General features: G+C 42.2%; 2 long non-coding RNA genes across 2 annotated transcripts; one reads left to right on the plus strand and one right to left on the minus strand.

The window, feature by feature from the left end:
- Positions 1 to 25,596: 25,596 nt before the first annotated feature.
- Positions 25,597 to 33,339, minus strand: LOC113923838. The gene is made up of 3 exons (XR_003520435.1): positions 32,952 to 33,339; positions 31,137 to 31,249; positions 25,597 to 25,739 (listed from the first exon to the last, which is right to left on the minus strand). It is a non-coding gene; the product is annotated as an uncharacterized LOC113923838 (long non-coding RNA).
- Positions 28,623 to 31,632, plus strand: LOC113923837. Its single transcript, XR_003520434.2, has 5 exons — positions 28,623 to 28,732; positions 29,124 to 29,228; positions 29,540 to 29,582; positions 30,294 to 30,330; positions 31,402 to 31,632. It is a non-coding gene; the product is annotated as an uncharacterized LOC113923837 (long non-coding RNA).
- Positions 33,340 to 72,089: the final 38,750 nt, after the last annotated feature.

The following is a 72,089-nucleotide window of genomic DNA, read 5'->3' on the forward strand; positions in this document are numbered from 1 at the left end:
TTATTCAGGGTTTCAGGGTTTCTCAGGGTTATCTCTCCCTTTCAGCCCCACTTAATATAACTTGCCCGAGCCTTCAGGGGTCCGCTCATGCTCTATGTAAATATAGATGAAACAGAGAGACTGTATAGTCTAGTATGGTTGCCAGTATAATTTTAAATTAATTTGCATTTATACTTTCGATTGTTTATCTGACCTTTCTGTAGAAGCTACGTGGGCTTTGAACCCTTCGCATGGTGATTCATGTGAGAAGTCTTTCAGGTGTGTGTGGCAGTCGTGGGTTATTTATTTGGGGTTTTTACCATTAGAGCTGGATATTCTGAATATTCTGGGTTAGGAAAATAGATCAGACAAGATATAAGCATTTTCTGAGAATTTTCCCCACATTGGACAGACCACTGAGAAGTCCTGTGAGGATGTTTCATTCGTGTGCCTGTTCTTAGATCTGTTTAATTTTATACAGTTGGCGGGGGGGGGGGCGGGGGGACACAGTTGTCAGAGGCAGAAAGACAGGAAAGTGTGAAAGAGAGTAAATTTTTCAGGGGCAAAGGAAAATTCTCACCAGAAACAGCTTTTTAAAAGTCCTAAATTGAGGGACGCTTGGGTGGCTCAGTCTGCTGAGGGTCCAACTCTTGATTTCAGCTCAGGTCATGATTCCAGAGTCATGGGATTGAGCCCCACATCAGGCTCTGTGCTCAGTGGGGATCCCGCTTGAAGATTCTCCCCCTGCCTCTGCCCCTACACCCCTGCCCCCGTCTAAAAATAATGTTCTAAATTGAGTCAACTTTTAACATAAACATAAGATTCTGGAGTATTACTGTCATTCATTGCTTCTTACTGGCCCACAAGTTTTTTAAAAATCACAATGTAACTAGACTAATCCAAAACAATTTCACAAAATATTCCCCAGCCAGTGAGTACTGAAGTGTTAAAATTAATATTTTGTCATCTTTCACAGGTCTTTCCTCTCTCTGGGCTGGAGCTGTTGTTGGTCAGGATGACAACTCTGGGTAAGAAGATCCCACAGTTACCTAGACCTACAAACTGCCTGAAAGGCTCTGACAGAAAATGGGCTAAAAATCTTGTGGGGACTGACATTCTATCAGTGCATTTGTGCAGAAGACAGGCCTTAGTCTCTTGCTAATGTTCAGAAAAATTCTACTAGATCTGTATTTTGTCAGAAGGTCCGAGCTTTTCTCTTTTTTCTTTTTTTTTCCACATAAAGACTCCTTAAGGGACAGAACCAATCACCGCCAGAAAAGCACCAAATTAAGGACGTGTATGGCACATTCTTGAAAACGCGGGACACTGGTTACTCAGAACCCACACGGGTGTGTATTCAAGGGACAGCACACTCTCCTCACTTCCCTTCCTGGGACTGAAGTCCGTAGTGTTTCCCTTGAGGAGACTGAATCCACCCAAAAGACACTGAGAGGGAAAAAAAAAAAGAAGAAAACAGTTTTCAAATAGGGAAGACTTCCAGTTGTGAAAACAAAAACGTAAAAAACAACATGAGAAAAGGCTTGAACCTGAAAGTGACAAGTTTACATGAAGTTCTTGAGAACATTTACCCAACTCAGCTGTGAAAAATTACTAGTTATGAACAATAGGAATGTTACAGAATGTGGTATTTTGGTGCCAGTGTCTATTCAAGATAGTTCCTGTGAAATCACAGTTTGTACTGGGGTTTTAACTCAATGGGAAAAATCACTGCCGTGATCTTCCTATGACTTTCATGCCCCAGTGTCAACAATTATCCTCATGGGCTCGTGCAGGTCGTGTCCATGATCCGTTGCTTTGGGGGACTTTTCCTTGCCTCCTGTGAGCTTTGACACTTTACACTAATGCTTTAGATCCAAACTGTACAAAGAGGTTTCCCTTCATGCATTCTTACTGTTTAAAAACACACAAAAGAAAACTTTTATCTTTGAGACATTACCATAAGCCCCATATTCTTGAGACCTTTCATTTCAAAATGAAATTAAAAAAAATTGTAGGAACTATCTGCTGTATCTTGATATTCAATGTTTTTTTTTTTTTTTTCCCTGTTTGGTAAAGCCCAATAAGGAAAAAAAAAAGGGGGGGGGTCTTTCAAAAAGGATTCATGGATTCATCACCAAATGTCTCAAAGAAAGAAGGGAAGTTTAAAAGCAGCTTCCCTGCAGCCAAGAAGGAATGCACCAGAACTGACCTTTTTTTTCCCCTGTCACTTGGTAGATGATACCGTTCTTATTCTTTTACTTGTTGGTAAAAGAGAAAGTCACAGACCCCACCCAGTGTAGCGCTTACTCATTCTCCTTCCATCTACCTGGTGATTACACAGTGTGGCTTATTCTGTTTCTATGGGGAAGGAAATCGTGACTTTCTAATTTGTTCTTACTTCCCTTTGAATTCACAGACCAGTTATGTGGCACTTTAGTGGTGGTCGGGGGGCAGCCCACTGTGAAGAGACAGAGAAGCTGACAGGCACAGAAACAGGCTTATGCTGAGGGTTCAGCCATACGCTAGAGAAATGGAGTCTCGTCAGGGCAACACAACCCTGCAGAATGAATGTTACAGGTCTCCAGGAGCTTTCATCTATAGATTTAAATGCATACATCTGTTTTTTTTTTTTTCTTTTTAAAAGCCCCAGGCCACATGTACTAACAATTCAGATTGTGTTAAGGAAAAAATAAATCCTTCTTACTGCACGTGTGCGCGCGCGCGCGCACACACACGCAAATACAAAGCAAGAATGCCAACAATATCCAAAGACTGCTACAAGAACACAAAAGGTCTAGATTTCTCCTTGCCAAGAAATACCCTCCTGTTGCCAAAAGATGGGGACTCAGGACATTGTTCAGACCCACAAAAAAGGGCCATTCCATCTGACAGGCAGTGTCTCTGAGTCTGCACAATACTTTCAAATGTTCCCAGGAGTTCTCTGCATTTGTGAATGGCTAACTGGCATTCTCGGCTGCCTCTTTCATTCCCCTTTGCTTTGAACACAGAGAGTAATGCATTTTTTTTTCAATGTTCCCCAGAAGTAGTAGTCCATACCCAAATGTATACGGTGGCACTGGATCATAGGCGGATACCGATTGGTCGTTGCTGGGACACCATTCCTAGAAGTCCCAGGCAGTGTGTCTAAGAATAATGTCAGTACACTGCAGACCCTACGGGTGCCCGTGGGCAAGATGGGTATTTTGGGATCTCAGATGGCATGGGTAATTCTGGGGCTTCCTGCAGGAGACAGGTAACTGCTATGATAATGCTGCTTTCCACCCTTTCTTAAGACATGCCAGAGAAGCACAGCTAATTAAACAAGCGTGAGATGAACACGGCAACAAGGATAAATCGTGAGCTATTTCAAAATAGTAAAAAAGAAATCCAAAAGAAATTGGTCGCAATACAGAAACAAGAAACCGTGTTTAAATGATTTTGGATTTTTTTCCAGAAGTCAGGTGCGAAGTAATCACGTAATTCCTCATTTCCATTGACTTCCTTAAGGTTCCTCTTTGGGAAAGGAGAAGAAATAAAAACACCACAGCTCCAATAATTTAAACGGAGACATGTCTGAGGATGCGATGTGACAAAATGTCTGTAGTTCTAGCCCAGCCACATCTTGAAGGAATATATCAATGTTTTCAAAAATTATCTGGGCACTCTAGAAAACGTTAACGCTTTTTTAATTACAAGGTTTATGTCACTTGGTGAAATTTTAATGTAATGAAACATTCAGCTGGACCTTGTGCTGAATGTAAGAGAAAATTATTCATTGAAAATCAGACCATAGGCCACCTACTGTTTTTTTTAACAAATGGTTGAACTATCACGGGGTTACAGAACTTAACATGTAAATTGCAGTAGAACTTATAATTTCTGATTCAAATCCCCGAAGACTGCCATTTAAGTCAAATATATGAGTGAAATTTTGCTTCTGTGCCATAATAATGCAGTGAAATGGTCAAAAATCTGAACATATCTAGGGTAATTATTAACCCAATAATAATGTATTTTTAGTTATTTAATCAAAGGTATAAAAATTATTAATGTCAAATTCCTCTTATAAAAATGAAGTTTTAAACACCAGCATTTAATTTCAAGGGTGACAATGCTAAATCTAACCCATTAGGGGAATTTCTTGCAAAGCCAAGTGGTATAAGTGAGAGAGAAAGATTGCTGCTCATTTTTCAGGTCATTACTAGGAAATAGCAGAAAAGGACAATTTTTCTCCAAAATGGTCTTGAACTGATTTTTAACATTAACTGAAACTGATCAATCTTCCAAAAGCACAACTTGATCTATGGGCTAAGACAAAAACCACAGGGCAAATCCTATGGAAATCCCATGTTTCCTGGGTAAACACGGTGGGAAGTGTGTGGCACCGAGCATCTCTGCCCCGTGCTGGCCACGTCCTATTGTTTTCTATTTTGTGCTGCAGGGAAATCTGAAAGGTGACTTTATGTCACCTGGTAACAGTAATAGAATTTTCCCCTTTTGCTCTCATCTCCTGAATGTTAAAAACCTATTGGTAATACAGAAATTTCAATTTCCCCATCATCTGTGCTAAGGAGGTTCCCTTGCCCACGAGCTCCTGCATTTATGTGCTCCTAGGGTCCATCTTCATCCTCATGTATGTCCCTGGGACAAAGTTCTTGCGTTTCCGTTGATAATACAGAAATCTTGTCATCTCTTGACTCTGGCCGCCTATACCCCAAGGTACTAGGAAGTAATATTTTATGTTTGCTGCCATGAGGTGTAAATGTAATCCACTTCACCCTGTTTCCCCCACTTTTTGGTGGTCAATAGGACCAGCAGGAGCTTAACTCTATGTGTCCTGGGGAAAATGAAATCTGTTCCCCGTGACTGGGAGAGCAGAAAAGGAAGGAGGGTCCCCAAAGTCTCTATTGACCAAAGACTCAGACTCCTCCCACACCCAGCTTATCCACAGAACTGCCCCGCCCCCGCCAAAATGGGAAAAGACTGAGATGTCTTTTGGTTTTTTGCTTGTTTTCTGGAAAAAAAAAAAAAATGTGCAATTGAAAGAGAGAAACAAGCAGAAAAAGAGAGGAGAGTTCCAGGAAAGAATCTGAATAACTAGCGATAGAGAGCCAGCCCCTAAATATCCGAAGACCATCTCACACCCTAGATTCAAAGCAATAAAGTGACATCTGTAAAAAGAGTGACAGTCATTGATGCATCCTGCAGGCATCCTTCCTTAAAGACACAGAAGCTCCCAGGAGGAGCCTGAGCTGCTCTTTCCAGCACCCCATCCCTCACCCCCTGCAAACACGTGCTACCCCAGCACTTCCTAAACGGTGCCCTTCGCCGGGTCTGCTCCTGGAACCCCATCACTGGGTGTGCTCCTCACTGAGAACCTGGGGTGTCAGAAAAGCCGGGATCTCTCCCGGCCCTCGAAGCCACTCCCTGCCTCCCTGCTGGTGCAGATCCCCAGAAGTCCTTGAAGCACTGCTCTTTCACCCCTATCTAAGATGATCGGTCAGCTTTGTGCTACCACCTGCCTTTTCGATCCAGTGCCAACTGCACTACGAAAAACTGTCAGTCCTGCCCTGCTTCCATTTATACACAGTCTCATTAACACCTCTCTTTCCTCTGGCTACCTGCCACTACGATTTAAGGAGATTTGTGTTCCTAAACATACACAAGAAAGAAAAAAAAAAAAAACTATGTTCAAATACGGTTGTGGGTCCGTCTGACTTCAGCTCACAAATACTGAGCCATTCAGAGCAACTTCTAGCCAAGGTATTTCAATTTAGACAGGTTCATGCCTGACACCTGGACACAAAGTTCTCAGTGAACCATCACAGTCAATGAATTTTTAAAATATGTTCCTATAATGACCAATATTTATGAGTTTTCTAATCTACCAGAGGGACTTAGGTTAGGTCTAGAACAGGGAAACTACTCTCAGATCTAATAAACAGGGGCTGAGGACATATCAGGTCTGTTGTAGAGAACAGTATATTGTCCTGGGAAAGGGCCTGACATGGACTGACAAAGCCACAGGGTCCTGCTGCATGCCCCCAGCCCTGATTCCTTTGTCACGGAGAAACCCCGGGCTTCCAGAGGCCACTATTTTTACCAGGTGCCCAAATGCCTCTTGGAAAATATGTCCGGAAGGGGAGCCTCATCTGAGCCATCATGGAGAAGGGTGACCTCTGGATGTGGCATCTGCCTGCCACACAACAGACACCCTCCTTCCCCAGGGACACCCAGTGGGAATCGAGGGGTGTGCATATCTTATTGTCTTAGGAAGTCATCTTTGATCAAGTCTAAAGCAACAATATTCTCACCATGGTTTCCTGCCTCCTAAGACCAAAAATGCCCATACTTCTTGGGCTTTTCATTTTCTCCGTATCTAGGGACCAAGATGGAGTTTGTCTTGGCTTTTCTGCACTGTCCTCATGCCCACATCTCTGTGAGGGAAGAAGGAATCTGTCCAGCAGAATAAGGACTCTGAAACACTGCCATGGCCTTGAGCACATCCTCACAGCAGGATAGGCTGGGGCACATTCAGCTTCAATATGGCAGACTGGGCATGAGGCCGGGTGCCATTTTTACTGAATATACTGGAAGCCTTGACCAAAGGGGCCAGCCACTCATTAGATGAATCCACGTGGCTTGGCTAAACCTCCTGTGTGCCCAGCCAGTGATAACCAGTTAGCTGCCAAACAAAGGAATGACCATGACCCCTCCTTCTACATGCCCCTTTGCACCTGTGCATCTGTGGAGCCCAACCACACTCTCCCAGAACCCCAGTTTGGCTTTTCTTTCTTTCTTACTAGAGTGTGAGCCACCTGCCAGCCATCCTGTGGCTTCAGACTGTGCCGCAGAGTGAACGCCACTTTTGAGGCACCCACCATTGGTTTGGAGAGACACAGTCACACCGATGGTGCACAAATACCACAGCAGTTGGTAATTGGAAACCTGCTATGGGCCAGAGGAGTCACAGGAAGGAAACCGGGGTGGGCCTGAGGAGCTGGCCAGAGGGGCTTGGTGACACCTCACATCTTTGTGGGCCCCATGGAGGGAGCCTGGGTCTCCAGTGGCTGGGTGGCAGGAAGTCACTTTCACATGTGGCCCACGTTAAGGTCATTTTGTATACACTGCCTCATGAGTTTCTTCTTCCCTAACTAATCAGAGCAAATCACATGTCTCAGCATGGAAATTATTTTTTTTTAATTTAGTTATTTTATTATGTTATGTTAATCACCATACATTACATCATTAGCTTTTGATGTAGTGTTCCATGATTCATTGTTTGTGCATAACACCCAGTGCTCCACGCAGAATGTGCCCTCTTTAATACCCATCACCAGGCTAACCCATCCCCCCACCCCCTCCCCTCTAGAACCCTCAGTTTGTTTCTCGGAGTCCATTGTCTCTCGTGGTTCATCTCCCCCTCCGACTTACTCCCCTTCATTCTTCCCCTCCTTCTCCTAATGTCCTCCACACTGTTCCTTATGTTCCACAAATAAGTGAAACCATGTGATAATTGACTTTCTCTGCTTGACTTATTTCACTGAGCACAATCCCCTCCAGTCCCATCCATGTGGATGTAAAAGTTGGGTATTCATCCTTTCTGACGGCTGAGTAATATTCCACTGTATCTATGGACCACATCTTCTTTATCCATTCATCAGTATGGAAATTCTTAAAAGGCTCCCTAGAGTGAAAAATTCTGTGAAGGAAATTTTACATTTTTGTGATGATATTTCAGAAATTTCCTAAGTAGGATGTTTTAATGGGGTCTACCTATATTGCTCAACATGGAGGTGACTGCAAACTTCAGAACTGTCAGTAACGATGGACAGCGGGGAAAGACATCAGTGGTGCGGGTAGCAAGCAAGGGCACTTTGGCTAGTTCCCCTTGATCTCCGCCTGCCATAAGATACCCCCCCAGGCTATGGCCAGCCAGTCCAGCTACATTGGCAGTGACCACATTTAGGCAGACCTGGTACACCATTCTGGTACATCACATTTAGGCAGCCACCTCAGCACCCACAGGACAAGGAACCCTTGGCATTTTAAGTGAATGGGATTTTTTTGTGGGGGGGAGGCAGAGGGTGAGGGAGAGAGAATCTTAAGCAGGCTCCATGCCTGGCATGGAGCCCGACAACGGGGCTAGATCCCACAACCCCGAGATCATGACCTGAGTCAGACGCTTACCCGTTTTTTTGCCTTTGGTTTTTCTGTAGCTATATGGCAAATAATTTACTTTGGATCTCCTATTACTTACCTCCAGCAAATGAGAACGTATTGGAGAAAAATACTTTTTTAAAACATGACTGTTCTAGACTGAATATTTGTGTCCCCCTGACCCTGAGTTCATATGTTGAAACTCTAACCCCTGTGTGATGGTATTAGGAGCTGTAACCTTTGGGAGATGAGCAGGATTAGACAAGATCCTGAGAGGGGAGCTCGCTGCCATTCTCTCCCCACCATGTCAGGATGCAGCCAGAAGGCAGCCATCTCTACAAAGCAGGAAGAGGGCCATCCCCAGATCCCCACTACGCTGGCACCCTGATCTGGGACCCCCAGCAGCCAGCGCCAGGAGAAATCATGTCTGTTGTTAAGCCGCCCAGTCTTTGGTGCTTTGTTACCCAGTCCATGGAGATTGATACAATGACTCTAGACGAGGAAGCTCTTTGCTTTTAATTCAGGGGAACACAAAAGCAGGAACACCAAATTTTGTGCTTGAAATTATAAAAAGTAAAACTGACTTTTTGAAAGAGTGAAGGAGAGAAGAAGGGAAGAAGAAAGAATATGAAAGAAAAAAGAAACTCTACCCAACGATCATTACCAGATGCCAGCCTTCAATTCAAACTGATTTTTCAAGCCAACTTATACACTCCTAAAATATTTCTGTGTAATTGAAGCGTTTTCATAAAGGCCTGTATGAATGGCCTGGCTATAATAAGCATCTTTTCTGGGCTAGATTACACCATCGCACCAAGTTAGAGTCCTAATTATCAGGTTTTCTTGGGAGCACCTGGCTGAGTGAACTTGTACTAAAATATATTTAATTTGGTTTTATATAGCACCTTTTAGTACACACTGTGCCTTGTTTCAAACTGCTTTAATGAGTAATGAATTAGATGCTGGCAGAGCAGTGACTCCTCAAATGAGTGAAGAGATACTACAGGCTCAGCAACAGCTCAAATTGGAAAACCAGGGCTCCTGTGGTAGCTCATCTCCTGTTCTCTGCAGGAAAGGTCATGCTGTCACGCTTTCCCATGTGGCTGAGGGCAGGGGAGCCTGGAGGAACCAGCCCGTGGACATCAGCTCGCCCATTGTGGGGCAGGCGCTGCGAGGCTGGGCACACCTGCTGGCGATGGGACCATGAGCAGCCCGGACGCCAGCAGGAAAGTAAAGAGGACAGAACCACCACAGCTGTATCCCAGAGAAATGGGGTCCCGCCAGCCGCCAGTCTGTGCTCTCAAGAGTGGGTTGAACGTGGCATCTGGTAATTTGAGGACAGGTGATTTTAGGAAAATCAGGCAGGCAAGGACTGAAACTCAGAGGAGCCCTACCTCCAAACCAAGATAGGTAGTCCCTGAGAGGTCCAAAGAGACTGAATTTACATATGTCTAGGGTGACCATTGACTTGATTTGCCCAGGACCAAGGGGTTCTAAGCTGGAATAGTCCCAGGTAAATGGGGACAGGTTGGTCACTCATATCTAGAGCAGATATTTCTCAAAAGGTGGTGCTCAGACCATCTGCTCATTTAAAGCTCAGATGCTGGTACCCTCACTCCAGACCTACGGATTGAGAATTTAGGGATGTAGGATTCAACCATTTGCATTTAACCAGTACTATGGTTGCTACCTATTTGGAAACAACTTCTGACATCCATTTTCCTAGAGAAACTAAAAACAACAGCAAACATTGTATCAACAAGGAGAATTTCATGCAAAATCTTCCTTGAAGAGAGGTAGGTCCCCAGGCCAGATAGAGCTGGGTCCACTCGATGGGAACAAGGAGCCCAAAAATTGGGGAGAGGAGACTGGCGTGGTGCCCACAAGGCAGAAGTAGGCCAAATGTCATGTAGTGTCCCCCACAAGGTTAGATGGAGCCAAGGGGCCCAAAAGCAAAGCATATAGTACTTTCCCTCTATTTCTAGTACCTAGCAAAGCCCTCAGAAAGCGAAAGTGAGCTCCATCAAGGGAGGAGAGGAGTCCAGCTGGGCACCTGGTGCTGCATCCTGCCCAAACTGCTTCCCAGGGGCCAGGAGGTTCCAGGGGAGGGTGGCCCCTTAGATAGCATAGAACCAGCTTTCATTAACTTCCTAGCTAGACCAGAAACTGTCATCGTGATCACATTCAAAACACATTTTACCATCACTGCCACCCAGTTAGGTACGTAACACAGGTGCCATCACTGAGGTAAGATCACCGAATCTAGCAGAAGCGACCTGCTCTGGGTCATAATGCAAAGAACGAAGAAAGCCCGGTGTGTCAGCCTCCAAAGCCTGGGCTCTTTCCATGTTACCCACCTGCCACCCAAATGAAGCACTCTCTATTCCTACGGACTTCTTTGCAAATACTCCCAGGACAGATGTATTTGAAAACTCATCTCAGGAGCTGCCCAATGTGCCGCAGTGTCCACTGTCACAAAGGGACAGATGCATCCTACTCACATCCCGCCATCACAGTACCTGCGTGTTGTACCACCACCCTTCCCAGCTGTATAGCCTTGAGAGAATTAGATGGGCTTTGCTTGCCTATCCATTTATCATGAGTAGGAATAGCAGGGGCTCCTGGATGATTCAGTCAATCATCAGACTCTTGGTTTTGGCTCAGGTCATGATCTCAGGGTCGTGAGATCGAGCCCTGTGTCAGGCTCCTCGTTCAGCACAGGGTCTGCTTGAGATTCTCTCCCTCCCTCTCCCTCTGCCCCTCCCTCTGCTCGCTCTCTCCCTCTAAATAAATAAATAAATAAATCTTTTTTTTTTAGAAAAAGAATGGTAATAGCAACTTCTTATAGGGTTGTTGTAAGCATAAAATAAAGTAAATTAAAAATAAAATAATGTGACCTACCACATAGTAAATGCTCAATAAATAGTAGCTATTAATCTATATTTACTCCACAATAAAATATACATGTGAAATGTCCGCTGGGCTTGCCATAGTACAATATGGACACAGATAACCATAAGCTCCAAAAGAGAAGAGAGCTCATCTGTTTTGTTTTCTGCCTGAGGTTTGTTTCCAGCTGCAATGATCATGAAATTATATTCAATGGCTTGAGGCACTCACTACATGGAAGGGTCTAGCTGAGAACACAACAAAACTTAATCTCTAGCTTCCGAAAAACACCCACAAGTTAGAGCACTAGCTGTGTTCAACTGAGTAATAATAGCAACCACAGAGTCAAAGCCTGCCATGCGTCAAGCACCTTGTGTCCATTACCTGTTTCACTGCTTACAGAGATCTTACAGATCCATTCATTCCTTCACCCACCACGTATTTGCCCAGAGCCCATCATATAACGGGCACTGTACTCAATTCTAGGGCTCCATGACTAAGCCGTCCCTTGCCCTTACTGAGCTTACCACACACTGGAGAGGACAGGTGTGGTGCTATCCTGTAGGTATCATTAACCCTCTTTGATAAATGAGGAAGCTGAGGCTCAGTGACATGAAATCGTCTCCAAGTGACATGGCCAGCACGTGATGGCACCTGAACGGAAGCTCAGGTCAGCCCAGTTCTAAAGCTTGTGCATCATCCCCCATGACGCAGTGTTTCTAGCCTATTGAGCAGAAGGAAAAGTCAATGCCAGAAAGCAACAGGTCTGAGCATAAAGAAGTTACTGTTGAAAGCCCAGATAAGGGAATAGTTAAATCTGATCTCAAGAGCCTAGAAAACTTTTAGAAATAGTAACTTTTAATTTGGAGTTTAACTCAGTTTCTCTAGGTAGGTCAGAAGGGTATTCCAAGCAGGAGGAATGGCATATGAAAAATGATGATCAGAAAGGGGATGTAGAGTCTTAGGGCTGCAGGAGGTCACGGGGACTGGGGTGTCCCTGCAGGGGGAGGGGAAAGACAAAATGAGAGCCCCAGACCAGCTGAAGAAAGAAACCAGGGCCCTGGGCACCATCATAAAGAATTTGGACATGGGCGCCTGGGTGGCTCAGTCAGTTAAGCGACTGCCTTCGGCTCAGGTCATGATCCTGGAGTCCCGGGATCGGGTCCCGCATCGGGCTCCCTGCTCGGCGGGGAGTCTGCTTCTCCCTCTGACCCTCCCCCCTCTCATGTGCTCGCTCTCTCTCTCTCTCTCTCTCTCTCTCATTCTCAATCTCTCAAAATAAATCAATAAATCTTTAAAAAAAAAAAAAAAGAATTTGGACATGGTTGCTGGGACAATGGGGAGCCTTGAGGGGTTGAGCATGGAAATGGCAGCAGCAGGGCGTGGCATGAGGGAATGGGGACGTCACCCCCCCACACACATGTTCTTTCCCCTCTGTGAGAGTCCTTCCCGTGCCCTGCCCTGGCCTAGAGCCCTGGGAGAAGCTTTTGCCCCAAATACCCCTCCCCCATTGCTCCTGCCCCTGCAGTGGGAGAACCCACTTGTACCCCCCATGTGTTCCTGCCAGTCTTCCCAGTCTTAGGAAGATTTTGCTTTTCTCATTACCTTCCACAAGCTCCCATCTCTAATGTATCAAACATCTCCATCGACCACATCCAGAGCACAGTGAGCCCCGTTCTTTCTCAGTGAGGTGCAATGTGGAGGGTGGAAGATGGGAGCTGAGGCATCAGATAGGCTTGAAAGCAGGACCCTGCCCCTTACCGGTCATGGGGCTGACCATGGTATCTCACCTCCAAGAACACATGTCTAGTTGGGCTCCTGTCAGAAAGATTAAATGAGATGCTGCCTATGCCTGACCCATGAGCAGCTCCAGTAAATGAGAGTGGACACCACCACCACCTCTAATGTCTATCCAGCAGCTCGTCCCGAAGGTGCTACCTGGGCTTTCCTGGGAGGAATGACGTCAGAGGATTCATTCTCCTCCTTCCTGGAGATGGACGACCCACATCATCATGTTAGATGCCAGGAGAACTCCATCAGTGAGAGAGGCTGTTTAGCTCTGTATAAGCCAGAGTTTCTACAGCTCCTAGAGCCATGAAAATTTTATTTCGTCTGACAGCAAGACACAGAGCTCCCTCGGCCAAGATCTTTGATGTCATCGGGACTCATCTCTTTCTCTCCCGCTCATCAGCGAATCCCGTTGGCCCTGCTTTCAAAATATATGCAGAATCAGGTCCCTTTTCAACCTCCCTCTGCTGCCTTTACGGTCCACGCCACCATGTCTCACCTGGATTGCCTCTCTGCTTCCACTCTTTGCTGTGAATCAGCCTTGCCGGTGTACTAAGCCACCCCAACGTAGTACTTGTCCAGCATTGCTTATTACTCAAGATCCTGTGGTTCTCTGGAAGTCAGGAACAACTTGGTGGACATCGGTGCTCAGCTGGGGCTCAGCTTACACTGAATGCAAACTGTCGGGCTTGGTGGTCCAGGGACAGGGGCCTGAATCGGCACGGTTCTCCTGCGTCCCATGAGTCACTCGTTGTCCAGCAGGCTAGGCAGGGCTTCTGCACCTGCCGGTCTTTGGGTGCCCAACGACAGCAAACCAGGACAAACCCCCACCCAGGTACGCTGCACTGATGTCTCTTTGGCCAAATCAAGTCACGTGGCCAACCCCAATGCAGCATGGGAGGGGCTACCCAAAGGCGTGAATGCAGAGAGGACAATACAGAAGCCAGTTTGCAAACAGTCTAGCACAAGAGAATTCCCTGGGCTCTGAAAAGGCCCCGTGATTGGGCCCTGGGTGATTGGGGGCTGGGTGATCTCACCTTTTTGCTCCCCTCACCGTCTGGTGCACTCGTCCCACATCAGTATCCTTGACTATTGTCCAACCTGCCGTATTAGTCAGCGTTCTCCAGAGAAACAGAGCCAATGGGGCATGTACACATAGAGAGAGGGATTTATTTTAAGGAATTGGCTCACATGATTATAGAGGTTGGCAAGTCCAAAATACGCAGGGTAGACTGGCAAACCGATGTCTCAGGAAGAAGCTGATGTTTCGGCTCAAGTCTAAAGACAGAATTCCTTCTTCCTAGAGGGACAGCAGGCTTTTTCTCTGAGGGCCTTCGCCCGATTGGATGAGGCCCACCCACGCGGTGGAGAGTAATGTTCTTTACTCAACATCTACTGACTTAAATGTTATTCTCATCTAAAGCATGCCTTCCCAGTGGTATCTAACCTGGTGTTTGACCAAGTATCTGAGTATTGTGACCTAGCTGGGTTGACACAGAAAATTAACCAGCACACCTGTCCATCACATTCTCAGCTCCTGGTCCTTCTATGTGCTGTTCCCTCTGACCCAGATGACTTTCTCCTAGCTTGCCCCTTGAATTTGACACACCTCTCCTCCACCTTCATCTCAGGGTGACTCTTCTAGGCTGAAAATCTAAAATAAACGTTCTTTCACACTCTATTCCCTTCTTTGTTTAGTTTTTAGCATTCATTCCTACATAAATATTTGTTTATCTGATTACATCTGTCTCCCCAACTAAAAGCAAGCTCATGATGGTAGGGTTTTGTCTCTTTTGTTCCATTTATCACCAGCACCTAAAGTGGTGCCTGGTTGAGAGCATACTCAAGTGTTTGTTGAATGATTAAATGAATCAGTGAATTCATTTTATGAAATGGAGCATACTTTCAGCAGTGTTTTCCTAAACCACACAAATATTAAATTACACCAAGAAAAATCATAAACTTTGAAAACTTTATAAATTTGTTAGGCATTTGCCAAGTAACACAAGCTAGCCTTTTAACTCCTCATCCATTACCTGGGAACCTGAGTTAAGTTGTCCCTGTTTATCACCAAGTTTGAAGTATTAGGGTTAAGATAAACAGCTTCCTTAGTCACGGAGAAATCACCCCTGAAATGACAAGAAGGAGAAATAAAGCAACGCAAACTCTACTTTTATGAAAACCAGAACTCACCTGTAATGGCACACCGCCACATGGGAAGGACCCCCTACCACAGCAGGAGGCAGGGCAGAGGTGCAGGAAGAGCAATGGAGGGGACACCTTGGGCTTCGGCTGCAGAGCTCAAGAAAAACTTCCAGAAAAGGGGCAAGGTCTAAGATGCTTGGTTTGGAAGCCAAAAAACTGGGTATACCAGGGGAAGAAAATTCCCTTTCCCCAGATTCTGTTTCTGTTTGGCACCATGCAGAAGCAAGGGAAATGTGGCTGAATGAGGAAACACAGATTCATGCGGTATTTGCCGAAAGTTGTTGGAGAGGTGGATGGGGAGAGACTTATTTAAAGGTGGTCTTACAGTTCACGTCTCTGGCTAGGGACAGGCAAATGCCAAAAGACCATGCTGTCTTTTTTTGTTTTCTTTGGTTTTTTTTTTAAGATTTATTTATTTGAGAGAGAGAGAGAGAGAGAGAGAGTGCACAGCAGGGGGAGGGGCAGAGGGAGAGGGAAAAGCAAGCTCCCTGCTGAGCAGGGAAGCCCGAAGCAGGACTCGATCCCAGGACCCTGAGATCATGACCTGAGCGAAGGCAGACGCTTCAGCGACTGAGCCCACCAGGTGCCCCAACAATGTGCCGTCTTAAGAGCTTCCCTGATAATCAAGAACACTGGCCTGACCCTTGCCAACATTAAACTCCTTCTAAAGCCTGGCTCATGAATAATTAATCTCATTTCAGGATGAGTAATAATTTTAAAAAATGAATAAGCACAGAACATATTTAAAGTACTACTGGAAAGGGAGGAAATGGACAGGAAAATAAGTGGTAAATAAAGAACACTCACTAGAAAGACGTTTCCACAGAGCAGATGGAAATTGTTGCCAAACAAGCCCCATGAATTTTTTAAAACTTAATGAAATAATTACTTCTTTAATACAAAATCTCAGAGCAGAGCTACAGGAGTGCAGAAAATATGGAGAACAGCAAAAGCAGAAGAAATAAGATGAAAAGAAGTGGAAGAAAAGCTAAAGTCATCCCAGAGATGAAGGGCACGTTGACAAGAACACAACAGGAAGAGCCTTGCCTGACAGCACAGAAGGGCACGTGGAAGGCAGTCCCGGGAACCTGAGCAAATAAGACGAAGTCAGCGAAGATGCATGAAGAAGGGCTGGGTAAATAACGTATGGGTAAGACACAGAACGCATAAAGGGTGTCCCTGGAGCAGAAAGCTGAAAAACTGGAACAAAAAATTAAAAATATATATATAAATGTAAGGAAGCTTTTCATAAATAAAATACAACTTGAACCTACAGAATTGAAAGAGTGAAATGTGGACCAAGAAACATGATGTGGAATGGTCGATACCGAGCCTTGTCTAGTGAAGACATTGATCCTCCCAGAGGACACACGGGAGGGAACCCAGGCATAGACGGGTCCACTCCAAGAACCATCCACTCACAAAGTCCTCAGGGGGAGAAAGGGTTACCCCAAGAATCTAGCACCTAACCAAACGGTAATGCAAGTATTAAAGGAAACAAACGGTCACGAACTCAAGAGATGTGGTGTCTATAGGCCTTTCTAATAGAAACAACTGGACGGCACCTCAAGCCATCCGAAAGTGGATGGAGAGATACTTGGTGGGGATTGGCAAGGAGCGTCAACCCACTGATCTGGAGTGTTGACCTCCAGTGGCATCTGTGAGGGTCGATGAGGAACACGGCGCAAATGTCCCAACTTTCCTGCTCTACACAGTTTCCACGGCAAGGTGGTGAGGGGGAGAGTGGCTTAGAGTTGGCGTAAGTGCACTCTTTTTCTCATCTTTTACATCGGGGGAACAAAGATGCCATTTTCGAAGGTGATAAATCAAGTAATATGTAAAAGTATGTATAAATTCATAAACGCAGCAAATGTGAACACTAAAGAAATAATATAAGTTTTAAAAACCGGGTGGGGGAGGACGTGGCAGGAGGTACACTAACAGTATCATGACCTTAGGTCTTCCCAAAATGCATTTCTCAGTTTTACGAAACAATAAAATAATTTACGTCAAAGAATTGAGAGGAGAATCCACTCTCGAGGTTTTGGGCCCAGCTTCTAACCTCGTCTTGGACCTGAGCCAGTTTCCTTGCTGTGGTCAGGGTGCATCCGGCAATCCGCAAAAACACTTCTCTGGGTGAGCTCGTTCACAAGTGGCAACGATAGGCCATCCCTCCGTGTGTCAGCATCTACATGTCAAGCTGCATAACATACTCCACTGTCATGCAGTCCTCACTATGCCCTCCTGAAGTAGGCCTTCCTTTGGGTCTCATTTCTCAGAAAAAGAAAACCTTGGAAGGTCATTAGTGTACACAGCTAGGAAACCATAAAACTAGAACTTGAACCTTGGTGCCACCCGCCCTCCCATCCAGACTCTCAACCTCTCACACTGGAATATCTCTCACCCCTGTTCTTTGTCTGGTTAAGTGTTTCTCGCTGTTTAAGGCTCACCTGGCATGTCGCCCTCCTTCCGCAGCCCAGGAGTTACCAACCCTGCTTCCTCCGTGCCCCACAGCTCAGCACCCGCCAACGAGGGCACAGTCACTCAGCCAGCTAATACAGGGAACTATCGGGGTGACTCATACCGCATCTTGTCCTAAGAAATGGAATCAACAATTTAAGAATCATGTTAAATTCTGACTCCAGCTTTGCCAGTTGGCTCTTTCTTTCTTTCTCTTTCTTTTTCTTTCTTTCTTTCTTTCTTTCTTTCTTTCTTTCTTTCTTTCTTTCTTTCTTTCTTTCTTTCTTTCTTTTCTTTCTTTCTTTCTTTCTTTCTTTCTTTCTTTCTTTCTTTCTTTCTTTTCTTTCTTTCTTTCTTTCTTTCTTTCTTTCTTTCTTTCTTTCTTTCTTTCTTTCTTTCTTTCTTTCTTCTTTCTTTCTTTTCTTTCTTTCTTCTTTCTTCTTCTTTTCTTTCTTTTCTTCTTTCTTTTTTACCACTTTATCTTAATGCAGACCTTTGAGTTAGCCGAAGCAAAGTCAGAGCACTCCACTTTGTGAAGCACACTTAGACACAACTTCGTCCCTAAGCTCATTTCTGAGTCCATGGCGGGGGCGGGGGGGAGGGAGGGTAACCATGGAAAGTAAACAATACTTCAGATGATTGCAGAAACAAATACAAATTCTGTGCAGTCTCCAGAGGATTCTGCTGCCTTGGGAATGCTACAAATCCGAAATCAACCTTCAGTTGCCCAATCTGGGGAGCACTCCAGTCTCTGATTTCCTCTCTCTTGTCCATTTGGTGGTGGGTGGGCAAGCGGGTCCGAAACATCATTCCTCTCTTTTCCACAGCTGACCGTCGACCTCCCACACAAAAACTAGGCTCCCACCTGCTGACTCTTAGCATTCTCCGTTTTGATTTTTGGTCCAGAAATGATCTGGGGGAGGAGCTACAAGGAGGTTTAGGAAATGTACTCCAAATTTCTTTCACCCTTCTATATTATCTTCATCTTTATTTCTTGCATCTCCTCATGCCTTTGCATGAGGACCTTAATTTAGATCAGAAGCGACATAGATGGCAGCTATCCCATCTTGAATGGTACCTCATACGGTTTACTAGAGTGAAGGAGACTTCTCTTTCCCTTTAAATAGCATATTCTACCCCCAGGTGGAAAGATCTGTTTGCTAGTCTTCTTTCAATTAAACAGCATGGTCCTCTTTCAGGAAATACGAGGTCTTTTCTTACGGGTTTCTCAGTTGCCCATTAGCTAGATTCGGGATAGAACAGGAAGAAAGTTTCTTTGTCAACTCAGGAATATTCACAGAGAAAATCTTATCTATCAAATTCCATTCTTTGTCACTATGTAAATTGGGATGGTAGCCTTTGGGGAAACATTTGAGAAAGGGAAGTAAGTGAATAAAAGACATGCAAGGGATGCAGAAGTAAACATGTTTAGAGAAGCTAATGCTTTTCTGTTGCTTCTGTGGATCACAGAAGGCCTGCAGGCAGGACACAGGCTTGGGGCAGTTACCCCCTCACCTGGGGGCGCCCCATTGTATCAGGATTCTGTGGAGCTTCTCCTCTGCCTCTTTCCCCGTGGCTTTAATTGTGCGCATAGGGTGGTTACCCTAAGCTTGGAATGAGGACCCCATTAGTGGAAAGAGAGCTAATTCTAGACGATCTCATTATCTATTCTCTGGTACCATTAATTAACCAGTGGGCCAAGGGCTTGCCATGTACCACACAGCTGTCATGTCAGATGTCTTCCCTGCTACAACCACTACCCGTCACGTCACCGCGTCTAAGAGCACACAGGGAGACCCTAGCGACGGTGAGGCTCATTCATCACAGGCCACGGCTCAAGACCGTGAGGAGAGAGATACCTCATAGTTATAAAGCAGTTCATCTTGCCCGTGACAGGAGGGTGGCTGGAGCATAGAGTAGGGGGTTGATGAACTATTATAAAATCAAACACCCCAAAAGAATAGCCAAACAAAAGCCTTTTTCAAAGGCATCTTTATCCCGGACCCTTTCTCCCGATTAGACGCCCCAGTAATGTCGGAGGGGGCCGAGATGACCTGAAACCGGACACATTTAAAGCAAAAGTGGCCATTGAGAGAAAATGACTTCTTACTTTGGGAGAGCAGAAAATGTCTGAAAATGTGAGTAATGTGTCTTCCAGAAAATAGCATAAAACAAATGTTGCCAGACCTGCTTCTTCACGTGCTACATTGTACTTTTATGCATGTACGCTGTGTGAACAAGCGGGTTAAAAGTTAAACAGCCGCCTAGGGCTAAGAGCTAGAGCAAGGCACAGGTAGGAAATGGGCTCCCTGACTTCCAAACTATTACTCTATGTCTTTAGCAGGAACTAACAGGCACCGGTGTACAAAAATGTCTTTCCTGAAGGGGCCGGGTATTATGAAATGGGGCTGCTTTAATGTCTGAAATAGCCATCTGACCTTTAATCCAAAGCCATAAATTTATCATTGTCTGAAATTGGTGGACTATCATTCTTATTAAGGCCAGTTTTTAGGATTTAGCTTTTACAGAATACTTAGTCTCCAGTGCATGAAAAGAGACTTAAAATTCACTGGGGTACCCTGGAAAACGGTAGAATGAAAAGGAATTAGCGATTTTGAAACAGGACATGGTCACGCTGCTGAATAAAGTAACAAAGGCAAGAGGAAAAACAATGCTTGGTGAAATCAAGTTAGTCGATATTTCATAAAATGATAAATACCTAGAAGTCATGTTTATATATAATGAATTACAATCCTTCCACATTTACCTTAGTAACATTTTACAGGGGTTGTATTTTACTCCCAACTACCAATTATGTCATCATTCTGGCATTTACCTGGACATAATGATACACAGCCAACCCATTCTTGTAACATAATTCATTGCTTGAAAGTGTTTGTAAAGTCACACGGCATTCTACATACACATAATGACTCGGATATTGCTATTAAATTTTACAGATTAAAGTTTAGTAAACCTTAAAAATCTGATGTTGGTTTCTGGGTATCTTATTAATCCTAAAGGAAAAGATGTTCAGCTATTTAAATGTCAATAAATGTGTAACCCTGTAAAAAAGCAGACAATGTATAATCCATTATACAATGCCTCAACTACCGTTTTAATGGAAGAGAGAGACTTGCTTTTTTAACCGTTAAAGCAGGTCATTTAGACTTGCACTTCTGCCACAACATTATGTCATCTATTAAAATATGAAAATACACACATAAACACATACATACAAACTTTCACACTTCATACCCTCAAGCTCCGCGTCTTCCTTTCCCTGACTCATTAAACTCGGTAAAGAAATCACAACTGTACCCCTGGTTTGCATTTATTCAGTTTAATTTAGGTTTGGAGGGGGAAAAAAAACACAAGAATTCAGATCTTTTTATAAGCTTGTGAGGTCACCAAATTTAAATTACGCCTTTGCCTGTAAAGCACATTAATAAAAGTACTATACAGAGGGAAATTTAATATGAATGGTTAAAATGCATGGAATTCAGATTTTACTGTCAAACAGCTCAATTAAACAAATTGAATTTTAAAGCAACAAAGGGGAATTGAATCAAATTAGGACCAGAGTGAGATCTGAAATGTGGGCGCGTGTGGCTCTCCAGCAGCGAGTTTTCTTTATTTGTTGCCTCGGCCGTTGGAGGAGACTAGCAGGGGCTGCACTACAAAAGGATAAAAATGTTCGCCATTGAAACACAGTTTTTGGCTCCCAATAAATCATCTGTCACTTCATCACAGCCCAGTAGATAATGAGCAATAAAGTTTTCACACTCAGGGAATGAGGACACAGACGCAAGAAATACAGCTGAAGCTGTAAGTCTGGCTTTTCTGAAAATGGAAGGTGCTTTGTATAAGAAATGGCCCTACGATCTCTTCAAAGAAGAACACAGCATCTGTACAATAAACAATTTACTGCATTAAAAATTAAACCCCATTTATTAGCAACTTTAATGACAACAGTATGTTGAGGTCGATGCATTAAATAAAGCATGATGTTGATCCAGAAATAGCCCCGTGCTCACAATCTTGCTGGAACAGGGCGGTCTATACAATGAGTCACTATAATTTTTACTGGCATTATTTGAAATGTTTATGTGCATACAGAATTCCCCATTTGGCATTTAAATGGTGTTAACATATCTGTGACTCAAAAATAATTTTTATTCAGATGAGTTTCTGTATATTTGCCCCCACACATACACACACAAAAGAAATCAATTGAAAAGAACAAGAAATTTGAACTATTGATTCCAAAATCATATGCTAGGCTACTCCACAAATGCATCCCTGGTATTTGCAGATTTTCTACAAAGCTTTCACCACAATTACCCTGAATTGTTTCTGACTTTTACTCACCCATCTCTGAAACCTGCACGTGGGTGGGCTACATTATAACCAAAACCAACTGGACAGAGAATAAACCAGAAAATACGGGGAAGAAAGACGAAGGGAGAGGGAAAAAAAAAAAAAAAAGGAAAAGCCAACTCAGTGTCACACCAGTTGCCCTGAATAAAATATTTCATAAAAAGTGCTCATTGAAACTGGCACAGTTGAATGTGGGGCAGTCAGATGACCCCTCAAAGCAGATCTTTCCTGTGCTGGTCACCAGATAGGCCGTGGGTCCCTGCCCCTGCAAAGGAGGACAGAACCAGCCTGCCTCTTGTTACAGGAGTTCTGCCCACGCTCTCATTGCTGAAATGTGTGCGTGAGGACAGAGTTAGCCTTGCGGTTCTCTGGTGGGTTCCTAGGGCCACGCTTCGGGAGGTCAGATGATGTGGCTCAATAGGATGCCAGCTACAGTTCAAAGCACGCACCCCAGGATTTCTCGCCTGGGTCCTGTCTCAGAGCCCCTGAGACTCAGCTCCTCCTTGGAGGGCATCCTTCCCTCCCAAATAGTCCGGAGAGAGCCACGCCAGGTACCTGGAATGCCACATGAGCTCTGCCTCCCAAATTCTGCTTTGTCAATTCCAAGTCCTAGGACAGGTCACACCACAAACCTTGGGGAGGAAGGGAAATAAATCATAAATTATAAATTAAAATCTGCTTTAAACCAAGAGGAGAAAAATCCAAAAGGCTTTTTGGATGACCACTATATTCACATCTTGTGGACCTGGGTTCCACAGGGTGGGTGTGCACTGCCAGGTAATGTTTCACCGGGGGCCCCTGGGCAAGGGGGCAGGGCAGGGGGTCCAGAGGTGTGCTTGGTAGGAGTGAAAGAAACACCCCTTCTCCCTTTGGTTGATGGTTGATGCAGGGATGCCAGGAAATGGCATGGGTGACAGGAACCTTAGAACACCATCCAACCCAAAATCTATAAATCTCTTACCTAATTTCACATCTATTCTATGAAAGTCCCCTGATCCAATAGGACTCACGATTTTTAATTAATGCTGTTTGATCTTATTAACGAGTGTAAAATTATAATGAAACAAATTGCAGCAATTTGCAGTTGAAAGATATTAACTAATACTATTGCAACAGAAAAAAAAATCACGCTGATATGTAAATAAATGCAAATCAGATCTCCTTGCTGTATTTTGTGCCTAGTTTCTGAGAAAGGCAAGTCACTTAAAATCCTTATTTCTCAGTTGTATTCGTTAAAATAATGCATGTTAATTATATTCCGACATTCATCTGACAAATAACTGATAAGTTACACAATGTAACTACTAATAATCCTTGCAGCCCATTTTATTATCTTATGAAATTAGAGATTGAACATTGATTATGACTAATAGGGGATTTCATCCAATAAAGACAGCACATGAGAAGAAGTATATAAAGAAATGGGTAGCTGGCTTTTGAATAGCTAAAAGGAGCTATGTTCAGTCATTAATTAGCAAAGACAAATACTCTGGGTAAAGATTGTAATAGTTGTACTTTGTCAGACTGGAGATGAATTATTTATTTCAACCCCAGCTATACTGTAGAGTACAAGTTGAGTTTGTTTAGCAACAATAGTAGAAATGTATTTGCTACAGGGCCAGCCTGGTAACACTGCTTGTTAAGGCCCATGTGCTATTTGTAAGCAAATTTATAGGAAAAGTACGCAATGTCTAATCCTAAACTACTCCAGCCTCAGACTGAAGGGTGATTTTACAAACGTCCTGCAGCACTCCATCATCCCTTCATTTTAATGTCTTTATTTTATGATTTTGTTGATGAAATACTACGTACCCAGTGCTCAAAATTCCTTTTAGGCTGCAGGCACTGGCTAGTTGACATGGCAAGCTATATTTTACGGCCGTATATTTCAGCTCTCTCTGTCCAAGTTGGAGGACACAGTAGCCAAGATGGTTTTTCATCGTAGAAATATATTTTCATATTTATTTATTGATTTGACTAATGTATCTATTTTTCAATTCACATGCTTATGTTTCAATCCATTAAAGTGATTCATGGTCAAATAATATGTTATTGCAAGTACAAAGAGGAGATAAAAACCACTGTACATTTGCTATAACACAAGAACAAAAATAATAAAAAAAACATTGCATGATTAAATATAGTTTTAATCCCCCAAAGATCAAAAAGAAAATGATGTTTTTAATTATTTCACAAAAAGGCATAAAATAAAAGTTTTTTAAGAAAAAAATGCAATGCAATTACCTATGAAATAAGTTTCCCAGTAATAAATATTTTGTGGATGTTTCTTAACAAGATTAAGTACTCAATACGGACTTAGCATAAAGCATGAAATTAACAACAAAATAAAATCTAAAATGGATCTCAACGACTCAGCAGGAGACTGGGTGGCAAAGCTGACCAGCTCCTGGATGTAAGCACTCCATCCTTCAAGTGCCTTTTCCTGGAGCAACTCGGTGAGGTTAATATGCTCTTGAGATCCTAGATTCTTGGGATGAAGATAGCCACTGACTTGGCTAATGGGCAGCCATGCTGACCAGCCACCCCAAGTGCTGGGTGAGCCTTGAGACATCCCATTTGGTTTGGCCCTAAAGGGACCCTCCAGTGGACGAGACTGGGGAGAAATCATCGCAAGGCTGCTGCTTCTTGGCACCCGTCCCCTTGCAGACTTGCAACAAATTTCATTCCGCTTGAATGCTTATTTTATGAACGCTTAGAGGTGCAAAATAATTAAAACACCGGTATGTACATGCGTGTGTTTGTGTGTGTGTGTGTGTGTGTGTGCACATATGTGTCTGGAGATAGAGTGTATTATTTCAGGACACACCATCTTGCTATGTGATTATGTTTAAACACAGAAGGTGAAAGAGATACAGGTGCACAAAGAAATACAAAGCCTAAACTCGCTCAGGACAAGAGAAGTCACTTGCACTCCTGGAGCAACAATAAGCATTGGTCCCAGGAATGATCTCGCACAGTGGGCAATAATCCAGGATGGAAACAGAACACTGACAATAAAATGGGATGAAAGGGGGCGCAATTTACATCAAAGGTGACTGACATGTGCAGGCATGTCTTAGAGAGGAAATAGGACTACAAAGGAAAGAGAAAGCCCCTGCCGGCACGGAGTTGGGGCTGTGAGGATCCCGGCTCTCTGCAGAGGGTGTGACCTTTACTGTGGCTGGGATGGGAGGTGCGTGGCCCAGCAAGGACAGGGTACAGCAGGTGAGGTCAAGGCCAAGTCGGTAAGCTCCTTCATTCCACATTCAAAGATGTCTACTGAGCATCCGCCACGTGCCAGGTTGGTGTTAAGGAGCTGGTGTTAGTCTCTTCTCTTTTCCAAATATTTTCTATAGATCTGGCCAGACCTCAGCTGCCTTTCAAAGAAATCCGGAAATAAGGAAATTATTACCAGTGGTGTGGAGAATGGCTGTATCTCATTACTAGTCTCACATGGGTTTGGCTCTCATCTCGTATCTGATCTTCTCCCAGCCTAAACCAGGAGAGGTATCACAAGCCCAGAGCGTGGACCTCACAGTCGGCAGCTTGTCCCAGCCTTAGTGCCCATCTTGCTCTGAGAGTTGAGAGCAGGGGGAGGGGGCATCCAGGGTGAGCTAATGCTTTCCTCTAGAGCAGACTGCATGTAGAGGGGGGGATCCTTCTCACACTGTATTCAGTGTGAGTGCACAGGACAGAATGAGAAGATATCAGAGAGGAGCTCTGGACATACTTGGAATATTCTTCACCAGCTCAGCCCTTCCCTTTCCTGGTCTTCTGCAGAAGCCAGGAGGTTTCTTTCTGCTCACTGGTCCTCGAGGCATATCTCCATTCTCTAGACCTCATCTGAGAATCCAGATTGCAGGGATTTAAGGATGAGCCTATAGAAGAAAGATAAAAATCATTCACAGTCTCAAAATTTAGAAATATCCATTTAAACATTTTTTTTTATTTTTAAACATTTTGGTGATTTTTTTTTCCTACCTTTTGCCATAAGAATTCACACTTTTCAAATTAAACCTTGGGTCAGCCCCTTCAGACTGTTTCATTGCCCACATTTTACACTAAATGTTTTATACTAAATAGTATTCCACAACAATTTTGAATGGTTGCCTAGCATTTCATGGTATGAATGTACCGTGAATATACAGCTGATTACACTCTGTTTTCCTGTCACCAAAGATACTGCAATAAAAAAAAAATCTCTGAAGCCAAGTCTTTATTAATATCCATAATTATTTCCATAGGATAAAACTTAAAGTAGAATTTAAAATACTGGAAAATTGGTAACCAGACAGGCTATATCATACACTTCACCTTCAGCTATGCCCATTTTCCTACACGCTCCCAACATCAGATATTCTCATTAAAATGCTTTTATAAGTAAACATTTATATATGTAATTTTATAAGTAAAAGAGTATCTCATTTTTATTTGCATTTCATTACGAGTCAAGTCTAGAGATTTTATGCTTATTGGTCATTTACATTTCTTCTCTTTTATTTAATTACCCTTTTAAATCTTCTGCATATTTTTCTTCCTGTAATTTTATTTTTTAACCTAATATTTATTAGTTTTTGTTGGTTTGTTTAACCACAGAGAAGCATAAAGAAGAAAACTAAACTTGCTAATAATCTCTCTCCAGGAATGTCACTGACATTACTTCTTTAAAAATGCCTGTGCAAGATTAGAAAATGCAGCAATGTGCTTCCTTCTATCCCCAGGGCCCATGCCAGCTCCTCTTCTCAAATCCTGTCCCTGAAAGTCATGTTCTTTGATTCCTACCACACTTTCGCTCCACACACGTGTGCGCACACATTCCACACATGCATTCACACACCCAGTGCTTTGCTTTGCTTTCACAGTTAGTAGCAGAGGTTAGAGATTTTTCCCATATAATCATACCATGATCAAACCATATCCTTTGTCATGACTGCGTAAGATAACTAGTCCCTCAGTGCTGGATGCATTGTTTTTATCTGGGTTTTGTTATTTTAACAGGACGGGAATCAAAGTGTGTGTGGGGGAGGGGGGAAAGAGACAGAGAAGGCACTTTGTGAGTATGAGGGTAAAGGCCTAAAGGTGGGGGATTTCTGGTTTATACTTTTTTAGTGATTTGAAAAATTTTAACATACTGAAGATGTTGACACTTGAACTGTAATATAAGTTGCAAACATTTTTCATAGTTTCTTTACAATCTAATTTTTTAACTTGGAAATATATTTTTCTAATTTCAAACCCAGTGACTTTTCTTTCCTGGTTTCAACATTTGATTGTCACATTTACAAAAACCTTTGCTTACAGAAAGATTAAATAAACTTTTACATAGATTTTTTTCCTGGTATTAATATAAAATAGACCCATTCTTAAACTTAAAATATTGATCCTCCTGGTGCTCATTTTAAGTCTAAGTATAAAATAGGGATCTAACTTTTCTTTTTCCAAAGGCTTAACTAGTTGCCCCTAACTATTTACTGAAAAACCCTTTCTTTTCTTACTACCCTAAAATGTCATCTTGGTTATATCTAAATTATTCATGTCTCTCCCTGAAATTTCTTTCTGTGCTATTGATCCATATACCCTGCACCACGAGCACATTGTTCTAATCACTCTAGTATTTTAATATCTAGTAGGTCAAGTCCTCTCTCATTATTCTTATTTTTCAAAATTTCCTTGGCTCTTCTCAGCCATTTATTTTTCCAGATGAACTTTAACAACATTCTGTTAAGTTCCACCCTAAATCCCGCTGGGACTAGAATTGGATATTCATTGAATTTGTGGATGAATTAGGAGAAAGTTGACATCTGCACTACTAAATCTTCTCATACAGGAACATTATTCTTTATACTCATTTAAGTCTTTCTTTTTTCCATCCCTTGGCAAAGTTTTATAATTTTTAATACTTTTCCAGGACACTTTGTAATTTTATTCAGACTTATTTTATATTTCTGTCACTATTGTAACAGATTGTAAGATGTTTTTGCCTGGAATGTATGTTCTATGCAACTTTTGGCTGTTTTGTGTTAAATAAGAATCTGCTAATTTATGCATATTAGTTATAAATTAAATTTTAGTTGACATGGTTAAATATTAGCTAAAAATCAGCTAAAATTGTCTTGGTAACTCTAATGTGGTTTGAGTTGATTTCTTTAGGTTTCAGAAATAGTTATGTCAACTGGAAACCATTCTAATCTTTTCTCTTCGTCTCGAGTAATTCTGTGTCCTTTTTCTGAAACTTACAAAATAGTCTATTTACGCAACTAATAATGTATGGAACACTACATCTGAAACTAATGATGTACTATAAGTTGGCTAATTAAATTTAAATTAAAAAAAATTAAATAAAACTTACAAAATAGTCTATTTAAATAGGAATCATAATGATCAGCTTGGGTTGTTCTTAACTGTAAAAGATGTGATTCTAATGAGACCAGGCAGGCACAGGTTGATGATCTTATAAAATACTGTTTCCATGCTTAGGACATATCCCCTTTATCTCCTTGTTGTTAATATCAAGAAGAAATGTTCAATTTTATCAAATAACTTGGCTGCATCAAACACAATAAGCACATGTGTTTTTACCTGCATCCTACAAATGGGGTCGATTCTCCCAGATTTCTTCGGGATGATTCATGCCTGCGTGCAATGAACACTATGAAGTCACAGTAGATCAGTCTTAAAAGTTTGGAATCTGGACTCAGAAAAATCTAGGTTCGAATCTCATCTCTACTACTTCCTGGTTACGCCATAATGAGCGACTTACTTGACCTCATCAAGCCATCCGGCCTTCCTCTTCTTAAACACAGTTGCCAAGGATTAAGTGAGATTCGTGTATACAAAGCCCTCCACAGGAACACGTTCAACAAATGTTAGAGTAAATCATTATTTTTGAATATGCTGTTTCTTTCAGTTTGGTAACAAAAAATTTTTATTTAGGACTTTTTCATAGGTGAAATTGATTTATAGCTTTCTTTCTATATCTGTATTAAGATTTGATATCAAGAATCTTCTATTTTTATAAAATGAATTGAAAAGATTTTCTCCTTTCCTATGCTCAGAAATAGTTTATATCGAGTAGAAATTAATTGTCGGTTGAAAGATGCAAATAAGCGGAAATCACCCTTGAAACCACTACATTTGGTTGTTACACTTCTGGGAGGTAGAAGGAAAATGGTTTGGTTTCTTTCTCGTTTCATGTGGTGACATGGCCCAGTCCGGGGCTCTACCTCATACTCTGAGTCAATTTTCATCATACATATTCCTAGGAACCCATTGTGTCATCAAGATTATCAACGATATTCAGACGTATTTTTTATCATCTCTGCGTCTTGTGTGAATGGTCCCTCAACGCAACCTGGTGCGTTTGGAAGGTGATTTTTTATTTTGTTTTATCATACAAAATAAACTTTTAAAAATTATTTTCAGGGGCGCCTGGGTGGCTCAGTCGGTTAAGTGACTGCCTTTCGGCTCAGGTCATGACCCTGGAGTCCCCGGGTCGAGTCCCACATCGGGCTCCCTGCTCAGCAGGGAGTCTGCTTCTCCCTCTGACCCTCTTCCCTCTCGTGCTCTCTCTCTCTCTCTCTTTCTCACTCTCTCAAATAGATAAATAAAATCTTAAAAAAAATTATTTTCAGAGAGTCAACACTCAATTTTTCTCATCATTTTTGTCATACTCTAATAGATGATCTCGTCCTTATCAGTTCCTTTTCTCCTACTATTCTCAGGTAAGTTTATGCTGTTTTATTTTGTCTTCCTTGATAGAATGGGGTGGTTTTTTTGTTTATTTTCATTGTTGTTAATAATAAAAACGTTAACAGCTATCAATCTGCATATTGGTACAGCCATGGCCACATCCCAGGAAGCTTCCTATGACCATTCTTCTATTATTCATTTCAATAATTGAAGTTTGTTTCTCCTTCACCTATTTTTAGTGACCTGCCTTTTTCATTCTCAGGAAAAGATTTTTTTTTAATTTTCCTGTGTTGTCAGAGTTCTTTAAACTATTATTTCTTTCTAGTTTCATTGCATTGTCATGAGACTCTGTGTCACAATTAAACATTCCTTTTGGGGGGAATATACTGGTGTTTTCTTTTGGAATAAGTGATACATTTTAAAAAGGTTCTATATAAGACTGATGAGTCCCAGACCTGTAGCCCTGAAACAAATAATACAATAAAAAAGTGTTCAGTGGATATTTAAAAATAGTGTATATTTTATGGGGTACAAAGTTTAAATATATTAGCTATATTATGTTTTATATACTAATTATATTATTGAAATTTCTTATGTGGTGTTTTTTTACTTGATGTTAAGAGAAAGTATGTTAAATCCCCCTACTGATATTATAGTTTTGTTATTCATGAATGTCTAACAATATCCCCTTTATATATTTTAATGTGTCACTAATTAAAATCTCATATGTTGTGCTGTTATAGCTTATGTCTGTTGAATTAAACAAGAAGGCCAGCCCAGGTGAGGTCAAAAGACAACTTTCCGTTCTCTCCACCCACCCTGTCTCGCCTCCCACAGCTCACACCCTGCGGGAGTCTGGAGGAGGGTGCCGGGCCCTGTCTCTACTCTGACGGCTCCTCCCATCCCCTGCCCCCCGCAACCTGCTCCCCTGCCCCCCCGTGTTGAGGGAAGAGCCAGGCGAAGGGAGGGCAGGACAAGTGGGGTCACGTGGCCAAAAGCTCCAGGTCTCAGCCACTTTCCCTCCCTCCTCTTCCTCCTCTGTCTCTGTCTCCATAGGCCATCTTCGGAAAACACTGGTCCTATTAGACTAGGGGCCCACCCTACGCCAGTATGACCTCATTTCAATTATTTACACCTCCAGTGACCTTATTCCCAAATAAGATCACATTCTGAGAGACTGGGGGTTAGGACTTCAACACATATTTTTAGGTCGTTATGGTTGGAATCTTTTAAGCCACCCTATAACATCTGCCACCTTGGTGTATCCTGGGACCTAGGGAGCACTCAGAAGTGACATATGAATGAATAGGTTTGGAAGGAGGACAAAGGATTCATGCCTAGGCTCAAATCCCCCTCTAGATTATGATCGGATCCTTCTCCCCTCCAGGGTCCTGGCTGTGGTGCACAGGTGGATGGGCATTAATGACACATAGGCAAAATGAGCCTATTGTTAAGCCTATCAGCTGTGGACCCGGCTGTCACCAACATGAGGAGGTCCAAAGTCTCCATATTTGCCTGATGGATGAAGCAACTCAAGGGGTGGGGCGGGTTATGTCGCCTCACTGAGACATCCAAACACCTCTTACCCACAAACTGCTGGGCCATCACTCCATTGCAGGGTCTCCAGATCCCTGGATGCCCTCAGTCTCCCCCACTGCTTCATCCCTGGAAAGTTCATATGTGGGCTTCACTGAGCAACCTTTCAAGAGGTGGAAAAACTCAGTCACAAAAACGGAGTAAACGCTGTCTGGTTCTTTGGCGCATGTGTGTTTATTTAAAATGGATTCCTCCCAGGGTGTACTCCAAATCCTGCCCATGCCTTACCCTTTTTTATCACTTCTTTTTTCTTAGAAATATCAAATAAAGATCTGATGAAGAATGAAAACACTAATTTTTAAAGAATTTATTTAACCTTGAAATTGGCTGAGACACGTAGGATGATCAAAAAATAACCCAGACTCATCTCTTCCTAAACAGCGAGCACCAACTCCCCCAAACTGCTCCTCCGTGAGAAGCAGCACATATCAATTGTTGATGTTGATAAAAACATAGAAACAGAAATTTATTATTTCAGTAAGAATAAGTGAAACTTCAGATGTCACTCAACTAGCTTTGGAAAATATTTTGGTCTAAGATATCAAGATGGAAAATGTACAGAAGGCATCTAAAAGTGATAAGTATGTGTTAATTAAAGAACACACAACAAACACAAATATAGGAAAGGACTCAGCTTTCTCCAGGAAATACAATAGTGTCTAGAAGAAGAGACCAAGGCCCCAGGAAGAACCAGAGCCAGGCGTCTGCTCGGGGCTGGCTCTCCACTGAGTAGCTGCAAGGGGAAAAGTGCCACAATTCAGGGCCACTGGTGGTACTTTTAGGTAAGCCTGGGATAAATTTCACTCCCAACCTGATTCCAGCAAACCAGAGGGAACAGTATTTATGACTTCAGCCATAATGCCACTAAAAACACTCTTAGAATTCTACAGTCACAATCCAACCAATCCACTGGTTCTTCTAGCAGGACCTGATTTTGTCTATGCAACCAGACAGAAACTTTTGGAGAATGTCTGGGATCTAGGGCAATGCCCTCCTACCTTTCTAGTAACTGGTGCAAACCCATGTGTGCATGCTAATGCACATGTTTTGGAAGCATGAGAGCACATTGGCAGAATCTCACAGCTGTTGTTGTGCAGGAGTATGGTTTCAAGTTACATGAATCCCCTCATGTGGTCTGTAGAGAACACCCCACCGTAAAGAGAGGTGAGACCCTCAGCTGAGCTGGCAGGAACCCTCCCCCCAGGCGAAGGGGCATCCCAGGAGGCGGTTTTTGCCGGGGGGCACTGGTGGGCACTGGGACCGCAGAGGGGGAGAGGGAAGTTGGGTTCTGCATCACTTTTTTTTTTTTTTTTTTGGCTTCCGGTATTTCTCTGCTTAATGCTGAATGGACCCCCTGAATGTGGAGGAGTCTGCCAGTTCAGTGTTAGAAGGCACTTGGTCCCGGTTCTCACTAGTACAGGAAGTGGGCAGAGATAGGAAGTCTCTCCCCCACCAGGAGAGTCCCAGCTAGAGTGCTCCAGAGTGAGAGGGGAAACTGCACAGTTAGAGAAAAAGCTTCTGGACTCAGGGCGAAGAAGGTGAAGATCCGGCGTGGGATGTGCTTTAATCAACAGAGATGGAAGCCCCACACCCGGGACAGGTGTCTCGGTTTCAGCCACCACATGGTGGAGGCGCAAGTGGAGACCCAATTGTGGACAGACACAGTCAATGTCCACAGGAAGCAGGAATGCTGCTCTAAAGTCATGTCCATTTACTTATCTCTCCATTTGCTCAAATTTCTCATAAAAAGTAGCAGCAAATTAGTGTTCATTAAATTGTCCCAGCTATACTAAAAATGCACTTACCTTTTTTGAGTAAAACTTGCCTAATTGTTCACTCTGCATGGGACTTCCTTTAAAAATGCATTCAAATGATGCTAAACAGAAGGATGTTACATGGTGACATTTACTATGTGGGGCCTTGCTGCCTCGCACCCCCGTTTAAAGGATGTGTATTTGTGTCCTAGAGCGGCTGTCACAAAGTGTCACAAACTGGGTGGGAAACAACAGGAGCTTAGTCCCTGACAGTTGTGAGAGCCAGATCTGAGACCAGGGGGTGGGCAAAGTTCATCCTTTCTGTGGGATGAGAATCAGTCCCATGCCTCTCCTGGCTCCTGGTGCTCGCTGGCAGTCCTTGGCCGTTCCTTGGCTTGTGTGGATGGATCACTCCACTCTCTGCCTTCATCTTGGAGAGGGTTTGTCCCCCTTGAGCCTCTCTGTGGGCCTGATACCAGTCATATTGGTATGGAGCCCACTCTACTCCATTATGATCTCATCTTAACTGATTACATCAGAAATTACACCATTTCCAAATAAGGGCAAGTCCTGAGGTTCTGGGAAGGGCATGAAATGTGGGGAGGGTGACACTATCCAACCCAGGACAGTAGGAATTTGACTTGATTTTTTAAAAGATTTTATTTATTTATTTATTTGAGTGAGAAAGAGAGAGAGCACAAGCAGGGGGAATAGCAACATAGGGAGAGGGAGAAGCAGGCTCCCTGCTGAACAGGGAGCTCAATGCAGGGCTTGATCCCAGGACCCTGGGATCATGACCTGAGCCAAAAGCAGATGTTTAACCAGCTGAGCCACTGAAGCATCCCTGACCTTGATTCTCAATATGCAACTTTCAAGGCACTTAGCCCAGCACCCTGCGCAAAGAGAACATCTCAGAACGGCCGTGTTGGTGATTGATTTTTCCCGACCTATCTCATCCCCAGTCAGGGCTGAGGATATCAGTCTACCCAGCTCGGAAGATGTGGGGGGTGTGACTAATTGATCGACTTTAACAGATGCTCAGCCACCACTTACGTTGCCAGAAATCATGTGTAAAGGGGAGCAAATGATGGAAGATGCTGTGGAGACAACCTTATGTCAATGTCTGCCTCAGAAAGAGTTAAGCTCTGAAAGCAAAGGCTACAGAGTTAGTGAAGACACAGAGGCTCAGGGAACCACACGGCATTCAGCCCTAGCAGGATCCCTTCTGAGCACATCGCGGGCAAATGCTAGCATGGAAAGGACCCCCAAATGAGCCAGCAAGTCTTCCACTCCATCATGAAGAATTGTTCTCTGGAGTGGGTACCAGTGGGGACGTGTTTGAAACACTTACCATATGTGCCTGAGAAGGGTCTAATTTGTCCATCTTGAAATTTTGCCTTTCTTTTGAAAGGATAGTTAATTTAAAGTAATTTGTTTCACAGGTGAAGCCTTTTTCCAAGTGTTTAATATATCACCCTTGGTTGCTTAAACAATTAGAAATTGTCACCAAAGAAAAATGTCGCAGTTCATGTAAATAAGTGTTTACCTAAAGGACTGGGAACCCACCAGAGTCAGCACACTTTAATGAGGCATGACAATGGAGAGAAAGCCAGGGCTCGGCTGCATCTGCTAAAGCTGACATTGCTTATGGTAAAAATTGGCCAAAACAACTATTATTTGTTTTTTTCTTGTCAGAAATAATGTAGCTTGAAAATTTTCAACAGGCAACATGAGTCCGGACCATTTGTTACTTCTAATGGCCTAATTGTTCTCCTGGCAGATATAAAAAATTGGGGCACTTATGTCATTTACCTAAATTTCTAATTAATGCAATGACAAAAGAGAAATTGGAGCAGCACAAAAAAAAAAAAAAAAGAAGAAGAGGAAGAAGAAGAAAGAAAGAGAAAGGAAAAAAGAAAAGTTGAACCCTGCCTCTGTTGGTGTTTATGTACTCTGTCTCTGTTAACTCTCCAACTATTTGCCCCACAGCAGGTACTGGTGATCACCAAATACCGTTTGTTTCAGCAGAAGGTGGGAAAGATACAGATCATTTGCTCAGATTCCTGAGGAAACAGGGCACTGTTTTCTCAACAACCTACAAAAAATCCCAATGAAAGAAAGGTGAGTTGCATCAAGTTATCATTTTCTAGAGAATGTGTACTTGTCCCATCACTGAGTAGAAGGGGCACTGTACCCCGACCCCCTCAACTCCAACACAGACTCCAGTCTACAAACGTGTAATTAGGTCACCGAATTCAAGCCTCGGGTGCACCAGGATTCACCTGACATCTGAAAATTCCTGGAATTGTGTGTAGTTGTAAAACAGCCTTCTTCTAGTGAAATCTCAGCATTGTGTCTGCTGGACCCATGATGACGTTTTCCTTACAGTTCAAAGTACTTCTTCCTCGAACAGAGGAAGAGACACACTCCAGAATTATAATTATGGCTAATGTTAACAAAGCCATGGTCATGCAAAACAACATTTCCCATTCTGTGTTCCTTAGAAGTAATTGCATGTGATGCTTGGTGGAATAAAAGCTGAATAATCTGGGAAAGTACACTATCTTTCCTTCTTAGACACAATGCCCATTAGAAAATTGAAGGTTCTCAGAATTCTTTTTTCTTATTATGTTATGTTAGTCACCATACAGTACATCATTAGTTTTTGGTGTAGTGTTCCATGATTCATTGTTTGCGTATAACACCCAGTGCTCCATGCAGTACGCCCTCCTTCACACCCATCACTGGGCTCACCCGTCCCCTACGCCCCTCCCATCTGAAAGCCTCGGATTGTTTCCCAGAGTCCACAGTCTCTCGTGGTTCGTCCCCCCCTCTGATCTCAGAATTCTGCAGTACAGAAACCTCTTTCCAGACAAGTGGCTTATCATCTTCCAAATGTATTGGACCTTACAATTCCTCTTTTTACTCGGAAAAAAAAAAAAATCATATATTGCAGAAAAAAAGATCTGAGGAGTTTAACCCTGCTATTGAGGTCCTTGACTGGTTTCCGAAGCTCTCCAGTCTAGTGAGAACACCAATAATTGGATGAAGAGACATGAGGCAAACGAAACAGGGGCAAGGAGGCTGGAACACAGTAAGTGCCTAATAAATGCTAGTTGGTTGGTGCAGGAGGAAGAGGGAGAAATTCAACCACAAACGCCTTCTGAAACTTTCCTCCACGGCTTGTAGAATCAGAAGCCTTGACTTTGGACTTGCGGCCTCTACAACCGTGAGACAATAGATTCCTATATTTCTAAGCCCCCCGTTTGTGGTCGTTTTCTGTGGCAGCCCTGGGAAGCTTGCCCAGGCATGCTGATATGAGCAAGTATCCGAGAACAATCGTCAAGTTCCCTCCTTCAGTGCCTGCCCCTCCAGATGACACACTCCAGAATCCCATAGCAGCTCCTATACGAAGCCCTCCTGTCTTTCTAAAGTAGTCGACGGCCTCTGTGTATAGTCCAGCTTCTTAAACGTGGCATTCCATGCTGAAGAGAATACTCCTGTGTGGTGGAGCCAATACGGTGGGCAGAGGTTTTTACTCTCCAGATGCAAATAGTCATCAGTTGCAAAGCTGGTGTGTCTTGAATCACGATCAAGCAGGTTCATGGAAAGTGCTGTGGTACCAGGGAGCCCTGACCCCGTCTTTTCTGTCTTCTCTTCTCCAGCGGATGGCGTCCACTCCTATGATTTTAAATAACCACCATTGCTAAAGACTCCCACATTTCCCTAGCAGTCTGTCCATATCCTGTATCTGAGATCTCTATTTGGAGATCTCAACTTAGATTCCACTTGTGCAAAATGGACCTTTTGAGTCTCCTGCCATTCACCCACACTCCGCTTCCAGCCAACTGTCCCCACACCAGGGGTAACAGTAACCTTCCAGTTTCTCACTCTGAAAACCAAGGAGTCCTCCTTGATAGCAGGTGCCGTGGATCTCCCAACAAAACACATGCTGAAGGGACCCAGTTCTCTTGTGTTCCCTGCCCGCACTGCACTCATTGGCCACCACCAACACTTTCCTGAGCCCCTACAGTGGCCCCTGTATGCTCTCCATTCTCCTGAGAGCACACAGGGGTGCTAAGTGTAAGAGTGAGCAGAAATTATCATTTTCTGCCATCAACCCTTCCAAGGAATCACAGTAAAGTGAACGTTTAACCCCACCTCCTGAAAGTGGCCTTGGTGACCCATAACCTTCTTGTCTGCACACACTTTGGGTCCCTATGGTTTCTATCCCTGCCCTATCCCTATTACATAGCGCTCATGGTCATCTTATAGAGGAATCAGAATATTTCCTTTAAATTACCACTTTAAAGATTCTTGATACATGTTGACAAACTGCTCTCCAGAAATGAAAAATCATCTCCTATTCTGGACAGTAGGGAATCTGTGCATATTATCGTGCCTTCATCAGCTTCATGGGCCTGCCATTACAAAGTACCACAAAGTTCTAGAGTGGCCTGGAAAAACAGGGCTGGTGGTTTCATGGTTCTGGAGGTCAGACACCTGAAATCAAGGTATGGCTAGCAGCACCTTCTCTCTGCCAGCTCTAGGAGAGAATCCTTCCATGCATCTTCCAGCTGCTGGTGTTTGCTGGCCGTCCTTGGCATCCTTGGTGTGTAGCCACTAGGTCCGGTCACATGACTGTCTTTTTCCTGTGTGTTCTCACATCATCTTCCCCCATGTCTGTCTGTCTCTGTGTCCAAATTTCCCCTTTAAAAATATTGGATTAGAGCCCTCCCTATGGACCTCATTTTAACTTGATAGCCTCTGTGAAGACCCTATTTCCAAATAAGGTCAAATTCTGACACACAGGGGTTTGGAAAAGACACAATTCCACCAAAAACAATGCCTTGGCCAACATTCTATATTATCACATCTATGAAATAGTGTCAGCCTGCTCATTTCTCATGGTCTGAATTTCTACTTGTATATTCAGGATGGATTAGTCTCCTTGTTCATGCTCCTTCGTCACTGGAACTTCTTTTGTGCATTTCTAGTTTATGTCTTCACCACATTCGGTCCTGAGAGGCCTTCTTCCAAGCATTTTACTCACCTCTCTGCACCCTGCCCACGGGAGGAGAGCTGATGCCCAGTTCACATGAGGAATTACAAAGCGGGGCATTCCTTCCTGTGGTCACTGGTGGGGCACACACTTTACAAGCATGAGAGTGACTAACGTACTTCTCAGTAGGAAGACTAGGTCTGTTGTCACATAAGATCGGTAATAGCTAAAAGTTAGTTTCTGAACCCACAGCAAAATTCTAGAAAAGGATATTTCTCATTTGTTAAGTAAAAACTACCCAACAACGCTTCTTCTGTGTGACTCGTTTCTACCTATAACAGCCTCAATTATCTCAAACTACCCTAGCAGTACCTATTTTTTTAATAATGTTTTATTGTTATGTTAATCACCATACATTACATCATTAGTTTTTGATGTAGTGTTCCATGATTCATTGTTTGTGCATAACAGCTAGTGCTCCACGCAGAATGTGCCCTCTTTAATACCCATCACCAGGCTAACCCATCGCCCAGCCCCCTCCCCTCTAGAACCCTCAGTTTGTTTTTCAGAGTCCATCGTCTCTCATGGTTCATCTCCCCCTTCGACTTACTCCCCTTCATTCTTCCCCTCCTGCTATCTTCTTTTTTTTTCTTAACATATCTTGCATTATTTGTTTCAGAAGTACAGATCCGTGATTCAACAGTCTTGCACAATTCACAGCGCTCACCGTAGCACATACCCTCCCCAATGTCTATCACCCAGCCACCCCATCCCTCCCACCCCCCACCACTCCAGCAACACTCAGTTTGTTTCCTGAGATTAAGGATTCCTCATATCAGTGAGGTCATATGATGCATGTCTTTCTTTGATTGACTTATTTCACTCAGCATAACACCCTCCAGTTCCATCCACGTCCTTGCAAATGGCAAGATCTCATTCCTTTTGATGGCTGCATAATATGCCATTGTGTATATATACCACATCTTCTTTATCCATTCATCTGTCCATGGACATCTTGGCTCTTTCCACAGTTTGGCTATTGCGGACATTGCTGCTCTAAACATCAGGGTGCATGTACCCCTTCGGATCCCCACATTTGTATCTTTGGGGTAATACCCAGTAATGCAATTGCTGGATCGTATGGTAGCTCTATTTTCAACTGTTTGAGGAACCTCCATACTGTTTTCCAGAGTGGCTGCACCAGCTTGCATTCCCACCAACAGTGTAGGAGGGTTCCCCTTTCTCCACATCCCCGCCAACATCTGTCGTATCCTGACTTGTTAATTTTAGCCATTCTGACGGGGGTGAGGTGGTATCTCATGGAGGTTTTGATTTGGATTTCCCTGATGCCAGGCGATATTGAGCACTTTTTCATGTGTCTGTGGGCCATTTGGATGTCTTCCTTGGAAAAATGTCTGTTCATGTCTTCTGCCCATTTCTTGATTGGATTATGTGTTCTTTGGGTGTTGAGTTTGATAGGTTCTTTATAGATTTTGGATACTAGCCCTTTATCTGATATGGCATTTGCAAATATCTTCTCCCATTCTGTCGGTTGTCTTTTGGTTTTGTGGACTGTTTCATTTGCTGTGCAAAAGCTTTTTATCTTGATAAAATCCCAATAGTTCATTTTTGCCCTGGCTTCCCTTGCCTTTGGCAATGTTTCTAGGAAGAAGTTGCTGTGGCTGAGGTGGAAGAGGTTGCTGCCTGTGTTCTCCTTTAGGATGTTGATGGACTCCTGTCTCACGTTTAGGTCTTTCAACCATTTGGAGTCTATTTTTGTGTGTGGTGTAAGGAAATGGTCCAGTTTCATTCTTCTGCATGAGGCTGTCCAATTTTCCCAACACCATTTGTTGAAGAGACTGTCCTTTTTCCATTGGACATTCTTTCCTGCTTTGTCAAAGATGAGTTGACCATAGAGTTGAGGGTCCATTTCTGGGCTCTCGATTCTGTTCCATTGATCTATGTGTCTGTTTTTGTGCCAGTACCATACTGTCTTGATGATGACAGCTTTGTAATAGAGCTGGAAGTCCGGAATTGTGATGCCGCCAGCTTTGCTTTTCTTTTTCAATATTCCTCTGGCTATTCGGGGTCTCTTCTGGTTCCATACAAATTTTAGGATTATTTGTTCCATTTCTTTGAAAAAGGTGGATGGTATTTTGATGGGGATTGCATTGAATGTGTAGATTGCTCTAGGTAGCATTGATATCTTGTCAATGTTTGTTCTTCCAATCCACGAGCATGGAACATTTTTCCATTTCTTTGTGTCTTCTTCAATTTCTTTCATGAGTATTTTATAGTTTTCTGAGTACAGATCCTTTGTCTCTTTGGTTAAATTTATTCCTAGGTATCTTATGGTTTTGGGTGCAATTGTAAATGGGATCGACTCCTTGATTTGTCTCTCTTCTGGCTTGTTGTTGGTGTATAGGAATGCCACTGATTTCTGTGCATTGATTTTATAGCCTGCTACTTGACTGAATTCCTGTATGGGTTCTAGCAGTTTTGGGGTGGAGTCTTTTGGGTTTTCCACATACAGTATCATATCATCTGCAAAGAGTGAGAGTTTGACTTCCTCTTTGCCGATTTGGATGCCTTTGATTTCTTTTTGTTGTCTGATTGCTGTGGCTAGGACTTCTAATACGACGTTGAATAGCAGTGGTGAGAGTGGACATCCCTGCCGCGTTCCTCAAGAAAGGATGCTGTACTTTGTCAGATGCTTTTTCTGCATCTATTGAGAGGATCCTATGATTCTTGTGCTTTCTTTTGTTAATGTATTGTATCACGTTGATTGATTTGTAGATGTTGAACCAGACTTGCAGCCCAGGGATAAATCCCACTTGGTCGTGGTGAATAATCCTTTTAATGTACTGTTGGACCCTATTGGCTAGTATTTTGGTGAGAATTTTTGCATCCATGTTCATCAAGGATATTGGTCTGTAATTCTCCTTTTTGATGGGGTCTTTGTCTGGTTTTGGGATCAAGGTAATGGTGGCCTCATAAAATGAGTTTGGAAGTTTTCCTTCCATTTCTATTTTTTGGAACAGTTTCAGGAGAATAGGTATTAATTCTTCTTAAAATGTCTGATAGAATTCCCCTGGGAAGCCATCTGGCCCTGGGCTTTTGTTTCTTGGGAGATTTTTGATGACTGCTTCAATTTCCTTAGTGGTTATAGGTCTGTTCAGGTTTTCTATTTCTTCCTGGTTCAGTTTTGGTGGTTGATACATCTCTAGGAATGCACCCATTTCTTCCAGGTTATCTAATTTGCTGGCATAGAGTTGCTCATAATATGTTCTTATAATTGTTTGTATGTCTTTGGTGTTGGTTGTGATCTTTCCTCTTTCATTCATGATTTTGTTGGTTTGGGTCATTTCTCTTTTCTTTTTGAGAAGTCTGGCCAGGGGTTTATCAATCTTGTTAATTCTTTCAAAGAACCAGCTCCTAGTTTCGTTGATCTGTTCTACTGTTCTTTTGGTTTCTAGTTCATTGATTTCTGCTCTGATCTTTATTATTTCTCTTCTTCTGCTGGGTTTAGGCTTTATTTGCTGTTCTTTCTCCAGCTCCTTTAGGTGTAGGGTTAGGTTGTGTATTTGAGAGTTTCTTGTTTCTTGAGAAAGGCTTGTATTGCTATATACTTTCCTCTCAGGGCTGCCTTTGCTGTATCCCAAAGATTTTGAACAGTTGTGTTTTCATTTCCATTGGTTTCCATGAATTTTTTTAATTCTTCTTTAATTTCCTGGTTGACCCATTCATGCTTTAGTAGGATGCTCTTTAGCCTCCATGTATTTGAGTTCTTTCCAACTTTCCTCTTGTGATTGAGTTCTAGTTTCAAAGCATTGTGGTCTGAAAATATGCAGGGAATGATCCCAATCTTTTGGTACTGGTTGAGACCTGATTTGTGACCTAGGATGTGATCAATTCTGGAGAATGTTCCATGGGCACTAGAGAAGAATGTGTATTTCGTTGCTTTGGGATCGAATGTTCTGAATATGTCTGTAAAGTCCATTTGGTCCAGTGTTTCATTTAAAGTCTTTATTTCCTCGTTGGTCTTTTGCTTAGATGATCTGTCCATTTCAGTTAGGGGGCTGTTAAAGTCCCCTACTATTATTGTATTGCTGTCAATGTGTTTCTTCGCTTTTGTTATTAATTGCCTTATATGATTGGCTGCTCCCATGTTCGGGGCATAGATATTTACAATTGTTAGATCTTCTTTTTGGATAGACCCTTTACATAGGATATAGTGTCCTTCTTCATCTCTTATTACAGTCTTTGTTTTAAAATCTAATTTGTCTGATATAAGGATTGCCACCCCAGCTTTCTTTTGGTGTCCATTAGCATGTAAATGGTTTTCCACCCCCTCGCTTTCAATCTGGGGGTGTCTTTGGGTCTAAAATGGGTCTCTTGCAGACAGCATATCGATGGGTCTTGTTTTTTAATCCAATCTGAGAGCCTGTGTCTTTTGATTGGGGCATTGAACCCATTTACATTCAGGGTAACAATTGAAAGGTATGAATTTAGTGCCATTGTATTGCCTGAAAGGTGACTGTTACTGTATATTGTCTGTGTTCCTTTCTGATCTATGCTGCTTTTAGGCTCTTTTTGTTTAGAGGACCTCTTTCAATATTTCTTGTAGGGCTGGTTTTGTGTTTGCAAATTCCTTTAGTTTTTGTTTGTCCTGGAAGCTTTTTATCTCTCCTTCTATTTTCAGTGATAGCCTAGCCGGATATAGTGTTCTTGGCTGCATATTTTTCACATTTAGTGCTCTGAAGATATCATGCCACGCCTTTCTGGCCTGCCAGGTCTCTGTGGATAGGTCTGTTGCCAATCTAATGTTTCTAGCATTGTAGGTTACATATCTCTTCTCCCGAGCTGCTTTCAGGATTTTCTCTTTGTCTCTGAGACTCGTAAGTTTTACTATTAGATGTCGGGGTGTTGACCTATTATTATTGATTTTGAGAGGGGTTCTCTGTGCCTCCTGGATTTTGATGCCTGTTTCCTTCTTCATATTAGGGAAGTTCTCTGCTATTATTTGCTCCAATATACCTTCTGCCCCTCTCTCTCTTTCTTCTTCTTCTGGGATCCCAATTATTCTAATGTTGTTTCGTCTTATCGTATCGCTTATCTCTCGAATTCTGCCCTCGTGATCCTGTAGTTGTTTCTCTCTCTTTTTCTCAGCCTCTTTATTTTCCATCATTTGGTCTTCTATATCACTGATTCTCTCTTCTGCCTCATTTATCCTAGCAGTTAGTGCCCCCATTTTTGATTGCACCTCATGAATAGCCGTTTTGATTTTGACTTGGTTAGATTTTAGTTCTTTTATTTCTCCAGAAAGGGTTTCTCTAATAACCTCCACACTTTTTTCAAGCCCAGCTAGTATCTTTAAAGTCATGATTCTGAACTCTAGGTCCGACATCGTACTAATGTCTGTATTGAGTAGGTCCCTGGCAGACGGTACTACCTCTTGTTCTTTTTGCTGAGGTGATGAGACAAGAAAAAGTCTTGTCATTTTGTCCAGAGGAGAACAGATGAATGAGAGAACAGAATGCTAACAGGTTAACAACGTCTCCAGCAAATATACTCTATACAAATCAGAAAAGGCCTGAAACCAGGGGACAAGAAAGGGAAAGAAAGAAGAGGGAAAAAAAAGGAAAAAGAAAAAGATAAAAACAAACAAAAACAGAACAAAACAAAAAAAAAACAGAATATGATCAAATATGATCAGGCTAGTGCCTAGATCAGTGCCACACACTAGCTTTGGGGCATATTTTGGTCTGTTAGAAGAAAGTGCCTGCTGAAATTTTAAAGGAAGAAAGACTTATATATGTACAAAATAAGGGTGATACAATGAAGGGATGGCAGACGACTGTAAAGATTAAAATTATAAAAGATTTTATAAAAGGAATTGATAAGATAAGAAGTTGTTTTTAAAAAGAAAGAAGATTTAAAAAGAAAAAGAAAAAAGAAAAAAAAGGGAGAGCATGTGATCAGGCAGGAGACTAGAACAAAGCCATACACTAGTGATTTAGGGTATATTTTGATCTGTTAGAAGAAATTGTATCTCAAAATTTTAAAGAGAGAACAACTTATATATGTATGCCAAAAATAAGGGTAACTACTATGCAGGGAATAAATAGGACTCTAAAAATGAAAAATAAAAAATGGTTTTTTTAAAAAAGGGATTGATAAGATGTTGTTTGGAAAAGGGAAAAAGAAAAATTCAAAAAAAAAAACAGTTAAAAAAATTAACTTTGAAAAACTAATGAATTATGGTAAAAAAGCCATGAATTCTATGTGCAGTATTCCCCTAGTGCTGGAGTTCTCCCATTCTCCTTGATCGGTAAACTTGGTCTTGGCTTGCTGGCTGTTCGTGCTGATCTTCTGGGGGAGGGGCCTGTTGCCGTGGTTCCCAAATGTCTCTGCCGGAGGCGGAATTGCCCCGCCCTTGTCGGTCCGGGCTAAGCAAGCTGCTCGGGTTTGCTCTCAGGAGCTTTTGTTCCCTGCAAGCTCTGGTACAGCTTTGGAGGACCAGGGCGAAAATGGTGGCCTCCCAATCTCTGCCTGGAGGAGCTGAGAACTCGGGACCCCGCTCCTCAGTGCGCCCCCAGAGAAAAGCAGTCACTCCCGTGTCCCCGGTCTCCGGCCGCACTCCGTGCTCACCCGGCCTGTGACCGAGCGTTTCTATCTCTGGCACCCCACCCCGTGTGGAGTCTCCAAACCCAGCAGATCCCTGCGGTGCACTCCCGCGCCGCTCCTCCCGGGGGAGGAAGGGGAGTCTCCCCGGCTCTGCCGCTTGTTGGGTCCCTGCTGGAGGAGCAGTGGCCCGACTGGGCCGCGGATCACAGTTTATGGCAACCCCGAGCTGAGAGCCTGCGCCTCGGCTCCGTCTCTGCAGCCGGCTTCCCCGCTCTGATACCTGGGAGCTCTGCCGCACTCAGGCACCCCCGGTCTTTCTGTGACCCCGAGGGTCCTGAGACCACACTGTCCCGCGAGGGTCCCACCCCCCGCTTAGCCACTGCAGCGACGTCCCTCCGCGGAGCCGACTTCTAAAAGGTCCGATTTTGTGCTCCGCGGCTCTAGCACTTGCCAGAAGCGGCCGACGGAGGCCCCCTCCCCCGCCGTCTCTCCTCCCGAATATCGCCTCGGATTCACTTCTCCGCACGTCCTGCCTTCCAGAAGGTGGTCGCTTCTCTGTTCAGAGAGTTGTTGCTACTCTCCTCTTCGATCTCCTGTTGAGTTCGTAGGTGTTCAGAATGGTTTGATCCCTATCCAGCTGAACTCCTGAGAGCAGACGAAATCCAGGTCTCCTACTCCTCCGCCATCTTGCTCCGTCCCCCCAGTACCCATTTTTAAAAGCCTTTTTATTCATTCCCACTAAACATTCCAAGTGCTATTATTATGTGAAGTGTGAATTTTTTTAAAATCATTGAACTGTATTATATTTAAGCAATAAAAGTGATTATCTAGTCCAAACCCCTCCCATTTACCAATGAAGAAAAGGAGATGTAGGGAGTTAAGCCTAAGATTACACAGGCAATGAGAGGAATGAAGCCTGGTGGGAACACCAAGAGCCCAGCTCTCAGCCAGGGCTTTCCAGACCATGTCTTTGGCCACGATGGACCTTAAGAACTATCTCAAATGATTATGGTTCTTGTTGAAGATGACAGTGGTGAGTGTATGGTTGCTCTACCAGGTGTTTGCTCACATTACTCATGTGATGCTTGGGACAGCCCTCTGCTGAAGGTGGGATTCCACATGTAGAGTGGGACATGGGGTTCTGGAGCTCACAAGCCACTGTCACGGTCACAGGCAGGGAGTTTGCAGGCAGTGGGTGCAGTGAGACCGTGAGTCAGTGGCCAGGAATTCACCCTGGTTTCTTGGATGAGTTAACCTTTCCTGTCATGCCTCTGAAATCCTGACTTCCTCCAAGACATTTCTTCATACTGACATTTTCTGGGATGTAAAGTTCCTTGGAATGAAAGACTTATTAAAATAGTTATTGAAAAAAAGCATGTGTAGTTCTGGAGCCTTAATCCTGAAGCAATGCCCTCCATTTCCTCCCTGCTAAACACATTCTTTTTTTCTCTCCCCATAAACTAAAAACATTTGCCTTTCTGAGCCTGAAACACAGGGTTAAATTTCAGTGAACGTTTATGATAAGTTTATTAAGAGGTGTTTTCTGTCTTGCATAGACTGGTAGCAGCTCCTAGTCCGGGTGAAACTGTATCTTGGCAGAGGTATCAATGTTTTTACCTCGTTGTTATATGTGCAGTCTTATTGATTCTGTTCATAGTTTTACTGTTAATAATTAAGTCATGAGCCTTATTTCTTAATCCCATTTTATCCTCACTACTCATCCTAATCATTCTTTACATTAAAGGATTAGTGCTCAGGGTGCAACTGGACAAATTGTAATCTACCTTGGAAAAGATACTCTTCCAAAAAGAGAACAGGAGTAATTTTCCTTTATAAGTAGGCTTAGCAAAGAGGGCCAATGGCCTTGAATGTATTTTAAAAGTGGGACAGTGTCCTTGCAAGGCAATTTCTCCTCAGTAAAAGGTGGATAGCCTTCCCCCATGGGCGGCATCTTGTTATATTTTACATAAAGATGATCCTCTCCTGCTGTGGGTAAGTAACTCCATCATCATGGAGCACTGTGATATACCTTGCACTGGAAAACATCCTATCACGGGATTCCCACTCTTCAGCCACTTCAAAGCCCAATGAGAGATGGGACACACTAGACCCTGGAGATTTCTGTTGGCGGCTCAATATCAGTGACTCTGTACTGTCCATGCTGAGGGGGCTGGATATTTTGAGGCTCTGTCTCAGCCACCTCCCATGTAACATTTCCCATTAGGGAGGATCAGAGTGCAGCCTTATTCACTCTGCCCCTGAGCTGCTTCAGGAAGAAAGAGCCACTACCTTTTTTCTTTTTTCTTAAAGAGGGAAAAGAAAGTCCTCTCTGCTGGAGAGAAATTACTTTAACCATTAAAGAATAACGTTGTTCATCCAGGTAAAACTTGGAGTCAAAACAATAACACCTTATTGCTGGCAGATTCCAAGCCAGCCAGAGAGATAGCAGAACAAACACTGATGTCCACTGCCCCGGGGAGATTGTCCGTCAGAACAAGGTGGGACTTCTCCTCGCTCTCCTTGCTCAGACACCATCAAAACCAAACACACACAGGCATTGCCATTACACGTTGCCTTGGATCGGCAGGAGCATCTACTTAACATAAGGAAGTGTGATGGCCACTGCTGTGCACATGATTGGCAAGACTCTGTGCCCGCAGGATGGAAGGGCTGAATAGGAGAAGGCCACCCAAGGAAAGCTCATGGCTTTGGGGCACAGCAGATCTAGAGGTGACCTCTTGCTCTGCCAGGCCCAGTGTAGGCAGCCTTGAGCCACTTACCTAAACTCTTAGAGTTTCAGTAACCTCACTGGCAAAATCGGGATGAAAAATATCTGTTCTTCAAAGGCTGGAAGCATTAAATGAGATAACAGGTATAGATGTACAGATTAATATCTATGAAAAAGAGACAGACGCTCATTAAATAACCACAATGATTACTGTTAACATGAAACTGTTATCAACAGTAAACCAAGCTGAAAGAAATCTGCAATTCACTATGATTTTAATTAACCATTATAAGTATTAAGACATCTAACCAGAATCATTTAAAGGAAAAAGTTATAAGAGTAAGCTTAAATAGCTTGTGATCTGTTTTTAAATATACTACTTCCTGGCTGAGGACTTCGGTTGAACAGTTTACCGATTATTTGTTTCATATTTCTCATCTATGAAATAGAGACTATTAGCATAACATGGGGGGGGAGCCCTCAAAAAACACCAGGATACACTGTTAGTCAATGGGAAAAACCATAGTATATAATGAGTGTGCAATAAAATATTCATTGAAATTATGAAAGTTAAATGAAAACACAGAAATACCTGTCTTCAATGTGTTACCAAAAATATTTCTGAGTCTACTGTCAATAAAAGAGTGCAATAACTCCAGTAATAACATTTTTTAACATATTTTTCATTATTTCAATATTCAAAGGAGTATCAAGTATCCAATATATGCCTGTATATTGAGAACATGAACACACTGAGAAAACAGAGCTCGGGACTTGGGATCTAGTGAAAAAGACAGACAGCATTTTTTTTTTTTTAATAGCAATTTGTCTATGCCATAACAGAGGAACATATAAGATGTGTGGGGAGCACATGAAAAAAGACATCCACACAGTTTGCTGAGATCAAAAGAAATTTTAGGAAAGAGGCAAAGCTTGAGTTGAGACTGGGGAAAAAAAAACAAAAACACAAGAACTCATGGATGAGGAGACGAGCATTCCAGGCAGGGTGGATGTTGTGTGAAAGGAGAAGGTTGGGAGAGCACACAGCTTATTTGATACCAACAGGATGCAGCATGAGGACCACACAGGGAGCAGTGAGGAGATGCAAGGGCTGCATCAGGAAAGGGCTTATAAGCCATGTGAGTGAGGTACCACTTCACCTTTGGGGAAAGGAAAACACTGATTCAGCAGAAACCTAACATCAGCCATAGGGAAACATGACTAGAAGAGATGAAATGTAAGCAATTAGACCAGTAAGGAGGCCAGTTAGCAGTTTGGCCAAGAAACTGTTTGGAATAGGGAAGAGACAGAGCTTTGGATGAGGTTTCTGGCTCAGGTATCTGGGTTGCAAGTGAAGTCATTTACCAACAACAGAGGTCTCAAAGGAAGTTAGGAAGGGTGGAAGGAGAACTTATGAGTTAACTTTTGGTCATAAAGACTTTTGATTGCCTCAGGGATGTACTGATAAAGAAATCCAAAATTCTAGAGCTTATATCAATATAAAAGGTGTTAATGGGAGAGCAGATTTAGGGGAATATATAAGATTACCCAGGGATAACTTAGAGAGAAATAAGAAAAGAGGTCCAAGGAAGGATCTTGAGAAATGACCAATATCCAGGGTCAGCTGTATAAAGACAAATTCACAAGGAAGAGTCAGTAGAACGTGAGTAGAATCTTAGGAAAAAATCGTTTGAAAGCTTATGGCACATTCAGATACCTGAGTAGTTAGAAAGACAAAGAAAAAAAGGGTTTCAAAAAAGGAAAATTTTGAAGAAAATATCAGTATGATGAAGTATACATAGGGCAAGGAGTTCTTCCTAAGTATACCAGTAAGGGTGGAAATTTTTAAAAGATGAATTAAAAATTTCCAGATGGTAGATTTATAACATTTATATCATTTAATATATGAACAATTTATATGAAATGTAAGTGGATAAAGTTTCCTAATTAAAAGAATAAGTGTCAGTCCGGATAAAAACAAAAAGAACCCGATATTATGTTACTTCAAGAGATACGTCCTAAATATTAGAACACAGGAAGCATAAAAGGATAGAAAATCATGTTATACAAACTCTAACCAAAAGAAAGCTCATGTGCATATATTGATATAATAATAAGTACATTTTGAAACAGGGAAACCCTTTTATTTTTCTCCCCAGTATTACCAGACTTAAAGAGGGATGTATCACAATTTTAAATGATCAGTTCATCAGAAAGAAATAGCAAGAGTAAGTGTGCATGCGCCTAGTAATTTACCTTCAAAATCTATGCGTCAAAAATTGACAGAACTAAAAGGAGAAATAGACAAGTCTATAATCACAGGGGAGATTTTAACACACCTCTTAAGTAATTGATAACATGAGCAAAACCAGTCAAGATGTAGAAGATTCGAATGACGTAAATAACAGACTTGTTCTAACTGGCATATACAGAACATTGTACCCAACTGTGTCAGAATAAAATTTCTTTCCAAGTGAAGATGGAACATTTATCAAAATAGACCATGTACCAGGTCACTGAGCAAATCTCAATGGATTTCAAAGGATTAAAATCATTCAGATATGTTCTCTGATCATAGTGTATGTAAGTTAGAAAATCATGATAAAAAGATACCTAAAAAAATTTCCAAATGCTTACAAATAAAGCTGTATGCTAATGAATATCTAATTAACAATATAAATTAAAAATTATTTTGAACTGAACATAACAAAAAATAAATAATAAAGCATATTAAAATATATCGAGATGTAGCTAAAGCAGTGGTTAGAGGAAAATTTATTATCTAAATTTATGTATCAGAAAAAAAAAGGAAGAAAGGCTAAAAATTAAATCCTAAACATTCATCTCAAGAAAAAAAAAACCAGCAAACTTAGTCCAAGGAAAGTGGAAGAAAGAAAATAATGAGCTGATAGCAGAATTCAATGAAACGTAAAGCAAACATGCAATAAATAGAATTTATTTGGAATTTTGAGAAAAACAAAAATTATAAGCCCTTAGAAATGCTGATCAACAAGAGAGACAAAGAATGAAAATGCGAAGTACCTAACCCAATATTAGGAATGCAGGAGGGGCCACCACCACAGATTCTACAGACATTACTTTTTCTTTTTTAAAGATTTCATTTATTTATTTGACAGAGAGAGAGACAGCGAGAGCAGGAACACAAGCAGGGGGGTGGGGGATGGAGAAGCAGGCTTCCCGAGGAGCAGGGAGCCCGATGCGGGGCTCGATCCCAGGACCCTGGGATCATGACCTGAGCCGAAGGCAGACGCTTAACGACTGAGCCACCCAGGCGCCCCTACAGAAATTACTAACATAATTAGAAAGCATTGTGGACATCTTTCTGGTAGTAATTTGAAAAGACAGATAGATTGGACAGAATCCTTTTAAAAATATAGCCTACCAAGCTGACACAAGAAGAAACAGAAAATCAGAATAGTCCTATAACAGTAACTAAAATTGAATTCTTCATTAAAAACCTTCCCACGAAAATAACTCAAGACCCAGACAACTTTATTAATTCTCCCAAACACCTAGGAAAGAAATGATAACAATTTCACACAAACTAACTTAGAGAACAGAAAGAAACCAAATACTTCCCAATTTGTTTTGCCTATCAAATGCCAAATGTAACTTATAAAGCATAAAATTATATATCATATTCTCTCTCTGCCTATATATATATAAACAATAGATGATATATAATAAATATCATTATATTTCTATGTATTATATTTATTGTAATATATAAATATATTATATTATTATATAATACATAACTATTATATGTTTTATATATAATATGTATTATTATATAATATATAACATAACAATACATAGCATATATAATATATTACAACATAATCTAGAGTGTAAAATAAATGTGTATATATATACACACATTGACATATGTATTTATATACATACAAACACTTATATGTAGACATAATGTACAGACATATAATCTACATATAATCTGTATATGTCCACCTGAAAAAAGAACATTCTGAAAGGAAGAAATATATATATAAGAGATAACTATTGTTATTTCATGTAGTTGGAATTATATTCTTTTTTTCATTGTTTCAGAATTTTCAATTTTTTTGAAATAAGCATGTGTTACCTTTATGTTGAAGAATATTGTAGCTGTGTCATTTGGGGAAAAAAAATCAAGAAATGTTAAAGTGTGTTAAATTCTTGGCAGAAGTTGGAGGAAATATCTTGAGTGCCCCTAAGATTGGCAATTTTAGTTTTAATAATTTAAACCCAGTAAATTGTGGTGAATTTGGGACTGAAAGTGGAGTGAAGCAGTAGGACAGTGAATAAAAACATAAATTTCCAAAAAGTTCACTTGTGAAGGACGAGAAAATGAGGAAGGTGCTACCCACTGGAGAGTGGCCTAATGAGAGAGAAAATGTTAATATGGGAGAAATTTGAACTTAGATATAAAGGAAATAAGAAAACAAGAACAAGAGGAAATAGAAGAATAAGAGCAAAGAGAATGATATTGATGGATTGAGACTCTGAGCCAGCTGGGGGGAAAGCAAGGGTATAAGTAGCTGTCAGTCTTCAAGATTCAGCTGCCCCTCTGCGTCCCTGGAACTGTGTCCCCACAGCTTTCCTTCAGGACTTCCTTCCCCTGCTAAGAGCTCCTTCAAAGCACATTCCTGGAGCCTATGACATCACCCTCCAGCTTGCACCTGCTGCTGATAACAATGGGGAGCCAGTTCAGGAGGGAAGCGAATTCTCTACTATAGCCCCTACTTCTGAGTCTTGAGTTCATCCTGTCCTTGAAGACTCTCCTTGGAAATGTGCCCTGCAAACCACACCCTCCCTCCATGGTGCGTCAGACATTTCAGGAAGCCTGGAATGACTCCCAGAAGCTTGCTCTCCTCCCCTTTGCTCTTAACCACTCATGTCTTTCCAGGTATCATTTATGACCAGAGATTTGGTCCTCTGCTTGACATATCTGACTTCCTTCTGCAGTGTTCAAGATTAACCAATATTCATAAAGATTCACTTATAAAAAGAAGGAAAATATTGACTCAACAAAAAAAAATAGGGGAGGTAAAAACAAGACAGAAAATAAGATTTGAGTTTCTTGAAGTTTTAAGAATATGATGTCTGAATCTTGTTTTAGTGTGGGAAAGAGAAAATTCTCATAAATAAAGGAATGTGTGTGTGTGTTCTTATTAATAAAAATGAGTTACTGAGGCAAACATTGGCCCCAGATTCTCCAGAAGTCTATGGAGACAATAGGAACTTGTCTGGAATAAAGGAGGAAAATGATCCCTTAGGATTCCAGTTTATTTTTTCAGGAGAAACAGCTGGTGATTTATAAAGTTCTCAAGTTGTTTTAAAAACATGATGGTAAAAATAAATAAATAAGCAAACAAACAAATGATGATGGTATCTTTCGTGGCATCCATCTAGAAACCTACCTCTGGCTCCTTCATACCAGTGAAAGTCCTTGTCCAAAATCCAATTACTCTCCTCAAAATAATAACCTAGTTAATCCCCTCCCCCTCAAAATGCAAGGTTAGACCACTGGACAGTAGTTAGAGAAATTTTTGGCAATGGAAGGAAAAAAAATTTTTTAATTTGAGCAACAGATGGACAATTGCATATTTCATTGTGGTTGGCAGCTTGCCTTTTCTTAAAAAGGCATTCACGAACCCTGCCAGTGGGGGCCTCAGGTGCTCCCAGCTGGTTCTCACTAACCAGGATGGGCATGGGTCCAAGGCGTCCTCAGTGCCGTGCCCTGCTGGCATCTTCAAGTTTGCAGCAGCCTGAGGACCCTGACTGGCTCTCAGCCAGGTTGACTGCTTTGTGCAGTGAATCAAAGTCACTGACCATTTCTGGAAGCAGAGACAGTGTCTGCAGCCTCCACTGAATCCCCAGCTTCATTGCTTTCTCCCAAGGAAGGCGTGGCCCATATTTTCCAGCAAACCTAGGATCCCATCTGTTTTCAGGTTTGGATGCAGTCTAGGCAAACTCAAGGGCCAACACGCCACAAATGTGTGCATGCACATTATATACACTCCCTCAGTTGTTAGGAAATCTCTAGGTCATGAGGTTGGGAGGCAGTGAACTCATGGCTTTAAAGACACAGAGAATGTTAGACCTAAAAGCAACCTTGAACGTGGCATAGCACATATGTTTTATTTAAAGGATGATGAAATTGAGGCATTAAAATCACTCCCACAAAATCTGTAGCAGGGCAGAGATCAGTCCCTTTCACCATGAACCAAACTCTCCTATTCCAACAGCAATGGAATCCCCATCTGCCAACACCTCTCTTCCTGGGACTCCTTTTCTGTCTCTCCCCAGACAGAATGAGTGTGCCCACGGCATCCTAGTGACACCATGGCTGCGCCACCAGCAGTCATGTTTCCTTGTCCGTCTAGTAACCCCCCTTCACCACCAGCCTGGAGGCATCAGAGGCATGTTGGGTCTTGCCAGCTCTTGTACCCCAGAGCTTAGCATTTAGCAGCACTCAGTAAAAATTCACTGGGACATTGCAACAGTGTGCTGGCATTGACATTTCTCTCCACACCAGTGTGATACGCAACAAAGGACGCTTAGTAAGGACATCAGAGAATTCCGGAAAATGCTGCTCACAGAAACTTATGCTAAACATTTCAAATTTCAGAAAGAATCCTCCTCAGCTAAAAATCAGTCACTCAGTCTGCTCAGTGTTGATGACACACAGACAAAATGCAGAGGCCAATCTGGAGTTTGAGCAAGAGAGATGAAATCCCTTCCAGCAGCCACGCCCTCCCTCCCCAACAGGGGAGGCACCTGGGCAGCCTGCCAAGCTCCCACTTAATCCTTCCCACTCAGAAACCACTCCTGCTCCACCTTCTGTCTTTTTGGATTCCCTTGGTGATCCGCATGACCCTGTTTCTACCTGCCCCCTCCTCGGTGATTCAATATTCACTTCCATGCCTCCAAGTCCCCCATAACCTCTGCCACCACCCGAAGCCCAATTCATCTTTCCTCTGGGTAGTGCCGACTTCCATTGCTGAGCAATTCATGTCACCAGGGGGTGATATGAAGAGAGAATGGTGCGCTGCTCCTGGAGGAAGTAGCAGAGCACAGATCATCTGTCTCCAGCTCCGTTTTGATAGCTCTTCTTTTGGAGCTATTACCAGTTATCACTTCAGTACATAATATGAAAATGCACTCTATGAAATGGCACATCGAGTGGACTATGACCTGCAGATTTTCACTTCCAGCAACACACCCACTTGTTACTGGAGCACAGAACCATTTCCTTACGCTTCCCTTCCTTGAATGCTCTTGCCCTACCACCTTGGAAAAATGCAAATTTAATCATCCAAGATGCAATAGAAAACCCGTTCCTGATATAAATTATTGTTTAAAAAGGAAGGGAAGGATAAACACGTAATTCAAGATAATGGTGCATCAGGAGAGAGGAAGCAAGAAGTGGGGAAGCTCTTCAGTGTATTATCATCCAAACTGAGCCCTTGGAGAGTCAAAGGGACAGTTTTAGTAAATATGCCTGGACCACAGGGGAACCCAGACCAGCCATGCTAAGGATGGGAGAGGTAGACAGGAGTTAAGCCATGGCCACTTGGCTAGAGTTCCAGGTTTCCAGTCACTGGTGAGTTTGTGGGTGTTCCTTGTTATTAACACACACATACACAAAATATGTCACAAACCAAGGGCCATTCCTGAACCAGTTCTGGGCATCAGAGGTCCATTTACAAAACTAACACTCTCACTAGTGAGCACAGGTCAAGGTGGGGTATCTGACCTGTCATTATTAGTCATCACTGTTTGCTCTTTATTATATGATTTCAAAATGTTCATACCTCTTCCTCCCTTACACACCCTCCTTCCTCCTCCCTCTTCTTTACTTTCTTTCTCAGAATCTAAATGCAGGCATTTAAACCAATAACAGATCTTTCAGGTTAGTTGTCAATTCAGAGCCCAGACTATCAACCCCCAAACCACATCCTGTCTTGAATATATTCATATTCTATTTTCTTTCCATTGACTCTAAAACAAACAAACAAAACAAGCCCTGGATTATGAGTGGGTTTCTTTGTTAAGCATCAGAAAAAGCACACAGCTATCTCCTGTGAGGAAAGACAGAGTCTTCATCTATACTTTTATTACTATATTCATTTACTCATTCATCTACCCAACCAACCAACCAACCATGTATCCCACACTATTTGTCTGGCATGGGGCCAGACACTGGAAACAATACAATAGTAGTTCATGTCACTTGATCCCTGCCTTCCAAGAACTTATTATCTAGAAGGCAGTTTATAAGCATCAAAATGAACACTCCAGGTAACAAGCACCATAGGCAATCGGCAAGGGAAGCAATTGCAGGAGCTGGAGAGGCTATCATTAACCAGATGTCGAAAGTGTGTAAATATGAATTGTATATGTACAGGAAGAGCTCTGTAATCCAGTCATTTGGCAGATAAGTATAGTTTCCTGGTTCATCAAATTTTCTATTTTTACCTTAATCTAAACCTAAATTCAAATTATAGAGGAAATGTTTTATTTCATACTCAGATATTCATTTTCAGACATCCCAGGACAAGATGCTCAGATGACCACAGAATTTGAAAAAGTTCTCAAAATTGGTGATAAATGGGGGAGGGAGGCTGCCTCCTGTGTGAGCACTCAGGACAGCAGACGCAACCACCTCCAACCCAGCCCTGTCCCATGAACCGTAGATTCGATTACCAACAGCTTCTCAGACATCTCCACTTATTTGTCTATTAGTGTTTTAAACTTCACATCCCCACAATCATCTTCACATTCCTTCCCCCAGCCAGACCTTCCAGCACCTTTTTCATCTCTACAAGTGGCAACTCTACCCTGGTAGCCACCAGCCACGGGCTGCCCTTTTCCCTGTCTTCCCCTCATGCTCCATGACCAATCCACAAACACAAACCCAGTTGGCTTGATTTTCCAAAAAGACTCCTCATTTGATCTCTTTCTACACTCCATGCTCACCACCTCAGTGCAAACCACCTTCATCTCACCTTGGTTAGTGAAGTGGTCTGGCCACCGCCACCCTTAGCCCTCCACAATCTGGTCTCAACCATGTCAGGACATGTCACTGTGCTGACCCCACTTGTGCTCACCTCACCGTGAGGAAGCCCAAAGTGCTGGCCCATGTCCAAAGGCCTTACGCAACCAGGCGATGCCATTACCTCTTGACTTCATTCTCTACCTGCCCCTCTTTGCTCATCTCAGTGGGCTTCCTCCTTGGGGCCCCTGGTCCTGCTGCTATAATCTTTCATCAGATACCTAGGTAGCTCACTCTCTTCCCTCCCACAGCCCCATGCTCTTTACTGTGTTTACTACTGTAGCCCCAGCACCAAGGCCAGCACCTGGTGTAAAGAAAGCATTCTGTACTATTTTTCAAATGAATGAATGTCTACCCTCTGGACTGAAGGGCCCCAAGGCCCTGTGTCAAGGCTGCTAAAGATACCATGTGTACAGACCAAGCTGATACTGCTGGAGGTTTTGATGTAAACTTGTGATGTGGATCCTTGAAACAAAAGATTCTATTTGCCATTTCATGAGCAGGAACTGATTCCTGCCCTGTGAACAGGTGTCCTAAGCAAACGTCCCACTAAAATAACCTGACCACAGGAGGTCATCCACAGACCAAGTTGGCTCCTACTATGGGATCCAGATTTTCTGAAAGGGCCAATGCCATAATGAATGCATCCAGGAGTTCTACTATGTCCCTTGAAAGTAAGAAATGTATAGTCCATTCTCAGAAAAGAGGAGGAAGAAGAAGAAGAGGGGAGGGGGAAGAGAAGGAAGAGGAGGAAAAAAAGGAGGAGAAGAAAAATGAAGAAGAGGAAGAAGAAGAAGAAGGAGAAGGAGATGATGACAGCAGCACCTGGGTGGCTCAGTCGATTAAGTATCTGACTCTTGATGTCAGCTCAGGTCTTGATCTCAGGGTCATGAGTTCAAGCCCTGTGTTGGGCTCCACGCTGGACATAGATCCGACATTAAAGAAGAAGAAGAAGGAGGAGGAGGAGGAGGAGGAGGAGAACAAGAAGAAAGTCTGCTTGGGTCAATTATATGATCCCAGGGCCAAAATTCATGCCACATTAGAGAAAAATATTCAGAAGAATGTCAGTACCCGTGAGTGAATCACCACCATGATCCATTGCTAGGGAAAGACCTGCTTCATCCTGCCCAGGGAAAGGACTTCCCTGGCTTCAAGCTTGTCCACAGTTTCCATGACATCACGGCAAACTCTCACACACCCCACACCCAACAAGTTTCCATGTCAAAGGCCTCTTGCCCCAAAATCATCTCAATCTTCGTAGAGACTCCACATTCTAGGATTTCAGAGATAAAGCCGTATTTCAACGATGTCCACATCACAAAATCCACAGAGGACAAGCAGAGGAAGTGCATTTCAACATGTTTATTTTCCAAGTTACTGGTAAAAGAGGAGAATCAACCTACACTCTGTCATTGTTATCTTCTTGGACTTCATTGGTCCAATGGCAGCCTGAAAACAAAGATGCTTTCAAACACACAAATCACAGTCCCTTGGGAAGGCAGGTGATATGTCTTAGAAAAACTGTGGCTTGACTTGTCTGAGGCTCATGGTCACTGAACCCAGCCCTCTCTCCAGTGTGCTCTTCCATGCCCACATGCCCTCAGGACCCTGTGCTCTCTTCACTCCCTACACTGGCCTTGTCTCCAACTCTGACTTGGTGGGTCACTCTGGTATGACAATCAAAGCTGCATGTGCCCAGGACAGTCAGCTTTCCACAACTTATTTCTGCAATGACGTGTCACTACCACTGCTTGATCCGCCCCAGATGCAAAGAGAGGTCTGGATTTCTTCCTGCTGCAGTGGCGAGCAGAGCATAGTTACTTGGTAAGGAAATGACTGCAGCAGAAGACATATTAGGGCCCCTACGAGACTCATCTGATGGCCTGAATCCTGCTTTCTTTCAGAACGTCCCCTGTGGAATGTCTGGTCCTTCTTTGCCACCCTCTTGACTCAATGTCAATGAGGCAGAAGCAGCTTCTGTTGCAACTTTGAGCGAATGTTCCCATGGAGGTCCATGGGGAAGACACATACTTCTTCACCGGGAAGCTGGCCTCCATGGAGTAAGCCAGCCAAGGACGAGAAACAGACAAGATAACAAAGCAGCTTGGAAAACCACCACAAAAAGAATGCCACGATCACCAAGTTTACTTCCTTTGGCCAACCCTGAGCTGACGGACACGTTCTTTCGTGGGCTTTGCCAACCTACCAGGGAGTCCTCTGTAGCCACAGAAGGTGGGCGGTCTCTACTGTGGGGGACACTACCTCCCTACCAGGGAACAGTTTGTAGCAAACCGTCCACAATATGAAAATATATTTAATGCAATTAATAATTTAAGAAGTGAGAGCGTGTGCTCTTGGAGAGTTAAATGCTTGTCAGAGTGATCGATGCACGCTTCACCACCAATACATTTCGTATGAAGAGCAGAGGGATTTTGCAAACTTGCGTTGACCTTGGGTTGCCGTATATAGGAGGCCGATTGCAAAGGCAGGCCTACTTAAAGAGGAACAGTGCGTCAGTTCCCAATTTACAGCCTTTTCCCCAATAAAAGGACTGTAAAAACATTAAAATTAATGCAGTCTTAACTCCTAGAGCAGGCCCTACTTTCTTAATTAGTGCATAATTATTCAGTTTTTGATATCCTGGAAAATTATCACATGGAAATTATTTTAGGCAGAGTAACAATAGCGAAAACTCCCTCCCCCACTCTATTAACATGTGGAAGTAATTAACACTTTATTACAGTGAAAATACTATTACTGCTAATGTTTAATGACTTTTGCCATTGTACCCTAAGCAGGAATTCAGAACGCTATGGAATGATGGTTTCCTATAAATATATTACAAATGACTTCCAAAGATTATGATGGTTTGAACTAGCTGCATTAAAAATCAGGAGGCCATAGACAGTTGCTAAAAGCTTAGTGGGCAGAGAAAAGTAATTTGGTGTGAACTCAGGGGAGACAGCATGGAATACTTATGTGGGCATGACCTGGACAGGCAGCCGGCATGGTCTCGGCCGCGGCTTCTGGTAATAAAACAGGGTCCCCTCTGCTATGCTAATGGGTGTTTTTAAATGGAGAGTCAAACACCTGGAAGTTAAGGCACTGGAAAAAAATTAAAATTAAATTTCAGTAGCTGGGCCCAATAGACATGATAAAAGAACTTACTACTTTTATAACCAGAAGGTGTTAGGAGTGTTTGGAGTAGGGTTAAAAACTAGGGTATCTCTTGCATAAACATCTACAGATACTAGCTGCCTATGTGAGATGAGTTGTGGCAGGAAGAGTTTGTGTGTGACACCTTTATAAGGAGTTGAAATGGGAGAACATTTTGTGCATGCTTGTGCCATGGATCCCTACCCACAGGGAACTAAAGAACAAGAGAGTTTCCTTGGTCGGTGTGACTTTCAAAATTGTGATTAGGGACATCCCGTGAATAAACCACCATTCACCACTGTGTTCGACCAGGAACATGAAAGTGTCAGCTTCTTTTTTTTATTTTATTTCTTAAATTCACTTTTATGTATTTATTTATTGCAAAACTGTGTGGAAACTTCTCTGTAAGATGGGTTGCAGAACAGGGTAGTAAAAAGCACTGCAAATAAATATAAGATGCACGTGGGGGAAAAAAGGGCACGTGACCTCACTAGGTTGCTTGAGATCTCCACCTTGAGGGCCAGGTTCAGCATTAATGGGGCCCACGTGCAGTAATTATGAGGTACTGAAGTCTGTGCCTCTCTAAAATTTTAATACTATCCTTGGGCAGTGATGACGACTTTTGAACCGCCACTTCTTCTGTTTCCCTTGTGTCTGTGTGTCTGTGTGTGTGTGTGTGTGAGAGAGAGAGAGACAGAGAGAGAGAGAGAGAGAGAGAGAGTCTTTTATTCCTTTGTTTCCATTGGCTCCTGGGGTACTATTTAGCTCCCTTGGAGGAAAAATGCTCTGAAAACAGAGGCGGGGACACCACCTCCATCTCCATCCTGCAGTGGAAAGAAGAGCCACTTACATGGGTCAGAAAACCTCCATGTGACTTCAAGCCCATGCATTCACTGTGAACCCTAAAAGGAGCTGGACCCCTGAGCCAGCCTCGAGGAGTCAAAGAAAACAGACCTCCTGTCAACAGAGTCCAACACCACCACCAGGACTGGGGGTCCAAGGAGCTGAGGGTCTCTTCCTCCATGAGACACATGCAGGGGTGGAGGAGCTGGGGCTCACCTGCCCAGACCCCTGCACTCCTGCAAAGCCAGGGGGCCAACCAGCCAGCCCAGGAGGAGACCGTCACCCCCCTGTGTGAGCAAATTCTGTATTCCGCAGGCCTCATTTATCACCAGAAGCTGGGCCTCATGTTGTCAGTTAAGACTTCAGACAACAGACTCTAAGTTTCTTGAAGACAGGGAACTGTTTCAGACTCATTTGCAGCTCGTCCATCCCCAAGACTGCTCACAAGCATGTGTGGTTGGTGAGTAACTCACAAGAGGTAATACTGGGGCAACAGTAGGAGCACAGATCGTAAGTCAGGACCCAATGAGTCCTGGTCCCTCCCTTTGCATGCTGTGCAGCCTTGGACAGCTTACTGCCTCTCAAACTCCATTTCCTCTGGAGAAAAGAGAGATACTGGTAGTACCTGCCTCACAGTGCTGTTGTGAGATTCAAGAATCCACATGCTAAAAGCATGTAGAACAGTAACAGCCTTTGGTAAGGCCTATGTCCAAGTTTGCTGCTATTGATGATGATGATGATATCCATGTCTTCAGTGACACTGGTAGTTCTCTACACTGTACCAAAATGTTGATTCAGCAGTTATGACCATCAGAATTCTCCCAGGCTCCTCCACTGGATGTCCAGGGTTACCCATCCACGCTGTCCTGCCACTCCTCTCATTTTCCGGTGAATTTCTTGCCTTGAAAGTATTGCTAATGGACACAGTGCAGAAGGCACAGGCTACAGCACCCACTGCACCTGCTGGGGCAAGGCCATTACGGCACACAGAAGCATGGCTGCCTGTCATGTGTGGAGCCAAGAGAAAGTAACCAAGTGCCAGTACCCCTGCACAAATGTCACAGCACTCTCATCCTGGCCTGAGAAGGTCAAAACCTTGTCCAAATACCCCTGAGGAGGGGAGACTGAGGCCTGGTCACTAGGACATCTGGTAAGCATAAGCACAAAGGCAGGGGAAAGACAAGCACATGGGTGGGAAGGGAACAGAGCAGTCACACTCCTGCGCACAGCCAAGAGAAGCTCAGGCCTGTGCCCCATGAGACTAGTGAATCACAGCCCTGCTCCAGATGGGAACCCTGGAAATGACCTCTCAGACACCCATGGCCTGGAAAAAGATGATATAAACGGATGCATATTCACATGATATATGCATATTCGCACAATGCTGCTGGACTGCAGCAACTTACAACCACATTGGATGACTCTTAAAGCAGATCAGGAGTAGTACAGTCTAGCTCCAGAAGGCCACCTGGAGAGAGACACCATTTTCACGGACCCAAAACCAAACAGAACTGAATAGCATGCTGTCAAACATGTATACATTTCTAATCAAGCCATACTTTAAAATTCCATTTCCTTCTCATTTAGGAGAAAGGACCTTCTGGAGAGAGAAGTGGGGGCACGGGATGAGGAAAAACAGATAAGGAAGGGCAGATTTGGGGTCATGTTGTGCTTCTTGCATTAGGCTTTGGGTTTATTGCATGATTAGGCTCTGTAGGCACGATATACATTACACACAGTCTTTTGCATATATTAAACAACTACTTCTTAAAAGACAATATAAGAAGAAGAAAAGAGTGTCCCAAAATAACTTTGGATTATTCACGGGCACCTGAATGATAGGTGCAATTTTGTAGGCTCTGAGTATAAAATAGACAAATCATTTCTTCCTCTACTACGGAGTCTTTTTAAATGGCCCAGAATCACAAAATGTACAAGATAAACAGGATTTTTCAACTAGCTCCTGCTGGGCACATAAAAACATGGCTGGGTTTTATAACTCTTATCCCTCAGGATGGGTTGCTCTTTGTGCCTGATCCTACCCCCTGTTTGGGGGCAGGGGCAGGGCTCTAATTTCAAATCCATTTAACAGATGCTCCAGTGAAGGCCACTGCTCAGCTGGTTTGCATGTACTAAAGGCTGTCCTGCAAGGTACCAGGCTGTGATAGTGTCCTTCAAGGCCCACAAGGACAGAGTGACTCATGCTAGTTTCACCCATTAACTAAATCAGTCCTTCTATCAATTCAGAACCTGGACCAGGCCTGCAAAAGGTTTAAGGTACAGAATAAAAATGAATTGTATTGCTACATACCACTGAATAATAAAACATGAAATTAGGAAAACACTTTCATTTACCATAGTACCAAACAGAATGAACCACTTAGAGGTAAGTTTAGAGATAAGAAATACAAGACGTATACAAAACAATGAAACCTACAAAACAATGTTGAAAGAAATTTTCAAAAGATCTAAAGACATGGAAAGACATCCCACATCCATAGGTTAGAAGACTTAGTACCATCAAGCTGGCAGGACTACCTAAACTGATCTACAGATTCCATGTAATCTGTCAAGATTCTGGAAGACCAGGTGATCCTAAAATTCATATGGAAAAGCAAGGGACCCAGAATAGTCAAGACAATCTTCAAAATAAGAAGCAAACTTGGAGGATTCACTTCCCTATTTCAAAACTTAATACAAAATTAGGACAGTAATCAGGACAATGTTATATGGCATAAGGAGAGGCATAGATCAACGGAACAGAACAAAGAGGCCAAGAATAAACCCTCACGTTTATGGTCAGTTGATTTTCAACAAGAGTGCAAAGATCATTCAATGGAGAAAGAAAAACCATTTCCACAGATAATGTTGGGAAAGTGGATAGTGACAGACACAAGAATGAGCACAGACCCCCCCCCACCCCACATACACCCTCATGCACTAAAAATGACTCAAAAGAGACCACAGACATAAATGTAAGAGCTAAAGTGATCAACCTCTTAAAAGAAAACAAGTCAGAGTGCCCAGGTGCCACAGTCAATACGCATCCGACTCTTGATTTCAGCTCAGGTCATGATCACAGGTCATGATCTTAGGATCGTAAGATCAAGCCCTGGGTCAGGCTCTGCACTCAGAAGGGAGTGTGCTTGAGGATTCCCTCCCATCGCCCCTCCCCCCACTCCCTCTCTATCCCTCTCTCTTTCTCTCCCTCTCAAATAAATAAATCATAAAAAAAAGTCTTTGTGAGCATGGATTAGGCTATGTGTTTTTATACAGGACACTAAAAGCACAGGAGACAAAAAATAGGTAAATTAGACTTCCACAAAAATTAAAAATTTTTGTGCTTCCATGGATACCATCAAGAAGGTAGAAAGACAACCCATGGATGGGAAAAAATATTTGCGAACTGTGTATCTTATAAGGGATTTGTTTTCAGAATATGTAAAGAACTTGTACAATGCAACAATAAAAAAACTACCCAATTTCAAAATGGGCAAAGGCCCAGAACAGACATTTCTCCAAAGAAGACATACAAATGTTGAAAAAGCACATTAATATGTTCTTAACATTATTAGCTTTTAAGGACATGCAAATAAAACCCCCAATGAGATATCACTTCACATTGACCAGAATGACTAATATATATATATATATATATATATAGAGAGAGAGAGAGAGAGAGAGAGAGAGAGAGAGCGAGAGAGAATAACAAGTCTGAATACGGAGGATCCATATGATATAGAGACAAAGGATACGGAGAAATCGTAACCCTCAGAATTTGCTGGCTAGACTATAAAATGATGCAGCCAGTTTAGAAAACAGTTTGGTAGCTCCTCAAAATATAAAACACGGAGTACCATATGACCCAGCAATTCCACTGTTAGGCACAGACCCAAGAAAATTGAAAACACATGTCCACACAAAAGCCTATACATGGAATGTTAGAACTGCATTATTCACAATCTCCAAAAAATGGAAACCCAGTGTCCACTGCTGAAAAATGGATAAGAAAATATGGCATATCTATCTAATGAAATATTATTAAGCCATAAAAAGGAATGATGTACAGATACACACTACAACATGGATGAACCTTAAAAACATGATACTAAGTGAAAGAAGCCAGTGGCAATGTTGTATGATTCCATCTATATGAAATGTCCGGAACAGGCAAACACATAGGGACAGAGAGCAGGTTATTGGTTCCCAGAGCCTGGACAGAGGAGAGAATGGGAGTAACTGCTAACGGATTTCTTTCTGGGGCAATGAAAATGTTCTAAAAGGAGGTAGTTGTGATGGTTGTACAACTCTGTAAATATACAAAACCCAATAAACTGGACATTTTAAAAGGATGAATTTTGTGGTATGTGAATTTTATCTCAATATAAGCTGTCACTAAAGGAGGGGTGCTTAGGGCTTCAAGTGAAGGCGTGCATGCAATGACATGGTAACCAAACCACCCCACTACATGGACTTGGCAGCTAGAGGCTACAGGCCGCCCAAGTTGGAGCTAGCCAATGCATTAAATGGATGCAGGATTGGCTCCCTCTTATGAAAAGACAGAAAATGCATGGGGTCTCCAATGAAACATGAAATTCATCAATGCTGAGATTTTTAAAGCACAGGAGGATAACAGTAACACACTCATATAGAGTTTTTTTGGTTTACAAAACTCTTTATGTGCCTGACCACTTATTTCTAGAAATTGCATTATTAAAATGATGCATACATACAGAAAAGCATCCAAATCAAAGCACATAGCTCAAGGAATTTCATACAGTGAATCTACTCAGGTAGCCAACATCCAGATTACAGATGGCTTATTACCAGAGGAGGTCAATTCAGACCTTCCAGACACAAATCTCCCTCCCTCAATGAAGGGTAAATAGTATAGAAATGATGTGTTTGTTGAATTCCTTGGAATGATTTGATGGGTTCTCTTTTGTGTGGGGTGATTTCATTCCTTGAGATGTCTGTGAGGTTCTCCCATGTTGTTTGCATATATTTGCAGTTCATATGTTTTTACTGATGGGCATATTTGTTGTTTCTGGTTTGGGGCTATTACACATATGCTGCTGAGAAATCCTTGTATGCATCTTTTATTGGACACATTTATTGTACACATTTCTGTTGGATATATGCCTAGAAGTTCCACTGCTAGGTTATAGTGTTTGTATGTTTTCAATTTTAGTAGATGCTGCCAATCAGCTTTCCAAAGTGGCTGTATAAAGTTACTCCCCCTCCTGTTGCTCCACATCCTCTTCAACACTTGACATCTTTCACTTTAGCCATTTTGATGGATGTGTCATGGTTTTACTCTTTATTTCCCTGATGGCTGCCTTATCATAACATGATAAACACCTTATGGTTTTACTCTTCATTTCCCCATTGACCAGTGCAGAGGAGCCCCCTTCCATATGTGTATTAGCCATTTGGATATTCTGTCTTGCAAGGTATCTGGTCAGGACTGTTGAATTAATCGATAATCTCTTCTTACTGATTTGTGAGAATTCTTTACATATTTTGGATATGAGGCCTTTGTTATAACAAAAAGTCTTAATTAAATGTAGTCCAATTTACCAGTTGTTTTCCTTTACTATTAACATTTTTGTGTCTTATTTGAGGAATATTTATCTACCCCAAAGTCATAAAAATATCCTTTCCCTTTTCTTCTGAAAGCTCTGTTTTACCTTTAACATTTCTTTCCGCAATTCATGTGGAATTGATGGTGCATATGGTATAAGGTAAAGGGTCAAGAACTTTCATCTTGCTCTTAGGTAGTTGATGTTTCCTGATGCTATTAAGTTATATATTCTTTTAAAATTTTATTTTCTGGTTTTTGTTGCTGAAGTATAGAAATATTTTTTTCTGGTATATAAAAATAAAATTAACTTTTCTTATTCTTAATCCTTTGCATTTAATATAAAATTTTAGGTTCAATTTGTTGATTTAAAAAAAAATAAGTTGAACACTCCTGAAACTTTGTGATTTCACTGGATCCCTAGATCAATGTAGGGAAGATGGGCATCTTTAAGACATTGAGTCTTTTAATCCATAAACATGATATATCCCTCTAATTAGTTAAGTCTTCTCTACATTTTCAAAAGTACTTTTAAATTTCTGTGTAGTGGTCTTGCACATCTTTTTTAATGCTTATTTCTAAGCAGTTGGTGCTTTTAAAGCAGTTTAATGGTCTGGCCGATAAACAGTAAAGCAGGTGTCATGATACCCACCTCCTTGGGTTCAGCTCATGGATAATCCCCTCCCCTTGAGTATGGGTGTGACCCATGACTTGCTTCTAACCAGTAGATCATGGCAAAGTGTTGGAATGTCACTCTCACTGATGTGCTACTTTTCAGATGTCTCCATTATGGAAGTCCCCACCTTGCTGGTACACTAACATTAGAGTCTTTCACTCCATTGCTGGCTTTGAAGAAGCAAGCTTCCATGAGCACTACAGGCCTCAAAGAAATTAATTCTGTCAATAAGTTGAGTGGGCTTGAAAGTGGACCTTTGCCCAGGTGGGCCTGAAGCTGAGACTCCAGTCCAGGCTGACATCTTGATTGCAGTTGATGATCCAGCTAAGTCGTACCCAGACTCTGACTCAGAGAAAGTGTGAGATAATAAATGTGTGTTGCCTTAAACTACTATATTTGTGATAATTTGTGGCCCAGCACACAAAACTTTTACAAGATGTAGGCATTTTTAACTTCGTATTCTATTGTATGTTGCTACTATTTGAAAATAAAATTAATTTGTGTATATTGACAGAACTCTGATAGAACCTTTCTAAATTCACTTATTAATTCTAAATTAGTAGTAAATTCTTTTGCATTCTCCACATACACATCATCTTCATATAATGTCCGTTTTAGTTCTTCCTTTCCAATTTTTGAGGCTTCTTAAATGTTCCTTCTTTATCACACTGATTAAGGTTTCTGATAAAGTGTTAAATACAAGTGGTTATGGCAGACATTCTGGTCTTGTTCCCAATCTCAGGAGAAAGGCTTTGAACATCACCATTAAGTAGTTTTATGTAGATACTCTATCAGATTAAGGAAGATTCACGATCCCATTTTGATCACTTTTCATGTGTGTCTTGTTTACTTCTCATCTATTACTAAAGAAGTCTAAGTAATAGCAAAGTGATCAGTCCACAACATATAATTTAATAAAGTCCTAAATAATTAATTTTGGTTGCCTATAATGGCAGAGACTGTGAATAATCCCCCACTAGGCATGTGTTCCTCTAAAACTCCTAGTTTCCTTTACAACTGGGCTAATCAGGTAGCTAGTTCAGGTCAAAGAAAGCTGAGCATCAGTGACCAAAGCAGTTAAAACGCAGTGTGTCTTCCCACTCATTCTTTTCCCAATCTTTCCCACCCAACTTCTTCCCCAGCTCTTTCCCCACCAGCCCATGGCTGATGCCAAGGCAGCTGGGATCTGAAGGACCAACAGGATCAAAGCCTCCTGGGTCCCTGAGTCACCATTTGGTGGACAGCTGTTTGGAAGTCCAACCAAATGCATCAGAAAGTGACTTGAGAAAGAAAGAATCTTATCACATGAAACCACTGGCATGTGAGGGGTATTGGTTACAGCAGATTGCATTATTCATCCTGACATGAAAATTTCCCTCTTACATAAGAGTAGAACATGAAGAAAAAGAAGAAAAGCCAATAGGAACGACCTATTGAAGTCTTCGGTACTACAATCATGGATCACTTTTAATAAATAAGGAAAACATTTGGTCCTCCACCCTGGTAAAAATTATCCTAATGCCCTTAGGCATTTTTTTCTGTGCTCAGTAGAGGTGCCTAAGGAATTTTCATCTCTTTTTCTTTCTCTAGTTTCCAACTGCCTCATTTTGCCTTCTAGAAATGCCAGCACACTAACCTGGCTCTGCCACTTGGTGTCAACTTGAGACCTCTCTGCAGAACCCACCTGTGACCACTGACCATATAAGAACTTGACCCCAACTCTACTCATATGACCATGTTAAAGAATCATGCTGGTCATTGTTCTGTGAAGTTGTTTCCCCAAAGAAATAACAACAGGACATTCTTGGTAATAGTTTGCTTGTAAAATAAGTTCTGATTATTTCAAAAGGCCAACTATATACCCAGCAACAAAAACTCTTACGGCAATTTAAAAATTGTGGAGCTAAGGGAATTTTTATACCTCAGCCAACTTGTTTTGACTCCTTGTAATTAAAGACAAATGAAATAATTGACATAAAGTGCCATTAGGCAATTATTTTGCTAACATTTTTTCTCTTTTGAGACATAACTGCTTACTGCATTGATCTTTAGAAAAGTCATTAATTCAATTGAAGCTGGTTGTAACATAGCTAAAAAGCTAACATCAACTTGGAGTAATCAAAAACTTTTATGTGAATATAATATTTGTATTAACAGTATATACTTTAGATCCCAGAGTATTGCTATTTTTATCTGTCTTTTCCCCAGGCCATCACTGAAGATATGTGGGTTGTTAACTTTTTTCCCTGATTAAATATTTTAAATAAGAGAATAAATTAACAACAAAAATTATGTTTATCTGAGAGTTTACCAATCTAATGGCTGTTTCTCATTTTCAAAATAATCAGAATTTTTATTCTCTTTCCCAAAATGTACATAAATCCAACAAGAGTACATCTGGCTCATTGGCAAGACCTTAAGATATTTTTCCATCCATAAAGTAATCTGAGAATGTTATGGACCCACACAACTTTCTTCATTTTTTTCACAAGACAGAGTAATGTTGGCTTTTAAATATCTTAATGTTTTTTTAAAACATTAAGCCAGCTTAGATCCATTATTAAATTTATCACAGTCACTGTGCAAATTTGTTGGCACTGAAATAGTTTCTCAAGGTATGAGGTAAATGTTCAAGTGAAATGAGAAGTTCATTTGGGTCTAAAAATATCAGCCATTCTGGATTTTTCCTTGGAGCATGGCCAAGGTCATGCAAATGTTCCATTGGCTGGTAGGAAGAGCTGACACGTTGCCATGTGCATGGTGACATAGAGCCTTTTCTCCCAGGGTGTCCAAGAGGCTTTCTCTGTATGCATTTATAGAGAGATGTAATAGGCAAAGTTCTCCAGTTTAGACTAAGTTTTTTGGTCATTAGTGAAAGCGAATTAAACTCTTTTATTTACAAGCCTCCAGGGCTGCCCATTAGAAGGGCCGATGTAAGTGTAGTCTGAAATAACTGAAGTGGCATCATGAGGGGATTCCAAGGGGCCATATACCTACTACTTTCACCATTTGAAATAGTTGGTCTAATAATCAGATCAAACGCCAGCTTTGAAAACTTAATATTTTTTATCACAGTTCTGTGTTGATAAATTATCCTGATCAACTAGGTGACTGGTCCAAGTTCAAAACACTTAGAAAGAAAGAAATGGCTTAGGCTCCTGGCCAATACATTCAGAACAAAACCAAACTGTCTGCCAGACTCCCAAACTATTGCAATCAAAAACAGACAAAAGAAGAAGAAGATGCCTCCTGGAACCCGCCAACATTTTCACCAGCGCGATTCTTTCGCTGAGCGCACACCTCAGCCAGAAGTCAGAGTGCTGGGCCAAGCGCGCACACTCTGGCTCCACCACCGTGCTGACTCTTCAAATGATTGTCGTTTTTCCTCACCCGCTGCCAAGTGCTCCCGGAGCTCACCAGCCTGTGTTCTGAAGCCAAGAGTTCATAGTAAACCTTGCAATATCTCATGCAATTGTAATGCAATTAGTGAGGTGCACGCTCCTGCTGGGCCTCTCCTCTCCATGCTCCGAGCCCCCAAAGAAGTCAATCACGGCGCCAAGTTCAAGGAGCTCCAAGCAGGGCTGCAGAAGCAAGGCTGCCCCCGCATTTTGTCTTTTCTGATGCCTCCACTGGGCTCCTCTTTTCAGCAGCACAGAAGGTGGGTCCAATGTGATGCCTTTCCAAGCACCACAGGGGTGAAGCTCCCTGGTCAAACTATTTCCAAGTCAACTCTTGAAAGAAACAGGGCACAACCAACTTCTCCAGATTGTGTGCACGTGCAAAGGAAGCTCTGAAGTTGGATGAATTTGCATTAGACAATTCATCAAGCAATTTTGAGAGATAGCCAATTTCTAAAATACCTCCATGCCCTCCTTCACTGACTCCTATATTTCTGTCTGATGATTTATATTACAATAACCTCCAAACATTTGCCTGGGTATATTTTAAATTAACAGTCATCACACCAAGCAACCAAACAGGAGTTTTCAAATACTTTCCCCACTGAAAGGAACCATTTCTCTTTGGAGAAATGGCTGAACAAAGGGCTGGGGCAAGGGAAGATAAGCTTAGAACAAATTTTGTACCAGAAAGTCAGGAAGTGTTTAGAAAACAATGGAGATTGTGTCCATGTAACCCAGAGTCAGCTTGGAAGGGCTTCCATTGGCCAAATCCAGGACAGTTGAGACATAGAAAAAATAGTATAGGAACAGATTAAACCCATTGCTTAAAATAAGAATCCATAAGTCTGTGCTGATGTAAATGGATGAATAAATAAATGGAGGTAAAGTACAGCTCTTCCTCACAGTCGAGTGTCCAGTAGAAGAAGTGCTGGAGTGAGGAAATCTGCATTTTCCAGCTGCCATTGTAATAATTGGTGAAGGTATGACTCCTCAGTGGATGCAAAAACTAGTGGATGAAATTTTGACAAGGAGCGTAAGAGTGACAGTCGTTTCAAAGTATCTTATCTGTGACCAAGAGAAAAGTAATACATATACAATGGAGAAATCTGGCAGACACCACTCTAACCAAGTGATCGAACCTAACCTCCACATTGACACAGAGACCTGTTGCACCAAGGACATCACGTCACTTCTGCAGTGTCCCTGCCAAAAAATGCAAACGGTGCATCCAAGCATAAGAAAATGTCAGACAAACACAAATTGAGAGACATTCTACAAAATAATTCGTCTATACTCTTTAAAAATGTCAAGGTCAAAAAGACAAAGAGAGTCTGAAGAACCAGCCAGGCTCAAGTTAAGCTACTGGACCAGCTTCTGGGAAATGAGGTATAGCTCCAAAGGACAGCAGGACAGTGGATGGAGTTTGAAAATGGATTATGTACCAATTTAAAATGACTTATTTTAATAATTATATTGTGATTGTATAACAGAATTTTCTTGTTCTTGGGAAACATACTTTAAAATATTTAAGAGTAAAGAGTACATACTATCCAACATTTGCCCTCGATTCTTTCAGGAAAAATAATTGTGTGTGTGTGTTTGTATATATGCTGGTATGTTCCTACACATGTGTGTGTGAATATACATATATATATGGGAGAGGAAAACATTCAAAGAGGGAAAAATGTCAGCAATCAATAACTGGGTAAATGGTATATGGGAGTTCCTTGTACTGTTTTTGCACCTTCTCTATAAATTGGAAATTGTGCCATGTACAAGTTACAAAAATGTTCACAAAGTGAAGAAAAATTAGTGGAGTGCGTGAACATTTTGGCGAGCCCAGAGTGTCAGGAAAGGCTCTCCCCATATTTTTTTTAAAGATTTTATTTATTTATTTATTTGACAGAGAAAGAGAGAGTTCACAAGCAGGGGGAGAGGCAGAGGAAGAAGGACAAGCAGGCTCCCGGCTGAGCAGGGAGCCGGATGCGGGGCTCAATCCCAGGACCCTGGGATCATGACCTGAGCCGAAGGCAGCCGCTTAACTGACTGAGCCACCCAGGCGCCCCAGGCTCTCCCCATATCAAGACCATGACCGC

The sequence above is a fragment of the Zalophus californianus genome, chromosome 15 (assembly GCF_009762305.2).
Source record: "Zalophus californianus isolate mZalCal1 chromosome 15, mZalCal1.pri.v2, whole genome shotgun sequence".
In the NCBI taxonomy this organism is placed as follows: Eukaryota; Metazoa; Chordata; class Mammalia; order Carnivora; family Otariidae; genus Zalophus; species Zalophus californianus.